Below are 69,109 nucleotides of genomic sequence, written 5' to 3'. Positions count from 1 at the left end.
TACTGCCACCAGGTGGCCAAGATGCAGAGCACTACAATGCCCAATTGAACTGTCGTGATGGAAAAACTGATCCATCTTTTACATTCTGCTTGAGTTCTGGAGGGGAACACTGAATATTTATGTTAGTTCATTAAAGTGACGTCGCCACCTACAGGCCTGGCATGCACATAACTTTAAAATCCACTTTTTTTTTTTTTAAACTCACACATAGACCTCAAACGACTTCACACCTGTTAAATGCCCCCCCCCAACCCCCCAGGCCCCCAACATTGGGCAGTCTTTGATGTGCGTCCGGGACGGCAGTTAAGGTGGGGGTTGCTGCACGAAGGAATGTTCCGGCAGAGTAAACAGTGCGATGCTTCCTGTAGACAACACTTCAAAGGCTAAAAGGGGAAATACAGATAGCGCCTGCACCCGCAACCTGGGGATCACTCGCACGCCCTAGGGATGCTCACACGACACCGGGGAGGGAAAACAATAAAAATTATACAGGCTAGAAATCATAAGGCAGTATGTAGCATAAAGCCCATTACATATTTATTTGATACCCTTAAATTCAAGATGAAGGTCCTTGCACTAGTACACATAGGTAACCACGCACAAGTAGAACAACGGTCTGTAGCATATATGCTAAAAACCGTAGATTGTAGTATAAAGCCCATTACATATTTATTTGATACCCTTAAATTCCAGATGAAGGTCCTTGCACTAGTACACGTAGGTAACTATGCACAAGTAGAACAACGGTCTGTAGCATATATGCTAACAACCTTAAGGTAGTATAAAGCCCATTATATATTTATTTGATATCCTTAAATTCCAGATGAAGGTCCTTGCACTAGTACACGTAGGTAACTATGCACAAGTAGAACAAAGGTCTTTAGCATATATGCTAACAACCTTAAGGTAGTATAAAGCCCATTATATATTTATTTGATATCGTTAAATTCCAGATGAAGGTCCTTGCACTAGTACACGTAGGTAACCACGCACAAGTAGAACAACGGTCTGTAGCATATATGCTAACAATCGTAAGGTAGTATATAGTATGAAGCCCCTTACAAACTATTTGATACCCTTAAATTCCAGTTGAAGGTCCTTGCACTAGTACACGTAGGTAACCACGCACAAGTAGAACAACAGTCTTTAGCATACATGCTAAAAATCGTAAGGTAGTATGTAGTATAAAGCCCATTACATATTTATTTGATATTTCATTTCCAGATGAAAGTCCTTGCACTAGTACACATAGGCAACCACGGACAAGTCGAACAACGGTCTTGAGCAGTGTTGTGTCTTTCCATGGCTAATAACGCTTTTCTGCCAACGAGTATGCATTTAAGCCTCACTGGCAAACTATTGTTGTGCATGAGTAACACTGCCAGGCATGTGTACGGTGCTAGTAACCTCCTGGGTGCTACTAGTGCATTGATGTCAAAGTCAAGGCCCGGGGGCCAGATCTGGCCCACCGCACGATTTTAGGCGGCCCGAAGCAAAATCTACAGCGTGAAGTTCCATGATTCTTGTAAAAACCTGTACCAAAATTTCAAATTGTCGTATATCATAAATGATAAAAGTTGAGATATTACAAGCAGTTTTGTGTGACCAAACACAAATAGTTGAAAAACACATTACCCTTGATTTCTGATCCCAAAAACTAGTTCAAAAATTGATGGAAATATGATGAGACGATTCAATAATTTTGTTTCACAGCCATAACGGCCCTCCGAGGGAAACCAGAACTACAACGTGGCCCGCGACAAAAATGAGTTTGACACCAAAATGCTAACGAGTAGTTTTGCATCCCTCTCAGTATGTTAGTGTCCTACTGGTGTACGGGAATATGACAGTAGTGGAAAAAAATGTTACTAGTAACATCCACAAACGCACGTGCACACACAGGGAAGACGACCTCGCCTGCGCGCACATCATGGACGCCCCAAAGAAACGAAATCTTGGACTCGAGATACAACAACCAAAGTCAAATCAGATGCGGGTTTCTTCCAGCCTTGAGAAAATGATTTGAAAGTTTTGAAGGTTTTGCTTGCCAAACTTGTTTAACACAGCTGCTGGCAGCACATGTGGCCTGACGGCGGTCCGCAGGGATCCGTCTGAGAGCCCCAAAACAAGTGAAACGCATCAAATGGCAGGAAGTCAGCTTTTTTTTTTTTCTTCCCTTTTTAACTACCCGCAATTGACCCAAAGGCACAAAAGCCGTCGGTGGCTTCAATTTGTTGAGGTCGGCCACCCCTGCTCCGGAACAATCGTGTTTAAACGAAAACAAAAACATCCTCAATCGCAATTCCCCGTTGGAATTCACCGCATTCCGCGCAAGTGATTACAGTCATTTGACAAAAATCTAAAATCAGCAGTTTGGCTCAATCAGAAAGGAAAAAAAAAAAGCCAAAATGATTTTTTTTTTTTTTTAAAGAAAGGAACGTGCACAAATTTGCACGCAGCAGGCAAACTTGAAGCAAACACCTTTTCCAGACAATTACAACATACATCCCACATTCTTATCATTGTCTCACGGTTCCACATGATTATTGATTTAAAACAATTATGCCTGAATGGATGAGAATTGATCGTCCCCCCCCACAAAATGACAACAGCTTTTCAACTTTTTCCCCCAATACATTTTGAATTTACAGGTACGCAGCAATGTCGGTGTCAATTGTCGATTTTACAGGTTCTGAATTGCTTTGGCTAAGAGAACACCAAGGCCGAATTGAGGGCACGAAATAAGCCTAATTGAAGATGCTCGTTTTAAAACAAATGCAAATATGTTCACGTTCACAAATCGGCAAACTATCTTTAAATTGGCACTTTTTCAAACGGAGATCGGCGCGGAAGAGGACGTAACATTGAAATTGTCGGACTAGGCCACCATGACAGAGTTAAAGCAGTCCGAATCGGGGGGGGGGGGGGGGATAAACGATGCTAACCAAGTGACAAAAAAAAAAGTGACAATCATGTTCGCACTTTGTTTTTAAACGCCACTTTTTTTTTTTTTTTTTTGCCAGCGAAGTTCGGCACGGAAAGGTAAGCAACAGGCTCGGACAGGTAAATCGATCGGCGCCATTTCAGATGAATTCAAAAACGTTGGATTAAATCCAATTTCAGTGACAGTAAAATGTGAGTGACAAAGTATGACAGAGTGGGGGGGGGGGAACTGCGGCGACACCTGAGCGTGACAAAAACTCCCAAATACGACTTCTTTCCTTTCTTTTCTTGCCTTTTTTGGGGGGGTTTACCTTGAAGCCACATCGTTCCTGGTTGTTCCTCCTGTTGCCCGCGAGCGTTGCTCCGCGACAATCATTCCACACGAGGAGCAAACCGGGGAGAAACAGCAAGAGGAGCCGAGACGCCGCCATTCCTCTCCCGAGTCCCGACGACTTCCACTTAGTTGCAGTTCGCGCGCGCGCGCGCTCCCGCCAGGGCGCGGGCGCGCGCAACCCAGTGCACGCGCGCGCGTGTGCGACAGAATGAAGGAGAGCGGCGCCTTGATTTGAAGTTCAAAGGACGTGCATCCTGATTTCATCGGGCTGGTGTGCACGTCTTGGCCACTAGGGGGCAATGTCGCATAAATATGTCACCACAATCACATCAGTAAACTGCAGGAATAGTCATTTTTTTGGTGTTTTTGTTGCGGACGCTTCACGTAACCGCCTGATCACAGTCAGCTGTAACTAATTGGAGCACGTAACGTGTCATGAATTCCATTTTTTGCGTCTGTTTTTCGACTCTTGTCAATCAAAACAATGCTTGACCAAATAAGAGCTCCAGATACTGTGGATCACAGGTGTCAAACTCAAGGCCCGGGGAGCTAGATCCGGCCCGCCACGTGATTTTAAGTGGCCCGCAAAGCCAAATCTAGAGTCAATTTCCTTCATTCTTGGAAAAGTCAGGACTAAAATTCATAGAGTTGAGATATCACGAGAATTTTTGCAAAACACATTACCCTTGCTTTCCGATTCCAAAACTAATTTATAAATTCCATCCATCCATTTTCTCCACCGCGTATCCTCACGAGGGTCGTGGGGAGTGCTGGAGCCTATCCCAGCTATCAACGGTGCACCCTGAACTGGTCGCCATCTAATCGTAGGGCACATGGAGACAAACAGCCACACTCACATTCACACCTTGGGGCAATTTAGTGTCCAATTAATGTTGCGCATTTTTGGAATGTGAGAGGAAACCGGAGTGCCCGGAGAAAACCCACACAAGGATGGGGGGAAAACATGCAAACTCCACACAGCCGTGGTCGGGATCGAACCCAGTTTCTCAGAAGTGTGAGGCCAACGCTTTTCCAGCTGCACCACCGTGCCGCCAATCAAAACATACTTGACCAAGTAAGAGCGCCAGACAGTGTCATATAGCATAAATGAGAAAGTTGAGATATTACAAGCATTTTTGCAAAACACATTACCCTTGATTTCCGATTCCAAAAACTAATTCATGAATTTATGATGTGAATATGGGGAGACGAGTAAATATTTTTATTGTCTCACAGTCATAACGGCGCTCATAGGGAAAACGGAATTAAAATGTGGCCCACGAGAAAAATGAGTTTGACACCCCTGGTGTGTATCATACTTTTTGAATACCATATATATAAGTTGTGTTCCAATAAAAGTTGCTTAGAGGTCTGCTATCAGTAGTTAGAGGGTAATTACTGTGACATCAATGCTAGCTTTTATTATTTTTAATCTTGCGTTAGCGTCAAGCTTCTCTGATGAATTGTTTGTTGTGCGGCCACCATCTTGCGCTCATATCGCAAACGTTTGTCAAAGCGAAATAAAAAAATTGGTAGTGTATCTTGAAAAACTCAGAAGTCGAGGTACCGCTGGATGTAATTGTAATATGATCTATCCATCGACTAATATATGTATAATATTTATATATATATATATTCCATTATCTTCTTGAATATTTCTTTTGATACATTTCTAAACAATGTCTAATTAAATGTATTTAATGACATAGTTATCTATTTGGTTTTCTATTTATTTTGTTGCTTACCAAATGCAATAAAATTTCATTTAATTATAATTAATAATTAATTTTATTTAATAGCATATGAAGTATTTTCAGCCTTTATTGAAATTACATAATTGGATTTATGAAAGTTCATAAAGCCCCTGGTCATGTAAGATTCTTTCAATGAAGGGTGATTTTTTTTGCACACACGCACAAGCCAGGTGGGTGGAGTTAGTGCTTTATTCATATTTAAAAAGCATTTTTTTGTATTTTGTTAAATGACACAAATTGGAGACATTGATCACGAGGCATATATGTACAATTCAACAACGTGGCGTCAGTAAAGTGCCCAACGGTCAACACCAACAAAACAGACAAACCTCCCGATGTAGTGACGTAAATAATCATGAGTAAACATTCTCTTCTTTTTGATGCTATATTTATCATCATCATGCCTTGCTCCCAAATCATAGTTGTTGTAATTTTTTGCCACGTGACGTCCACGACTTGTTTGGTAGTCATAGAAACACAGGCTACAGTTCTGGCAGTGGTGCGTTCAGGTTCGATCACTTTTTCTTTTTTTTCCTCAGATTCCTTATGTACCATGTAAAGGAGTATGTAATTCATCCATCCATCTTCTTAGCTGCTTATCCTCACATGGGTCGCAGGGAGTGCTGGAGCCTAACCCAGCTGTCAATGGGCAGGAGGAGGGGCACACCCTGAACTGGTTGCCAGCCAATCACAGGGCTCATAGAGACAAACACCCGCACTCACAATCACACCGAGGGGCAATTTAGTGTCCAATTAATGTGTGAGGAAATCGGAGTGCCCGGGCAGGAGAAAACCTACGCAGCCACGGGAAGAACATGCAAACTCCACACAGGCGGGGCCGGGATCAAACCCGGGTCCTCAGAAATGTGAGGCCAACGCTCTCCAGCTGCGTGCCGCCAGTATGTCATTCCCAACCACTAATTAACAAATTTAACCCTAAATGGGTTGATTTAGGGTTGGACGGCACGTTGGAGCAGCTGGTAAAGCGTTGGCCTCACAGTTCTGAGGTCCCGGGTTCGATCCCGGACCTGCCTGTGTGGGGTTTGCATGTTCTTCACCGTGCCCGCGTGGGTTTCCTCCCACATCCCAAAAACATGCAACATTAATTGGACACTCTAAATTGCCCATAGGTGTGATTGTGAGTGCGCCTGTTTGTCTCCATGTGCCGACCAGTTCAGGGTGTACCCCGCCTCCTGGTCGTTGACACCTGGGATAGGCTCCGGCACGTCCCACGACACTTGTGAGGATAAGCGGCAAAGAAAATGGATGGTCAATAAGAGATTTTTCACGACAAATAAGATAAGCTACCTTGGTCTGTCTTTGCCAGCGACCAATCACAACAAGCAGAACAATTCAACGCTCTTCCGCGAGATGGCAGAATGTACATAATTTTCCTGTGTTGGCATTTATGAGACAAAATATTAATATTCAATTTGAGTAAATTGAGATGACACGATTTCACTCTGGTGCTTCCCGGTAATGTCGCAATTCATATTGCAGGTTTTTAAGTATGTAGGCGAGTCTGAATCTGTTTGTTTGTATGTATGTATAGCTGCTCTTATGAGTCTCACAGACTTTTATCAAAATGAAATTATACGGTTTGAACATTCCGGTCAAATAACGGTGAATTCTTTTTGATTTTTCATGCCCGCTCAAGAGCTGGGAAAAGACAAAAAGAGCTTGAAGCGAGGGCGCATTGCCTCTTATTTGGAGTCTTCTTTTTGTTTCAAACAAAAGTGATCTTTTATGGCTCTCCGTTTCTTGACAACGCGTGAGTGAGAACAGGTTAAAAAGTGTCTTAAGTTTAAATCTCATAACTGTGTGGGAGGGTTAGAAAAACCTTTATTCAAAAAAAAAAAAAAAAAAATCCCCCCCCTATCATTGTTTGACACCTGGTGGGTTTGCCTAGATGGCGTCTACCCTGCCATTAAAAGTGTTCCACTATATACAGAACCGACCCCCCCTCCCAAATAGCAAAAGATGTCATATAACTGCCACCGCCCCCACCCCTGCAAAAAGGTTTATACTCGAGTGTAATTGCCTGTAGATGCCGCAAAATGGCTCCAAAGGAACACTTTTACTGCTTTAACCTGAGCACGAGAACAACAAATATAAAAAAATAAAAAAAGAAGCTGTAATTATCGTAATTTCCGGCCTATAAACCGCAACTTTTTTTTCACGTGCTTTCAACCCTGCGGTTTATGCGGTGATTGCGGCTAATTGTGCAGGGTTTTTTTCTTCTAATGGCCGCAAGGAGGAAAAGGTAAGTGAGACAGGTGGACTGTACGTGCTGAGGAAGTGACTTTTACCGGTCCGGCCCTGTTGGCGCCGCGCTAGCGTGTTGCTGCTGTGTCTCAGTAATTTTTACCGCTATGTTTTGGTTTTTTTAAACCGGCCCTGTTAGCGCTGCGCTAGCATGTTACCGCCGTGTCTCAGTGTTTTGTTTACCAGTATGTTTTTTATTTTAACCGGATGTGTTAGCCCGGCGGCGCTAGAGTTAATCTCTCAGTGTACCATCTCTCTTTGTAAATATAGTTTCAATGGATGCGCCGAGGAAGTCACTTTTACCGGTATTTTTTTTTTTGTTTAACTGGCCCTGTTAGCACTGCGCTAGCGCTGTGCTAGCGTGTTGCTGCTGTGTCTCAGTAATTTTTACCGCTATGTTTTGGTTTTTTTAAACCGCCCTGTTAGCGCTGCGCTAGCATGTTACCGCCGTGTCTCAGTGTTTTGTTACCAGTATGTTTTTTTTTTAACCGGATGTGTTAGCCCGGCGGCGCTAGAGTTAATCTCTCAGTGTACCATCTCTCTTTGTAAATATAGTTTCAATGGATGCGCCGAGGAAGTCACTTTTACCGGTATTTTTTTTTTTGTTTAACTGGCCCTGTTAGCACTGCGCTAGCGCTGTGCTAGCGTGTTGCTGCTGTGTCTCAGTAATTTTTACCGCTATGTTTTGTTTTTTTTAAACCGGCCCTGTTAGCGCTGCGCTAGCATGTTACCGCCGTGTCTCAGTGTTTTGTTTACCAGTATGTTTTTTATTTTAACCGGATGTGTTAGCCCGGCGGCGCTAGAGTTAATCTCTCAGTGTACCATCTCTCTTTGTAAATATAGTTTCAATGGATGCGCCGAGGAAGTCACTTTTACCGGTATTTTTTTTTTCTTTAACTGGCCCTGTTAGCACTGCGCTAGTGCTGTGCTAGCGTGTTGCTGCTGTGTTACTGCCATGTCTCAGTGATTTTTACTGCTGTTTTTTTTTTTTTAAACCGGCCCTGTTAGCACCGCGCTAGCATGTTGCTGCCGCATCTGAGTGATTTAAGTATGTTTTTTTTTTTTTAACCGGCTCTGTTAAGTGCTGTGCTGCCATGTTGCTGCTGTGTAGCCGCCGCAGCTGTTTTTTTTTTAAACAGATATATATATATATATATATTTTTTTTTACCAGCCCCGTTCATGCTCCAGTGTTGTTGCTATGTTACGCTCAGATAAGGTATTAAAACTTTGAAAACTCTTTCTGTGTACCATCTTTCTTTGTAAATATTTCATGTTTGCATGTCGGTTTCAATGTGGGCGCTTGCAGTTTTTACACGTCTGCGACCTATGCATGTACCAAATGGTATTTCCTTGACAAATGTACTGGGCGAGGCTTATAATCCGGTGTGCTCTGTAGGCCGGGAATTAGGGGAAATCAATGTCCAACTCTTAACTGTTCTCTGTCCTTGGAGTGAGGTTTTTTTTTTTTTTTTTTTGTGCGGTGGCACGTTGCAAGACTTTTCCCGTGTCAAATACGTGCCCTTGCCTCGATAAATGTTGGGAAACACCGACGTGCAGATTCTGCCTCAGAAAAGCGATGCGATAACCGTCCGGCCGCTGGCAAAACAGTGCAGGACGCAGGACATTTGAGCATAAAACTCACCTGTGGACGAGAAATAGGAAACTAGAAGGTTGTATATCAATAACTGCGGCAGTATAAAAAGCTTTAAAAAAAAAAAAAAGACTAAACAAGTCTTTGATGAACTCGTTTATCATCCACAGGCAGCCCGGACGGGCGGGTGTTGATTCCTGAAGTCGGGGTGGGACTGGCAGAGGCTTCCTACCCAATTTTTGGGCGCGCGCGTTGCTAGGCGTCGGACTCGCCCCTCTTCTTGCCTTCTTCCCCGCCGGCGTCGCTGTCCTCCGATTGGCTGTTGCTCAGTACCACAAAATGTCCGTCGGCCCCGGCGGGGTGGGCGGGACGGCTGGAGGCGCCGATGAGGCGGCTCAGCTCCTCCAGGTCCTGAACGCATCACCCAACGTGGTGACTTCCACCGACCGAGCGTTTCGTTCCACGATCGCGTTTCCCGACGGAAGCTCACCTTCTCGATCTGTTTCTGCTGGCTGAGCTTGTCCTGCTGCTGCTTCTCTTTGGCTTTGTGCTGCTCCTTGCGCTTCTCCGCCGCCCCGCGGTCCTGCCGCACCGAAATCAGAAATTCGTGTTCTTTCCATAAAAAAAAAAAAAAAAAAAAAAACAAAAGGTCGACGTGAAACTTACCAGCGCCGAGTGGAGGGCGATCTGCTTGGCGAGGCCGATGCTGTCGCAGATCTGAAAGAAAAACACCAGGAGCAATGAAGTGATTGCATTCTTTTACATTTAATATAAGCGCATAATTATTTTTCTTAAAACTTAACCACTTTGTCTTTATACGCGATTATGTGTCCAATTGTGAGGAAAAACTAGTTCATAAATTTTGTAAAATGGCTGTAAATTGCAAAATGTGGGTGAAAAAAGCAAAATGGGCGATTGATGGCACACAAGCAATATCCATCCATCCATCCATTTTCTTTGCCGCTTATCCTCACAAGGGTCATGGAGCGTGCCAGAGCCTATCCAAGTTGCCAACGGGCAGGAGGCAGGGTACACCCTGAAGTGGTCGCCAGCCAATCGCAGGGCACATAAAGGCAAATAGCCGCACTCGCATTCACACCTAGGGGCAATTTAGAGTGTCCAATTAATATTAATGTCGCATATTTTTGGGTGTGGGAGGAAACCGGAGTGCCCGGAGAAAACCCACGTAGGCACGGGGAGAACATGCAAATTCCTCACAGGCGGGTCCGGGATCAAACACGGGACCTCAGAACTGTGAGGCCAAAGTTTTACCAGCTGATCCACCGTACTGCCCACATGCAATATTGCAGTTCTTTTTCAATTTTTAATACAACTGCAAACATTTCCAAAAATGTGATTCCTATGTGGGTAAAATCTAAAAAAAAAAAAAAAAAGATTTACCCTATTTTGGAATGCTGCCAAAAAACAAGATGTGAAAATGTTTTTTTTTTTATTTTTATATTTAATAAAGCTAAAAAATATTTTTCTTCACTTTTTCATTATGAGGAAATAATGCAAAGAATTTTAAAGGGATAATTATTCAATATATTTTGAAATATGGCTGTAAAATAACAAAAGATGGGAAAAGGAAAGCAAGTGACTCCATATGTAGAAATAACTGAGTCATTTTTCTTTCCTTTTTTTATATATGCGCAGAAATGTATTCAATTTCGGTGGACTATTGCAACATGATGCACGGAATTTGAATCGGAGCAACTTTGGAATATGGATGTACAACGCCAAACTACGTCAACTGCGCGCTCTCAACCTTCTCGCCGTCGTCGTTCGACTCCAAGATGTAGCAGACAGCTCGGCCGTCGGGATTCTCGCCGGCCGAGCGCAGCACGAACCCGAACAGCCTCTTGTTGTCCTGGTGGGACGACGACTGCAGCACGCTGGGCAGAGGGAACTGGTGGAGAACACAAAACACGCGGCGGTTGGAAGACGAACTGCGGCGGGACGCGTGCGCGACGTCGGCCGGCGTGGACCCACCCTGAGTCGAGTCACTTGCGTCTGCGGGTCGATGAGCCTGCGGGGGGGAAAAAAACGAAAGAAAGCACTTGTGCTGTTGGTTGTTACAGCAGACCAGACAGATATTCAAAGAGATCATTCTATGGAACGCCAGCCGAAAAGACCAGAAAAGAGCGATGGATTTTGGCAATTAAAGGTGATGGATGGTGCCCAACCAAATATGCACGACTGTGTAGCGATCACTTCACTTCAGGTAGGAATTATTCTTCTCAATCGCAAATGACCAAAACGTATTTATAACGCCAAGTTGACTCATTTGAGAACAATGCGTATTTTTTAAAAAACGTCTGTCGCAGAGAGGTTTAGGAGTGTGTGCGGCCGCAATAAGCTTCCGTGTACGGAGGAGCCGACTCCCCGTCCTCTTTTTTTTCCCCAATCATAGTTAATGAATGTGAGTTTGTGTAAAACCACGGGTCATTTATTTAAATATTGGTATTTGTATTGAATACGAGCTGAAAAGATCGATGGATTTCGGCAAATGTTAACGTGTAGCCGAGTACGCTTCCGCGTTCACGAGCTGTCTCCCCGTTGAGAACAGATCCAGTATTTGGATGCGTCCAGACTTTTATACGCTTTCAAACTCTTCCGTGTAAATCTCGACGACTTACTCAGCAGATCCATGTGTAGATCCAGTTGTCCGAGACAAGCGGAAGCGGGTAAACAGTCCAATCTCTTATCGACTTCGGCATTAAATATGGGCCTTCTATTCCATGTACCTTCGTTTATTATCACCTTCTAAATGTTTAACGGTATCGGACAAATCTCTGTGCGTCGTGCTACAAGACATATTTTCATTTTATCTCAACGGACTTAGCAGTGAACAATGCTTTGTTTGACAGGCAATATGGCTGATTCCAGTGACGTCGGTGCGCGAGCTCCATACATCCCGCCAAAACGGCGACAAAGCCCTTAAAAGGCAGAAGATCATCACGCTTCAACGCCGTGAGTCTAGCATGTACACAATCCTCAACCCATGCGACATAAACGGCTACTCAATAGTTTCTAATAAATCTTTGGGAATCCAACAAATGCTATTTATAGTTACACTGGGGCGGAAGCAAAAATACACTTTCAGGGACCGCCGGCAAAACAGAACATCAACAAATTAAACTTAACACCATCACCAAGGTTCGAGAGGATGCTGCGAAAACAAACAAAAAAAAAAAGACTTCAATTGCGCGATGTCACATCTGCATGTCAATTTGGCGAATGGTAGTTGTTACGACTTTTGCCTGTGCTACCAAATACTACAAAGACTCAGGTGACGTTGAGCACAAAAACAAGAGCAGCAAATGAAGGCGGATGGGTTCCCAGCAAAAAATATGAAACTCGTGAATGCTAACCCATGTGATTGGCAACAATTCCACTTTTTAACATCATTATGGGCTTTTTTGTATCATTTTGAACAGGAAAAAAATTATCTGCTCATCCGTACTGCCTTCCCTCACAAATAAATCTGAAACATAAGAAAATGTGGAAAACAGTGGAACGGTGGAGCAGATGAAAAGCGTTGGCCTCACAGTTCTGAGGAGCCGGGTTCGATCCCGGCCCCGCCTGTGTGGGTTTTCTCCGGGCACTCCAGTTACCCCCCACATCCCAAAAACATGCAACATTAATTGGGCACTCTAAATCAGGGGTGTCAAACTAATTTTTCTCACGAGCCACACTGTAGTTCTGGTTTCCCTCAGAGGCCCGTTATGACTGTGAAACAAAAATATTGAATCGTCTCATCATATTTACATTAATTTATGAACTACTTTTGGAATCGGAAATCAGGGGTAATGTTCTTTGCAACCATTCATGTTTGTTAACACAAAAATGTTTGTAATATCTCAACATTATCATTTATGATACATGGGAATTTGAAATTTTGGTAGATTTTTACAAGAATCATGGAAATTGACACTGTACATTTGGCTTCGCGGGCCACATTTAATCATGAAGCGGGCCAGATCTGGACCCCGGGCCTTGAGTTTGACACCTAAGCTCTAAATTGTCCCGAGGTGTGATTGTGAGTGTGGCTGTTTCTCTCTATGTGCCCTGTGATTGGCTGCCAACCAGTTCAGGGTGTACCCCACCTCCTGCCAGTTGAAAGCTGGGATAGGTTCTAGCACTCCCACGACCCTTGTGGGGATAAGCAGCTCAGAAAATGCATGGATGTCAAAAACATGCAAGATTAATTAGACACTCTAAATTGTCCCGAGGTGTGATTGTGAGTGTGGCTGTTTCTCTCTATGTGCCCTGTGATTGGCTGCCAACCAGTTCAGGGTGTACCCCACCTCCTGCCAGTTGAAAGCTGGGATAGGTTCTAGCACTCCCACGACCCTTGTGGGGATAAGCAGCTCAGAAAATGCATGGATGTCAAAAACATGCAAGATTAATTAGACACTCTAAATTGTCCCGAGGTGTGATTGTGAGTGTGGCTGTTTCTCTCTATGTGCCCTGTGATTGGCTGCCAACCAGTTCAGGGTGTACCCCGCCTCCTGCCCGTTGACAGCTGAGATAGGCTCCAGCACTCCCCGCGACCCTCGTGAGGATAAGCGGCAAAGATAATGGATGGATGTACACTTTAATACACAGATGAGGACGGCTCGTTACTTGAGGCAGTCGCAGGTGACCAGCAGGTGCGACTCGGTCATCCTGAAGATGTTGTGGATGGCGCGCGCCGCCAGGATCTGCCTCATGGTCTCGGGGATGACGTCGGGCGACTCGGCGCTCTTCACCTCCATGGAGCCCAGGAAGCGGACGATGAAGAGCTGGTGCAGGATCGAGTCTGGAACGGTTCCCATGAAAAAAATGCGTCAACCCCAGGCCACAAGGGGCAGTCACGAGCCATTGGAGAGCGCAGCGTACCTTCGCTGTCCTCCGGTGTTCCGTCACCCGACTCGCCGAACGGATTACTTCTCCTGTGGGTACACATGTGGACACGCAAAACTACAGCACACAACCTTGTATTTTAACGTCGGCTTTGCCCGAGAAGCCATTTTGTAAACGTAGCAATGGCTGGCTGTCCAAAATGGATTCCGCAGCAGCTAATCATAACAGGATACTACTCAAGTGACAATAATCAAGTAAACATAGTAACTGACTAGCATAATTCAAAAAAAAAATATATATATATATTTTGTTGTATTTATAGACAGACTAATAATGAATATATTTTAAAATGAAATTTAACCAGACTATATACACAAATATCTCAATAAAAACTATACCTATGCATTGAATGACGATGTCGTTTTTAAAAATTGTATTAAACTGAGAAACAATTCAATAAATTACTCCAAAATACAAAAAGTATTTCATTCTCTTTACTGAACACCCACACATCGAGAAAAAAAATGTACAATATACAGTAGCTATTTAGAATTTACTTCAACAAAAAGACAAATCAATAAATACTCATTTAAATAAATCATCTATCCATCAATTCATTCATTATCTGTACCATTTATCCCTCACTGGGGTCGATCAATACAATTAAAATTCAGTCAATTAAATGAATGAAATCAATTAAAATCTTATATAGATGTAATTTATTATTAAATAAAATATGTAATTTATTACTAAATACATTACTTTAATCAAATAAATTACTTATTATTAAATAAATTACAGGATTAGAGCACTTAAATTCCCAAATTAGGAAAAAATGTAACGGTTATTTAATTTGTTAAAAAAAGATTACAAATTCTAATGACTTTAAATAGTGCCATTAATTTATCACAAGGAGAAGATTTTGTATTGTGTATTGAAATTATTCCTGTTTAGTGACAAGTTATACTACCAACCACACAATTACTCGTCCTTCCTCTACAACTCATCATGATAACAATAATAAATAACGACGCCTTTGTTAGCTAACCGCTACCTTCCAGGCTGCGCCGGCGTCTTGCCGTGCCCGGCGTTCTCCTCGCTGACAGGCGAGATGATGTCGAACTGGATGGGCGTTTCCGGGGCAACCAGGGCATCTATCGAGAGGGCAGAGAGGGCAGGCGACGGCTCGGAGCCCACGGAGCTGACGCTGCCGGTTCGCCCCGCGCCGCCCCTGCCGCAGCGAGCTAAGTGAGGGGTGTGTTTTATAGCTTTCTCGTTTCAAGTTTGTAACGCGCACACGCTGCAAACCTGCCAGGCCGCATGCTGTCGTGTCTCTGCTGGAAGGACGGCGATGGCGTCACTGCCTCAATAGCCGACTGGTTGATTCTGGCCGCTACTTCCTGTCGGCGGAAGGCTAACGTCAGTCGAGAACGCGCTGGGGCGCGCGCCCTCAAACGACAACGCGGGCGCACCTCTGCGTTCTCACTCAAGTAGATGCGTCTCGAGATGTTGTTGATGGTGGCGATCCACTGGCGGGTCAAGAGCAAAAGGAGGCGCTCAGAGAGGAGCCAGACAACAAGTCGAGTGACTTCTTCATTACCTCCTCGCAGTCCTTGCGGCTCTCCGCCTGCAGCGTCACCACTCTGACGCAACACACACACACACACACACACACACAAAAAAAAAGTTGACAAGTTGGCACGAGTATCAATTTCCAGTCAAGGTGCACAAAACAACGGAGCGGCCGTCGAGGTCATTGATTGGACCAAGGCACATGTCTCACATTTGAAAAATCTCACGGAACACCAACAAAACAAAAATGTCACAAAAAGTCAATTATGCACTTTCTGATATCAAATAGAAGAGCTTTTATTTGCTCTGTCTGTCTTTATTTGACACTGCCACAGATAGGTGAACAAAGATACATTATTTGTTGTAAATAATATTTTGGACAATTAACTGAAATTTGATAACTTCCTGCGCTCTCACGGCACACTAGTTGGGAATCACTGGCCAAGTTGACAAATCATTTCTATTGTAATTTTTGTCTTATATTTTTGCTTTTTTCCCCTCTGTTTATTTTTCAATGAATAGATTTGTAATTTATGCCAAATATTTTTGTGATACAACAAAAACCTGCAGAATCGTGGTTCAGTACAAACAGTCACTTATATGTGGATTTTTAAAGAAATTAAAAAAAAAACAAAAAAATTGTTTTATTACTTTTAATTACTCGCAATCAAGCCCACTCCATGTCCCACTATTTTGGGTTGTGTATTTTATTATTTGTGTGTATTTGTGTACTTTAATATTTTTGGTCTACATTTGTAAGCTTGTTTGTTTCTTTTTGTATTTTAATATTTTATTTTGGTAAAAATCTGATAGTTTAATACTAGTGTATTTTTTCCTCATATATGTGCATTACTATTATCATATAATTGTATTATTATTTATATATATATATATATATTATTAGATATTTATGGTGTATTTTTCTCTAAGATTTCTGTGTAATTTTTTTGTCGAGTTTACTGTATATTGTAAAATGTGGCATTCTATCTAAGAGTTTTGTATTTTAATGGCATTTTATAATGGTTTGATAATATTTGGCCTTTAAAAAAAGTTTTTTGGTGTAGAATTTTAACATAAAAGGATAATTTAATGAACTGGAATATCACAGTAATATAACAAAATGTGAAAATACCGAAAAAATTATATGAATTTCAACGAAAAAGGTCCACTGAATCAATTTTGCAAACAAGTATGTGCCCGAAAGACGAGAACTAATCATGCAATAAGCCCGCCACCGTCGGTCCGGTCTTTCTTACTTCTTGCCGTCGAAGGACGTGACCTGGAAGCAGAAGCGGCGGTCGTCAGAATCCACCGCCATGACGGAGGCGTTGTCCAGGTCAGTGACCAGACCGCCCGCCACCTCTGCGCGGCCCTGCCGCATCAAGTTGCCCCCCTGCGTGAAGAAGTACTGGCGCTCCCACGACGTCGACACCAGGCCCGTCCTACTGTGGGGATCGCGGGTGCAAAAAGGGACCACTTTCACTTCATGTCACTGATGATGTAGTGGTACACACGCCTGCCTTTAGTGCGGGCAGCGTGGGATCAATTCCCGCTGGGTGATGGTGTCGAAATCTGTCCTGCGACTGACTGGTGACCAGTTCAGGGTGTAGTCCACCTTTCGCCCAAAGCTAGCAGGGATGGGCTCCAGCTTTCCCGCAACACTTGTGAGGATAAGCGGCTTGGCTAATGACATGACTTCGACTTCATCCCCCTTTGATTATACTGGGGCGGGGCCGGATGATAAATACACTGAAAAGCAAATTTCAAATTTTTCCCACATTTCTGATGGAAAATTTCTTGTGTGTCGTTTACGTCCTCGGCCAATAAAGCTGATTCTGATTCTGCTATGCTACTAATTGGATAGATTTTTGATTTTTGACTTTTTTTCTCACTAAGCAACAATATCAAAACACCAAAACAAAGAGCATGTGAGGGGTAGGTATTATTTTTCTCCACCATCCTGATGTTTTACACTAGTATTGGTGACTAGGTATTGTAATTCTTACTTTTTTCACACGCTTTCAACCCTGCAGTTTATGCGGTGATGCGGCGCTAGCGTTAGCATGGCACTAGCGTTAGCTCGGAGCTAGCGTTAGCTCGGCGCTGGCGTTAGCGTGGCACTAGCGTTGGCATGGCACTTGGTTATAAGCCTCAATACACAGAAAGAGTTTAACGCTAGCGCCGTGCTAAGGCTAACGCCCGCGCTAAACTCTTTCTGTGCACCGAGGCTTACAGCCAGGTGTGAATTACGGTGTGTGTGTGTGTGTGTGTGTGTGTGTGTGTGTGTGTGTGTGTTGTGTGTGTGTGTGTGTGTGTGTGTGTGTGTGTGTGTGTGTGTGACATGGTGAATGGCTCACGTAACAGTACAGGTTAGCAGCTGGCTGTTAACTGGCTAACCCATAGCAGAGGTTAAAGATGCTGGCTGGTTTTTTTTTTTAAATATATAACCACAAGTGAAAAGAATAAAAACCATAACTCATTTGGCTCATTTCTCTCGCACAGTTCTTTTCGCAGCCATGTTGTTAGTAATTAACTGAAACCAAATGATGGGCCAGCACCGTGTAGCGGACGTCGTTTCAGCGTACGTACTTGCGAATGTAGAGGTAGCCTTGCTTCTGAGTGAGGTTGCGGCACACGGGCGAGTGGACCGGGTCGGGGTCGCAAGGCGCGTACAGCGGGTCACATGATTTCTCCATCTGCTCGATGGTCTGCTGCATCTGGCCCGCCTCTTCTTCCATCTCCCGGCGCACGCTAACGCGGACACACGCATACATTTGAAAGATGGCCGCCGCCATGTTTGGCGTTTCCGATGGCTCGGGCAAAGAACACATCAAATATGCTACGGCACAAGTGAACACTTTTTACCTGTGTTTGCATGTTGGTGTCGCAGGTTTTTCTTTATTGTTTTGCATTTATAGAGATTTTAATAGCAGGATTTTTACCTAATATTTTTTCTTTTCTTTTTTTTTTTAATCTGATCAATTGAATGAGTCGCAATATTTTTATATTTGTGGCCAACATTTTTTCCTCAATATTTTATATTTGTTACAAATATGTGCATTGTTGTCAGATATATGTATTTTCTTTTAATATTTGTTTTTAATCTGTTTTGAATTTTCCCCAACATTTTTGTATTATTGTTTTCAGTTTTATCGTAATCATATGGTTCAAATTATTTTCTTTTTCAGTATTTGTGTCCATTATTTTTGCACACATTTCTGTTGTCAATTTTTACTTCAACATTCTATTCTTTTATGGAATTACTTAAAATATATAATGTACATTAAACCCCAGCTACGTGGTGGTTGATTTTTTTTTTTAAATCATTGGACAATATTATTTTTTTATCCAGTTAAGGCAATTGATAGTCGATGTAGTCTCACAAGGATGCAAAAATCCAATTTTTTTGTCCAGTTTTTTTGTTAATTTTGATATTTTTGCCATTCTATTAATCTTGCACACACACTCTCTCTTTCTTTCTCTCTCAATATTATCTTTGTTTTTTTTATCTGTTTAAATGTGTGTATTGTTTTCAAAATGTTTGAAGACCTTAAAACTATTTCAAGCAACAACAAAAAAATCTTTTTCACATTTCTGCAGCTAGATCGTTAATTCTTACTTATCATAGGGGGTAAGAAGGTAATGTGATGAAGGAGGGGAGGGGGAGGTTTACTGTATTTTATAAATATTGTTATATTTTTCTAAAACTTGTGTATTTTTGTTGTAAACATTTCTTAACTTTCTTCCATTTTTTGTATTTTTCATATAAAAAAATTGGCCAGTATTATTGTGCTTTGAGTCAAATATTTTTTATTTTTCTGGTAACCCCCCCCCCTCCAAAAAATTTGCGCATTTCTATCACAGAATCTAATGCTTGTGTATTTTTTGTGATCGTTATCCAATTTAATTCTTATACTTGGCTATGATCTTATCATATATTAGTTGTAATTTAAAAAAAAAAAACTACTCAACAATTTTGTTTCATCTTTTTCCAACAATTATTTTTTTGTCTATTTTGATATTTTTGATAACGTTGAGTTAAAAGCGTGCACATGTGTACCTAATGTTTTGCATTCCCGTGAGCAAACTACCGAGAGGTGGTCTCGAGAAGCTTCTTACTTCTGGACGCTGGTTCCGATGGTGGCCAGGAAGTCCTCCCACTGCTGGCTGAGGTTTTCAGAGCCCAGTTTAAAGAAACTGATCTGCAGAATGGGAAGAAAATAAACTACGGCAAGTAAATCCTGGATCGGATTCGGTTTTGGAATTTGCACTCCAGCAGGTCGCTCCTCCGTACTTGCGCCTGCATGTATCCCAGCAGCGGCTCCAGGAGCGCCGTCTTCTTCTTGTACTGCAGCGTGTTGAGGGAGCAGAAGTAGTGCATCATGGTCTGGTGCTGCTTCTTGCGTGACGTGTACACGTCCTCCACCGCCTCGGCGCGCATCTGCCAGGCACAACAACAACGAGGACCACGTCGTCGACTTCCTCCGGCACACCTTCGCGCTGACGTGTTTGAGAGGAGCTACCTTGTCGTTGTCCTTCCTCTTGGACAGGCGGCTGTATCTGTTGATGGCGGTGTCGTGATCTGTGCCAACAACAAAGCAACCTGATTGGGATCAGAATTCATTTGCCCCAAAGCGCCCCCTGCAGTTTGGAAGCGTTACCAACTGTGCTCAATGCAAATGGGCAGAAGTGTAGCGATCTTGGAGTGACCCAACCAGGATTTCTGGCCCCCCCTTTTTTTTTTGTAAATTTTGATTTGCAAGCCCACATTTGAGATGCAATCTCACTCTATGGTGGTCGTGCAACAAATATCAGATTTTAGATTATTAATATATTTTGCAATTTATCTCTCAAATTGTTGTACTTTAGTCTAATCTACATTTTTTCCGTTTATTTTTGTTCTATTCATTATTTATATGCTTTGTACTTTTTCTTTATACTTGTTGAAACTTTTCACATTTTCTTTCTAGTATTTGCATGCTTGCACATTGCATTTATTTCTATTTTTTATTTATTTTTTATTCAAAATCGTAGCTGTCAATTATTTTTTATTTTATACTTTTGAATAGTGTTATATTATCTAAACATCTATATTTTCTAAAAATATTTGCTGTAGTTTTAAAAAACTGTCTTCTAATTTATCCTTTGTTCTATATTTTACTCTATATTATATTAAAAAATATTGTGTATATTACTGTATAATTCTAATTATACACTGTATAATATTATGTACTGGTATATTTTGTCTTGTTTTTTTTCCGCTAAATTTTTTTTAAAGACGTTCACATTTATCTCATTCAAATTAACTGTTTTTAATGTATTAAAATGTATCAATTTTAAATGATTTTTTTTGTTTCTCTATTGTTGGTATATTTCTTTCTAATATATCAGTTTTGTTGTCTGGTATAATATTTGTATGCGTTAAAATATTAGCAGTGTCAGTCAAGGAAGGTAACTTACCATCACTGGAAATTTGGAAGACTTCCTTCAGAGTTAGGATCTCTGGAGTGAACAAAAAAAAAAATTAAACAATGGTGACATGTTAAGTCTAAAAACGACATGATAATTATTCCCAAAAATACCCTTGAGGTCTCTTTCTTTGAACTGCGTTATGGGGAACATCATGGCATCGGCCAGCTGGGTAGATAAGACGGCATGACAGGAACTCAGCTGGTCACACACACACACAAAAAAAAAAAAAATACACCACAGAAAAAGAAGTTTTGAACAAATGGTGAAGAAGACGACCACAACGACATGTTTTCCACTCACCTCGTCGATGACTTTTGCAAACTGCTGCAGGGTGGAGCTCATCACCTCGTCGTCGCTCCCTAAGGGAAAACGCTAAAAGACAAACAAACTGGATTATTGCTTTTGGATTGGGCCACATGCAGGACATGCCCTAGACCAGGGGTGTCAAACTCATTTATGAACTAATTTTGGAACCGGAAATCAGGGGTGATGGGTTTTTTTTTTTTTTCAACTACAGTGATGCCTCGGTTCTCTACCACAATCTGTTCCAGAAAACGGTTTGAGAAGTGATTTTTTTGAAAACTGAATCAATGTTTCCCATTACTATGAATGGAAAAAGAAATAATGCGTTCCAAGGTGAAAAAAATTAACCTTTTTAAATCCTTTTTTTAGCTTTTCCTGATAATAAACTGCATAGTAGAAATACATGTATAGTTTAAATACTCTATATAAGAAAATAATTTAAGAAGTATATTTAGTTTTTGCTTAAAATGTATGCTTTAGTTGTAGAGTACGCTAGGCTGGAAGTGCATTGCCGTATCTGTAGCGACTCGGCCCCCAGCCTTGTGAACTTATTTTTATTAACAAAAGTGCAGAATAACTTTAAACAAGCAATTTGCCTTCTTTGGAGCCATGATTGGGGGTTAATACGGTCGTCCTCGATAAGAAGAAAAACAACAGTCACTACCGGGACACGTCTGTGTACAGAGGCTGCGTAATACAGAAGAACAAAAGTGCGCTGGTTGAGTCGACTGGTTGCGCCGCGCGCAGTGTTATTTCCGGGTTTTTTGGGGGCGTTCAAATAGACAATGACAAATGCGTCGTGGGTGGGTCAACTAGTTGCGCAGCGGGCATTATCTTATTTCTGTTTTTTTCGCCAGCGTAGGAATTCGCAACAAAGCCGTCGTGGGTCAGATGGCGTGCAATTCGGGGGTGTTCGAGTACCGATTTTCGTTCGAAAACAGAAGCAAGACAATCTCAAAATTTTCGTTCGAAAAGATATTTGTTTGAAATCAGGGATGTTTGAGAACCGAGGCTTTACTGTATTCATATTTGGTAACACAAAAATGCTTGTAATATCTCAACTGTAAGATTTCTGACACATGACCATTTGAAATTTTGGTCCCAATTTTTTACAAGAATCATGGAAATTGATCCTGTAGATTTGGCTTCGCGGGCCACCTAAAATCATGCGGTGTGCCAGATCTGGGCCCTGGGCCTCGAGTTTGACACCTGTGCCCTAGACATTACGAGCAAATCACATCCATTTTGAAAATGTCAACAAAAAATGTGGCTGGGCAGCAGTATGATCACCATTATATCAAAAGAAACGTATCACGTATTTGCAATGGGAATGGAAGAAATCATAGCATTAGCTATCCTCATATAGTTTAGAAAAGAAAGATCTATGTCATAAAACATGGAAAAGGCAAGCACATTTTTGCTTCTTAGTCGAAAAATTATTGGCTACCTGTCAAATTACAAACAGCACTTTGAGGGATGTTAGTCTTGAAAATACCAGGACTGAAACGGCATGGTATCATATAATTATTGACAGAGAAGTATTGTGAGACTTTTTTAATACCGACCCCAATTCACACAAATAAATTTTGAAATGTGAACGGGACAAAATAATGAAATAGAAAGAAAAAAAAAACGTGCCCGCTGTTGTTACATACACACTTACAACACAGGTAAAACATCAATCTATTCTTCTGGTGCTAAAGCCTAACATGACGCTATAAAACCCTTTTGACAACAAAAAAAATGTCTACAATATATAAATAAAACATTACTATGAAAGCTCCAAACCTGTTTGTCGTACTCTTTTAGTAGTCTGGAAGTGAGATGCGTTGCAGCACTCAGCTCATTCTGAGAAAACAAATAAACTAGCACATTAGCTTATACCAGTCCAACTAATGCTGTGATGTTGCGTGCTATAATAGGAACAGGACGTGGAAGCGCACTCTTATTTTGAAAAGCAGCACATGCTCTGGCATTTATTCTTTTTTTTCTTCGTTCTTTTCAACGCTATTGCTGGTATAAGGAATTGGGTCTTTAAAAATGTACATGGTAAGGAGGAAAATGCAGCTGAAGTGTTGGTGGAAGATCTGAGAAAAACAGGATGTAGACTGCGTGTTTTATTTTGAAGTGCCGAGACGAGATCAGTTCCTCTTGTGTTTCTGGCTTCTAAGTGTAAGAGCTTTGAGGGTCTTTGTGAAGAGAGCGCTGTGAACATTTATGCATGTGTCTCCTTTATAATACTGAGAGAGGATTAAACCAGTCTGAGACTGGCCAACGTGTGTGTCTTCTCATTCATCATACAAAAAAAAAAATACACAACGCATAGTTAGACCCACTAAAGTTGCATGTCTTTGTGTGCATGTGTGCACGTATGTGTATACCTGGGCGTCATACATCCTGTGCATGGCCTGATAAAGCATGTTGCAGTAGTTGGACATGGCTGCTGCATCCTCCTCGAACACGCCCAGCAGAGACCGAGTCTATGAAATGAGGGGGAGAAAAAAATATTGGGTTTCCACTACAGTCACGATTTGCAAACTCACCCACATGTACATTTTTCTCGAGAACATAGCTAAAATTATTCATCGGAGTGTAAAAAAAAAAAAAAACACCTATTTTGTCTAGTTTAGTGCTCTTTCCCGAAAATGGCACCCAAACAGCTGGTGCTCTTTCAAGTGTGTCATGTTAGCAGAGAAACAGCTAGCTAGCATTCATAATTTGATAAAGAGTCAGCAAGGGCAAAAATACTAGTGGGAACAGAATACATTAATTGCAATTGTGGCTGACATTTTGGAACTATAATATGAGATAATAGCAAAAAAATAGATATATCAAAGAACAGCAAGCATTTTGTTATTTGAGGTTTATTTAATTGATTGATTGAGGGTTAAGCAAACTCCTTCATGCTTGAAGAGTAAGCAAACATATTTTTATGTCGTGTGTCATAAAATTGGCACATTGAAAAACCTTCTGTCATTGGCCCATCAAGCGCGAGTCACACCAAAACACCAAATAGCAGTTTTGCCTCACTAGTAACATGCATGTGTCCCACGAGTAGGTTAAGTGTCCAACTAGTGTGTAAAAATGTAATTCTGTAGTTGGGAGGGGGACGTTACTAGTTAGTAGTAAGAAAGTTGTTGTAGATGAGCGCTAAATTCTCTAACTAGTGGGGACAAAGAAAGTATCTCAAGGATATTAGAAAAAAAAAACAATGCTCACACGGATTTCCCCAAAACTAGCACTGATTTATGAAATCTTTTTGTTCTAATTTGTGATCAATTAAAAGCAGGAAGTGATCGTCCCCTGACGTCACATCAGGTGTTTCCGAACAACAGCAGCAGGCAGCTCCATTTAGTTGACATGATTTCGCCCCATGACTTTCTGTCTGATTAAAAGGACAACAACAAAAGTGTGACAATCACTTCACAGCATTAAGGTGACAGGAAGGAGCTCGCCGGGCGGCTACGGAAGGCAGGCAGGAGACTCCTCCCTTGACGTCGCGAAGAAAACTAGCCATCAGCTGATGTGTCAACCGGGTCGGTTTTGGTTGGGCTTTGCTCAGACGACCGCGCGCGCACATAAAGTGACTGTTGTACGCTTTCGCTACGATGACAAAGGCCGGCAGCTAGCGGTTAGCAAGAGGCTAGCTGTTGACAAACTCTACTGTTAGCATAGCAACGAGCTAGCGTTAGCGTGTAGGTGGAAAGCTTCACAAGTCAAGGCTGCTTTTTTTTTGTCCTCCTTAACCTGCGGGCTGTCCTCCAGCGTCTCTTCGATAGGCAGCTTCTCGATCCCGGGCATGGCTGCTGGTTGATGGTAGATGACGACAGAAAGGACAACAAATTAGCCCGTCAACTGCTACTTTGAAGGTTTGGGGAGGGGGGGCACCGCTGAATCCACCACAACAGCCCAAATAAAACTCCGCCTTGTGTCAACTGGATTGTGATTGGACAGATTAAAGCGTCCAGGATTTTCATTCGACGGATGAGAGCGTCCAAGTGTTTGATTGGCCCTTTGGCTAAGAGAGAAACTGTACCATTGTGGCTCTGAGCAGGAGCGCCCTGATTGCGTCGAACCACATGACATTGAGCCAAAATGGCGGCCGTTTTGAACGAACGATAGGTGTTGATTTTTGTCCCTTTAGGGGCTCCATAGAGAGATGTGGTCAGTGCTACATAACAAAACTAATAAAAAGATTTTTCTTACACTAGTCATTTACACAGTCATAGTTTCCCTCACTATTGAAGTCCTGTATACATCTTACATCTTTCCGCTTCAAGTTGATTCTGTATGAGATCATCTTTCCATTTGCCGAGGCGCTTATCCTCAAAAGGGTCTGGATGTGCTGGAGCCCATCATCCCAGCAAAAGGTGGACTACACCCTGAAGTGGTCACCAGTCAGTCGAAGGGCAGACATCGACACGGTCACTGAGTGGGAATTGAACCGTGCTGCCTGCACCAAATTCAGCCGAGTGGACCACTGCCTCATCAGTGACTGTCGTCGATTAAATGCAGATTTGAAACGTGTATTTCTTCTTTTAGGATTTTTGCACATTCTATAGATCAATATCAAATCAATAAATGGGTTCCCAATTACTGCTAGTGACACACAAGATGGCGGACAAGGCAAGCCTGGGACTGTGGTGACGTCACCGGAAATCTATGTATTCATACTTTGACGTCAACAATTCATTGGAAATATAAAAATTCATACAATCACTTATCTTCCCAAACTAAACATGAGTAATTTACATGTAATTGATTACAACTAATAAAATCATACTGCTTCAAAAATAAAACACAAAGCATTCCACCCGTAGCTATTTTATTGTGAACAAATATGTACAATATAATAATCTCCACCAAACATTTGTTATGAATGTAATAAAACAGATTTGATTCACTCTTGAACCAGAACCCTTCCGCTGAGGTGAGGACCCGGCAGGAAGAAGTCGGCTAAAACTGCTTCTGGATCTGCCTGGAGAGCCAATCCAGACCCTCGACCAGACCCGACCCGTTCACTGCGCAGGACGCCTGGACATAATACTACACACAGACACACACATTTGTTAATGTAATGCGAAATGAATGAAAATGAATAAAAATCGGAAACTGTCTTTTTGTGAAAAAACCATTAAAGGGATTTCACTGGTGTGCCAAATTTCCTTGGCGTCACCCACCGGTTGCGCGACCCCCGACAGGCGCAGCCCCTCGGCGACCTCGCTGGCCGTCATGGCTTGAGGGAGGTCCTGCTTATTGGCCAACACCAGCAACGGCACCGTCCTCAGGTACTCGTCTTCCAGCTGCCCATCGATAAAAAAAAAATTGAAAAACCGTCCAGTCCACTGTATGAATTATCAATTGACTAATAACTTACGATCCCGTGCAGTTCTTCCGCGGCCTCTTTGAGCCTGTGAGGGTCGTTGCTGTCCACCACGAAGATGACGCCCTGGACACAGGATTATTGACATTTTTTGGGGAAAAAAAAAAAGGATTTATGAAAAGGAATTTGATGAAATCCAAATACACACACGTGTGGATCTTTACACTATTTACATTCATGCTTGTGGAGTAGCTCCACATTGGGATGATGACAATTTGAGTGCAGTTGTACCTCGGTTTTCGAACGTCTCTGCTGTTGTCAAAATCGGTTTTTGAATGAAAATTTCGAGATTTTTTTTTGCTTTGGTTTTCGAGCAAAAATCGCGAGTCGAACACCCCGACCAGCTGACCCACGATGTTTTGTTATTGTGCTTTCGAACGCACCCCCGAAAAAACGGAAACGACGTAACGCTACAGCAAAGCACTCCAGGCCTAGCATACTCTACTCCTAAAGCATGCATTTTAAGCAAAAAATAAACATATTTCTTAAATGATTTAATTATATAAAGGGTTTAAACTATACATCTATTTCTACTATGCAGTTTGTTATCAGAAAAAGCTAAAAAAAAAAACAACAACAATCGCTTCATAAAACATTTTTTTAGGCTTGGAATGCATTATTTCATTTTGCATTCATTGTAATGGGAAAACATGCTTCGGTTTTCAAACGTTTCACTTTTCAACCGGCCTTCTGGAACAGATTATGGTCGAGAACCATGGCGCCACTGTACTAGTGTGTAGTAGTACGTACTGGTTATACTTTCTTGTTTGTGTAGAGTATTAGCGCGTACTGACATACGTGTAGCGTACTTACATTAGTGTTTAAGTAGTAGTGTCTCCACAGCGGTCTGATGACAGTTTGCCCGCCGACGTCCCAAACAGTGAAGGAGATATTTTTATATTCAACCGTTTCCACGTTAAATCCTGCACCCAAAGCAAACGTCTTGTGATTTCTCCAAACGTGACATTATGTTTTAATTCTGTCCAATTTGGGGACTAACCCACGGTGGGGATGGTGGTGACCACCTCGGCAAGCTTCATCCGGTACAGCAACGTCGTTTTACCGGCGGCGTCCAGACCCACTGGGACATGCAAAACAAAAAAAACAAAAAAAAAACACACCAACACTATCACTTGCATTCATAGTAGAAATATGTTAAAAAGAAATGTCTCCACATCATTTGTCAGCGTTATCTAAAGTCATGAACTGCCAGTCTTCCCCGTTAATGTCAATATTTGAAATCAATAACTGTCGATGGGCATGATAAATGATCACGTTCGAGGTTTTACTGCATTCTAAACTGTAAAAATGATAATTTATAAATATAAGGGCTGCATTATCTTCATCGTATTTCCATTGTATGGAAGTAAATTAGTGCCACCAGGATTTGAATTTGAAATGTAAAGTGATCACATTTTCAATAGTTGGATTTCAGTGTGACTTTTCAATGTTAACAATTCAACTGGTCAGAAGCGAAGAGCCAGCCAATCGCAGCTACGCTCTTAGTCACGTGACGTCACATACTAAGAAAGCCTAACTGGATTGGCTGGCTGTTTGGTTCTGACCTGAAGTAACCATACCTGGTGGCAAAGACGGTAAATTTTAGACAGCGAATTGTAGCTGGTTGAATTTGACAGCTGGGATAGGCTCCAGCATTCCCTGCGACCCTCGTGAGGATAAGCGGTAAAGAATATGGATGGATGGAATTTCAGACAGCGAATTGTAGCAAACCAATCCAGTTAGGCTTTCTTAGTGTGTGACATCACGTGCGTAAGAAAGCGTAACTGCGATTGGCTGGATGTTCGCTTCTGACCAGTTGAATTATTAACATTGAAAAGTAACACTGAAATACGACTATTGAAATTGTGATCAATTTACATTTGAAATTCAAATCCTGTTTTTTGTGGCATTACAAATCCAAATCCTGGTGGCACGTATTTACTTGCATACATTGTGCTTGGTCTATATCAATTCAAACACGAAGATGGCATTTTTCTTGGGGCTGTGTGTGCAAGAGACTAAATTAAATACATTATTTTGAATACATCAAAATATTTTGTTTCAAAACCAGTAGACTCTATTAGCTCGTCCATTGATTCATCTAACCTGCAATGAATTCCCGGTACCCTACAACTCCAAAAAGCATTTATACAATAATTCAATAGTAACAAGAAATGAAGAAATGAAGGTTGCTCTCACGCATTAGAATCCTGGCCGGAGTTTTGGCAGTGAACATGGCAAAAAGTCGCGAAATGAAGACGCCCATGGTTGGTCTCCCTCAGCGTGCGTTGGGTTTTCGGGTTGCCCTCCGCTTTTTATGCGGGTGTGACACCAACGATGGGCCGTGGCCGCGAGTGTACATGTCAAATGAGTACACGGTGGCAAAAAACAAAATAACAAAACAACTACCGGCTTCCAACATCGCGACTTCCGCTCCGAAACGCAACTTGGCCCGGAAGTTGGATTGTGGACACCTGTTTTAAAGTGCCGACATATTCTCCACGTGATCTGGCTTCAAAGAGGAGTCAGACGTCACGTCCGTGTAGCTCCGCGTGACGTCACAACTGCTAAGCCTCTTTCTTCGACGTGGAAGCAAAAAAAAAAAAAAAAAACACCACTGCTACGTTGTTGGACTTTGCTTACTAAGCGTTTTTTTTTTTATTTCAGGCTCTTACTATACTCTTTATGGCTTTAAATCAGTCGCCACCTCGCCCCCCCCCAAAAAAATAACACGTTTTCTGATTGTCATCGAGTTCATTTCCAGAAAAAAGCAAAATACTGCTCCTCTTTTGGGTTTTCTTCATACGAAACAAGTTTTAAAAATTTTACTTTTTTTAACATCAACAGAAAAAGTAAAACGTTCAAAAGTACACTATTCTTTACAGTTACCGTGAGAAAGTTTATTGACATATTTTTGCATTCTTTGTTATTTATGTATTTTCTTGTACGATTTGTACATTTCATGTCTAATATTTATTATTTTCCAAATATAGTTGTCTCATATTTGTGTGTTTTCTTTCTAATAGGGGGGTATTTTATGTGTGATACTTGTGTATCATTATCAAATGATAATGATTTTTTTCATATTGTTCTTTTTTCTCATACTTAAAAAAATCTATTTTTCTTCGAATACGTTTAAATGTGATACTTGGATACTTTTCTATTACTATCAAAGATAGTATGTGTATTTTTTATTTAACATCTCTATTCTTCCAAACTATGTATTTTTCTGCAATATTAGTGTATTTATAAATTTTCCTTACAAATGAGTATTATTTGTCATGCCTAAATTTTTTTTGCAATTTGTGATAATTTTGTATTATTATCGACTATATGTGTATTTTTCAGTTTCATTCTAATATTTGTGTATTTATTTCAAGATGTGTATTTTTACATTTAAAAAAATTCACGTCATCATTTTGTGATATTGTAAAATGTGTTTTTAAACCTCCTATTCTTTTATTTAATGTGAGATTTTTTTAATTACGTAAAAGTTTTTTCGAATCGCACCCCCCCCCGCCCATGAATGTCGTCACTTCCGACACATTTCCTCCACGTGGAGCAAAACAACAACCAATCTACGTCATTGACAACGACACGATCTAGTCGTAGCCTTCACTTTTCACACTTTACCATACACGAATACAAGTAGTTATTGTTCCCCAAGAATTTACGCTTGCGCTACACTTTAAATAATTGTAAACATGTTTATTATAATACGAATATTTTTTAACATGTAAAAGAATTTACAAATATTATTTAGTGGATATACATTTTTTGGGACACACACACGTATATATATATATATATATATATATATATATATATATATATATACACGTGTGTGTGTTAAAATACTCCGTAGACAACTGATACCAAGAAATATCTTGGATGTTTTTTTTCTTTATTATTAGTATGTCAAGCATGAAGTGTAAGTTAGATAAAAGGTTGATCCCCAAATTATTGATTTTAATTGCATGAAATGTTTCCTTTTTTTCTATTTTGGAATACATTTGAATGTTTATGTGGGGAAAAAAAAGTCATTATTCTATCAATGTTGACTTCCTTGAATGGCCTTTAAGCACCATAAGTCATCACAGATGTGGAGGGAAATTCTTTTTGGAGTAAAAAAAATAAAATAAAAATACTTCAAATATGTATAGAGCCATGCTGCTGCCATCTGTTGGCCTTTTGTGGTGACTGCTAGAGGAGAATAAAGGTGAAATTCCCTCCACAGCCTCACGTAAGCGGGACCCAAAATCTGGACATGGATGCCATTTTGACCGCCTCTCTTCCTTATTGTCTTGTCATGAACGCAAAATGGAAGGACGCCTTGCGGTTGTTGTCCTCGAGTTCCTTTGTGACCTCATGTATAAAACTAAGTTGCCAACAAAGCCTCGTGATTGGTTCTCCTCGACATGACCCTCATACGCTTGCAACATCATATTTCAAAATGGGCAAAGGACAAGACTTTTTGCTCTCTCCCTGAAGAAACACAATTGATTTAGGGATATTTTTTCCGCCCGTTTGAGGAGCTTGCATACTTTGACTACCGTGACTTTTTTCACACGCTTTACACCCTGCGGTTTATGCGGTGATGCCGGAAGGGGGTACTCGAGCGGAAAAGGTAAGCGTGAGGACGGTGGAATATATGTGTCGAGGAAGAGACTTTTACCAGTATGATTTTTAACCGGCCGTGTTAGCGCTGCGCTATCATAAGGGCTGTGCTAGCCTGTTGCTGCTGTGTTTCAGTGATATTTACCGGTATGTTTTTGTTGTTTAACCGGCCCTGTTAGCGTCACGCTGGCGTTAGCCCCGTACTAGCGTCTTGCTACTGTGTAGCTGCCGTGGCTTTTTTTTTTATTTTTTACCTGCTGTGTTAAGCTAAGCTAAGGTATTAAAACTTTAAAAAATATTTCTGTGTACCGTCTTATATATATATATATATATATATATATATATATATATATATATATATATAAATATCTTGTGTCTCAATGTGGGCACTTGCGGCTTTTACACAGGTGTGGCTTATGTATGTACCAAATGGTATTTCCTTTACAAATGTACTGGGTGAGGTTTCTAAACTTGTGCGCTCTGTAGGCCAGAAATTACGGTACTGTATTTGCAAGGCATTAAACACTGTATACCGCAGTGAAGAGAGTTATAATTTAGAGGAGAAAATATGACACAAAGGCGACATGACCAAGAAGTGCGCATCTCTTTTTCATTTTGAACAGAACCGCATTCCACACGGGCTTCGCAGACTTAAGTAAACAGTACACTTCAGTTGTTTAGTTTTACTTCTCCGATCGAAAAACTTTTCCTGTTTTTTCGACTTCCTTTTTTTTTTTTTTTCCAACTGAGCTGCACGTCCCTTATTTTACAGCTGGAAAAATGCTTCGAAATAATGGTCTTATTTATTGTAGATCGCAAAAAAAGCTGTCAAGGGAATGGAGGTGTGTAGACTTTTTATTTCAGCTGCATGTATCTCTTGCTCTTTCCATGCGTCCACCCAGTTCAGCCTCAAGGAGCCCCCCCCCCCCTTCTCCCTGCCCCACCCCCGTAGGAAACTGCAACAGCGTGATGCTTGTGTGGTTTGCACATCTGCCTCAGGGATCAAAATTTTGGGCTGAAATACCAGCTCGCAGAAAGAAACGAAACGGAAACTCATCCATCGAGCTTTTCGGTTGACCCCTTCTTTAGCAGCTCGATGAAATCCGCGTGAAACAGTGTCCCGCTGCTTTTGTCCATTCGGTATTTGGGCTTGGCGAGTTTCCAGGTTTGTGTGTGTGTGTGTGTGTACACAAAAGAGGATGCGAGAAACTCGCAGAAACGAAACTTAAGCGAGCAGGAAGTGAAAGTGCGGCCGTGCTCCGTACGGACGCTGGTTGCGAGGACTCAGAGGACCTCGGAGAAGGCAGACGTGCCACAGAGACGGCGTCTGACGCTCCAGATGGAGATGAAAAAGAGTTCTTTCTTCACCCTGATGGGGGTGATGATGTTCGTCATGGAGACCCCCGGAGAAGAACTCGGGTCGATGTGGACCACGGGTACTGTTTGTGACCATATATGGCTTTGCGCTTAGAACGTCCCCTCTTTGTTATTTATAATCTCTGGTTTTAGTGCTACCATAAGAAAGTAGATCTTGTTCCTTGTTGCTTGGACGAGGATTTTTTTTAAATTGTCTAGAATCTAAAACACTTTTGCCAAATTGTAAGATTTTATCCAGGAATAACATTTCAGCAAAAATGTTGGTAAGATTTCTCATTCTTTGCAGAGGATAAAGAATACATCTATCCATCCAGCCATTATCTGAGCCGCTTGCCCTCACATGGGTCACAGGGATTAAAAAAAAAAATACAGTATATGTGCATGTGTATTGTGATATTTGTCATGATGTGTTTTTGAGATGTGTTTTTCTGTCGTTTGCGTTAAAAAAATCCATGATTAAAACAAGGGATGTCAAAATCATGTATGTCAGGGGCCACATCGTCGTTATGCTAATTTATTTAATCATCTCATATAATTGCATACAGTATGTACAACAAATGGGGCTAGAAAGAGTACCACAGATACATTATTTGCCTTGAGGATGCTCGTGGAAAAGTACAGAGAAGGTCAGAAGGAGCTACATTGTGTCTTTGTGGATCTAGAGAAAGCCTACGACAGAGTACCAAGAGAGGAACTGTGGTACTGCATGCGTAAGTCTGGTGTGGCAGAGAAGTATGTTAAAATAGTACAGGACATGTATGATGGCAGCGGAACAATGGTGAGGTGTGCCTTAGGTGTGACAGAGGAATTTAAGGTGGAGGTGGGACTGCATCAGGGATCAGCTCTGAGCCCCTTCCTGTTTGCAGTGGTAATGGATAGGCTGACAGATGAGGTTAGACTGGAATCCCCTTGGACCATGATGTTCGCAGATGATATTGTCATATGCAGTGAAAGCAGGGAGCACGCAGAGGAACAATTGGAAAGATGGAGACATGCACTGGAAAGGAGAGGAATGAAGATTAGCTGAAGTAAAACAGAATATATGTACGTGAATGTGAGGGGCGCAGGAGGAAGAGTGAAGCTTCAGGGGGAAGAGATAGCGAGGGTGGACGACTTCAAATACTTGGGGTCAACAATCCAGAGCAAAGGTGAGTGTGGTAAGGGAGTGAAGAAACGGGTCCAAGCGGGGTGGAACAGTTGGCGGGAGGTGTCTGGTGTTCTATGTGACTGAAGAGTCTCCTCTCGGATGATGGGCAAAGTTCAGAAAACAGTGGTGAGCAGTTTGGATAGGATTAGAAATGAGCTCATTAAAGGGACAGCCAAAGTTGGATGTTTTGGAGACAAGGTTCGAGAGAGCAGACTTAGATGGTTTGGACAAGTTCAGAGGTGAGAGAGTGAGTATATTGAAGATGGAGCTGCCAGGCAAAAGAGCGAGAGGAAGACCAAAGAAAAGGTCGATGGATGTTGTGAGGGAGGACATGAGGACTGTGGGTGTTCGAGAGGAGGATGCACGAGATAGGCTTAGATGGAAAAAGATGACATGCTGTGGCGACCCCTAACGGGACGAGCCAAAAGAGAAAGAAGAAGAAGAAATATGTACAACAAATTCGTCAAGAGGTAGTTTTAAAATCAGAAGCCTAGAAAAACAGTTGTTTTTCAGAGGGCACTGTTACCAAAATAATTCTTTGCAATATCTCATTGTAATTATACTACAACCCAATTCGAAATTTGGATTTGCTTTCACGGGGCACATAGGATGAGAGTGCAGGATGGATCTGGGCCCCCGTGCCACAAGTTTGCCACTGAAGGGTTCTAAATCAATGGTATTACCTGGTACTAAATTACTATCTATGGAGATTTGTTGTTAGCATTATACTAACAGCACTCATCAGCCAAAGCTGAAAAATTGTGGTTATTTTAAATCCCCATCATGTAGTTCTCCTCTTTGTTGTATGTTCAGTTTCTGAAAAATAGTCCCCCCCCCCCTCCTTTGGTCAAATTGTTGACCATCTGCCGAACTTGCCGCTTGTTGTGAAGTGATTTGAGTTCACTGCCACCATGTAGCTTTTGTACACTTTTGTACACGGTGTGGCATCTCTGGATGGTCAGAACCACTGCACACAATGATTAACCTTGAAAGAATTTGACTTGAGTCTCGTAAGATGATCACATTTCAATGCATCCCTCTGTCCACTGCATCCCAAATCTTTCCTAACGACAAGTGAAGGCGTAAAATGTGGTTTAAAATAATATATCTATTATTGGAGATAGGCTAAGATGGAAAAAGATGACACGCTGTGGCGACCCCTAGCGGGACAAGCCGAAAGGAAAAGAAGAAGATTTTTTGATGCTGACGTATTGACCTGTTTTTGTCTTTTGCTCTGCAGATTCACCGCCCAATTTAAACGGGAAGATGATCACCTTAGCTTCTAACGGTAGAGGAGGCGAAGGAGGCGTGTCCTTTTACCCGCCTTACTTCTCTTTCGACCGTAACAAAGCTTGGGCCGACTCAACCGAGGCTTACCCGACCAGAGCCTACCCAACCAGGGCTTACTGGAAGTGGAACTACCCAACCGGAGCCTACTGGACCAAGTATTACCAAACCAAAGCCTCGCCGACCAGAGCCTACCCAACCAGGGCTTACTGGAAGTGGAACTACCCAACCGGAGCCTACTGGACCAAGTATTACCAAACCAAAGCCTCGCCGACCAGAGCCTACCCAACCAGGGCTTACTGGAAGTGGAACTACGCAACCGGAGCCTACAGGACCAAGTATTACCAAACCAAAGCCTCGCCGACCAGGGCCTACCCAATCAGGCGCTACTGGCGCAGGAACTACGCAACTAGGGACTACTGGGCCAGATACTACCCAACCAGGGCCTTCCCAACCAGGCCCTATCCAACTGAAGCCTATCCGACCACGGCCTCCCCAACTGCAGCCTACCCGACTAGAGACACAACATGGTCCTACTCATCCAGTTATGCGACCTTGTCCTACCCTGGATGGACTACAGGGGCCACGACTGTAGGTGAGAGGAATCCATCTTTCAGTATAATTCATCTATCTGTTTATCCATCTCTACCCTTTCATCCATCTGTCTGTAAGCTATCATTCACCATGGATCCATCTGTCCATCGAAACAGCCATCGACCCATCCACCTGAATTCTCATCCATCAATCTATTGCAAGATCTATCCATCTCTCTAGCCGTCTATGATAATCATTTGATCTAGCCGTTCATCTAACATCCATCCCTACATGAATCAATCATCTATTTATCATCATTCCATCATTATTTAGCCATTTATCCATCTGTCTTTCCACCATCAATCTCCATCTCTATCCAACTCAGATACATTTATCTGTTTTTCCCGTTTTTGTTCACCTTTTGTATCTGAACCCTCTTTCCATCCTTCTAAATCTATCAGTCTATCTTTTTTCTTTAATCTGTCTTTCCATGCATCCATCTAGCCGTTGATTTAGCAACCTAGTGGCGCTATGATACGTACAATATTATGGGAGTCCGCTATCGCCACTGACCCTTCCCCGAACCCGAAGGTGTGACCGTGTGTCTGCGCTACCTGTTGGACCGTGAGACGTCGTCGTCCAGCATCTTCACCCTCAGCCCGTCCAACCCGACCGCCATTACGCTGTCCTTGGACTACGACGGCAGCTACCGGGTGAGCTGGCGCTCCTCCTACTTGAGCGTGAGGCTGAAGGCCGACGTGAGGATGTGGCCTGGCATCAAGGACGACCTGTGGACAAGACTCTGCCTCACCGTGGACACCGTCCGTGGGGTGGTTCAGGTCTTCAGCGGACCCTACATGAGCGTCAGGAAGATGGTGCCCGGCAAGGTGTGTGACTTTCCTTCCACCGATCTGATCCGTCCTTCTATCATCTCTCCAACTGTGCATCCATCTGTGTTTATCGGGCTATCATGACTCCGTCTATTCCTCTGTACAAAGATCTACCCAACCATCGTCTGTCTTGTCTATCCATCGATCCGTCTGTCTTTGCATCACTCCCGTCGATCCGCCTGCCTCTTTCCGTCCGTTTCCACGTGGAATAGTAGTTTGAATCTTGATCGAATGAATGTATGAGCTTGAAGTTGAAATTCAACTCGTAAGTCAAGGCATAACTCCATTACGATGAAGACCTTTCGTGTGCGTTCAGTACGTGTGGTCAGGCGAGCCCGTGATCAGCATGTCGGGTGTGGACGGTCAGGTGACGGACCTGCAGATGTGGGATTACCCGCTGACATACAACACCATACTCAACTACATGACCCGGCCCGGCTACGGGTGAGTATTTCAATAGTTCATTTAAGACCAAGCCTATTTTAACTCACAATAATTGAGCAGGGTAAGAATTAAGGTCCTCGTTTCAGGACTTGGCGACACGGTGAATCAGCTGGTGAAGCGTTAACCCCACAGTTCTGAGGACCCGGGTTCGATCCCGGCCCCGTCTGTGTGGAGAACATTGATTGGACACTCTAAATTGGCCCAAGGTGTGATTGTGAGTGCGGCTGTTTGTCTCTGTGCGCCCTGCGATTGGCTGGCGACCAGTTCAGGGTGTGCCCCGCCTCTTGCCCGTTGACAGCTGGGATAGGCTCCAGCACTCCCCACGACCCTTGTGAGGATAAGCGGCAAAGAAAATGGATGGATTTCTGGACTTGGGACTTGCATAAACCTTACGAGTGACTCGAAAAATTTTAAACATGGAAAAGTTTGATGCCATTTAACAGAAATTTTTTGAGTTTTTGCACCCAATTTCCGATTATTAATTATTCATTTTCCCCATCTAATCCAAATCTTTTTATGTTGGAAACGTTTTGTTGCAACTGGCAGGAACCGTCCACCAAATTTCCCTACAAATTCACTGGAAGGTTTTAATGAAATTCTCCGTTTTTAAAAATGTTCTTTCTTCTTGCAAGCTGGCCCACAGGCTCGGTTCTGACGTGGTCCAACATCAGGTACTCGCTGACGGGGCGGACCCTGGTGGAGGACACCTATGAGCGAAGGGAGGCGACTAAAAGCCACAAAACCAAGAACGGCAAGAAGAACAAAAAGAAGGCAAAAGAAGGAAAAGGAAATCATTTGAATTCTTTTTTTTGAGCCCTCAATGGCATGTATTTTTACAATGGTGTATCAATCATCTTTTATACATTTTTGCTATTTTTTTTAAATCACCAAATAGTTAAGAATAAACGCATGGCATAAGAAATGGCGGCAAATGTTTTTTTTTTTGTTCTCCATCTAAAAATCACTTAGTTCTTTTGTACGATTACCGAAATGTTAAAACTGTTCAAAAAATGTTAAAATGATAAAATTTGAAGAAAATAAAGAATATACATTACATAATTATTGTGCGTTTCTTTCGGCTTGTCCCTTCCGGGCTTGCCACAGCGTATCATTTCAGATGAACGCATATGTATGTTTGGCACAATTTTTACGCCGGATTCCCTTCCTGACGCAACCCTTCTCAGGGAGTGGAGGCCCCAGTGGGATATGAACCCACAACCCCTGGTTTACCAAACCAGTGTGCTCTAACCACTGAGCTACGGGGCCTCTCATAATTAGAATAAGTCTGAAAATCAAAAAAATGAAAAACGTTATTACTTAAAAATAAAAAAAATAGCACGGCATGTAAAGAGGTGACTATTAAACATTTTGTAATCAAAGAAATACAAAATATTTTATTTTAGTGCATAATAAAAATGGTTAAAAATATTTTTAAAAGTCAATCAAACAAATGTTCCAAAAATAATATAAAAAGTTTAAAATAAGATTATTTCTAAGTGATAATAGTATTATATACTGTAAATAATGGAATTCAGTATTTCCAGTATAATTTAACAAATAAGTTATAGAATAAAACTGAAAAACACATTTCTTAATGATTGATATTTTAAAATAAAAAGCCTACCAAATTTTAAAAATTACATAAAATGGTAAACGTTTCAATCAATGTTTTAAAGGCACGTATTTTGCAAACGCTTTTTTAAATATTCAAAAACCCACAAAAAAATTGCATCTAGTGGGGAGTTCCAGTTCGGCTGAGATTACATGAAAATGTTTATTTCACATGAAAAAAAGTGTAGAAGAAAATGGTGAATCAAATGAAAAAGCTAATTAAAAAAATATACATTTACCAATTAAAATGGCTTCCAAAAATGACAGTCAACTAAAAAAAAATACTAAGGCGGACAGGCAGTGCATGGACGCCCCCTCCCATGCAGTCAAGAGTCCTTCAGGCCCTGCCTGGCAGTCAGTTTGGAAAGAATCCTTTTTTTTTTTTTTTCCAATTCCTATTCCGTTTTTTTCTTTTGGTGGTGGCAGGAGTTCACCCACTAATTCGTTACGTGGACAGACAGGTCAGTTTTACAAAGTGCCTTTTTCCATTTTTCATCGTCTTTAGTCCCTTTCTAACTTCCCCCTTTACTAATCATTGCCACTTCCTGGTCCATCACACTTGCCCTTTCTGCTCTTCCTTCATCCAAGTATTCTTTCCATCTATTTAAGCACACTACTAGCAGCACTCAACACATTTCCATCTCTATCCTTAATCAGCCTTACCTGCTGCACATCCTTCCCATCTCTATCCCTCTGTCTGGCCAACCCTGTAGAGATCCTTTTCTCCTCCTTTCGTGTCCAAACTGGTGTACATGTCATCATATGCCTCTTGTTGAGCCTTCAACGTATTCCTTTCGCCTCTCCTCAGTGTCTCACTTCTTCTTTGCTAACCTCTTTCTTTGTATGACTTCCTGTATTTTGGGGTTCCACCACCTAGTCGACGTCTCCCCTTTCCTACTCGAAAACACACCAAGTACTCTCTTGCCTGTCTCTCCGATCACCCTCCCCGAAGCTCCTCCAGTCCATCGAGAGCCTGTCTCACCTCTTTCTGAAAGGCCGCCTGACGTTCTTCCTTTCTCAGCTTCCACCGCGTGGTTTTCTACTCCACCTTTGTCTTGTTAATCTTTCCACCCCGCCACCAGGGTAATCCTTTCATGACTATCGTTTTCCTGTCTTTGAACGTTTTCGGCACTTACCTTCAAACATATTTAATGTACTTAGAAACAAAACATGAAAATTACTTTAATGCGACTTTAAAGTGCCGCTATCATGAAATGCATGATTTTTTTTTTTTTTTTTTTTTTTAGGATGTGTCAAGTTGTCTTTAACTCCCTCAGTTCGTTGCCCCAACTTGATCTTCAAACGCATGAAAAACTCAAATCTTGTGATGTTTAAGGTGATTAGAGGTTGAAAACCTTGAACAAAGAAGCACATTGAACACATTGCATAAGCTTTAGTTTAAATAAATGGGTAATCAAAGCATTACTTTAACCCGAGTAATCACATTTTAAGTAAATCAATGGCATACATTTAAGGATTCAAAAGTAACAAAGTAAATAAGCACCATAACTGATTGAATAAATCAAACAAAAGCATCCACTTTGTCTCCATGAATACTCTAGATTAATTCAGAAGTTAGACAAACACAGAGAACATAGTTTGTAGCTGAAATGAAACAAATTAACCAATTAGCATCCAAGTCCTTTCCCGACCAGTTGCGTCTGACCGAAAACAGAGGGGTGCCTTTCTGAGTTTTTGAGTTGTTTGTTAGTGATTTATTCCTTTTGCTGGTAGGCTTTCTTTGTTCCACACAAGCTCACATGCTGTCTGTGAGCAATATGGCCTCTGACAGGAAGTTTGAAGAGTTGTGTGATTGAGGTTTCTCTGCCCCCTGCAGGTCTGGAGGGGGGACAGGTGCTCTTCCTGTTAGTTGACTTGACAGTATGTTATTAATGGAAAAACAGGCAGCCGGTACGGACCCATCCGGCTTTTCACCACACAACATGATTTTGGCCTATATGGCTTTTTTAAAATCCCGCCATGAAAATCCTCTCAAGGGATTTGTTTTGGAGAAGAAGCAGGAAGTGACGTTAGTAGCAGATGCCCACTCAAGCGGTCTCGTATGTTTCTACGGGTTTTAAATGCTGGAAGGTAGCTCTTTGTTCCTTCGTGTTAGCCAAAATACCGGCTCGTTGTATTTCTGGATATTGTTCGAACACTCGGGAGAATGGATTCAGTCATTCATTCATACTTTTCGTCGTGAACACTGGATTGCACGGGTGCAAAGGACGAGCGCTTCGTGGGTTCAAAATGACAGGTAGGTGTGTATACAGTTACTAAAAAAAATAATTGTTTGGGAGGGGGGGGTAATCCTCTCAGAATGTAACAAAAGATCCGCGCACATAAGTCAGGGGTGCCAAATGTGTCAATGTTTCGTCACCGGCCGGGCTGGCTCATACATACTGTCTGGGAGTCTGTTGTTAGTTAAAAGTGATCCGCATATCATCTAAATATGGCTCGAAACGATAGGGTAATATTGCCCCGGTTACGTCACTCGATTGTCAGATGTTCTCTTCTTTGAAAAGAGCTTCTGTGTCCATCGTAGGTGGCACAGCGTATTCTCAGTGGCGTATGTCGCGGTGTGACGTAATGAACAGACGACGCAGGCAATATGGCTACCACTTCAATGTCGAATGAGACTTCCGCAAATTTGCACATGGACGACGCGGTCTCCGCTCATATTTTTTTCGTATGGACATTCAAGTGAATAATGTTTTGCATGTATTTTTCATTACAATATCTATTTTAGAATGTTTACAGGCATGACACTTGGGCTTTAAAGTTCCACCGACATGCCTATATACATTTTAAAATCGATATTGTTATGAAAACTACATATAACATTATTTACTTCAATGTCTACATGAAAAAAAATCGTCTTCCCCCTTCTATTATTTTTTTTTAGTGGCTGTATACACACCTACCTGTCATTTGGAACCCACAGAGCTCTCGTCCTTTGCACCCGTGCAATCCATTTTTCACGACGAACCGGGTCTTTTGGAAACGTGTGAAAAGCGAATTCATCCTCCCGAGTGTTCGAGGAATATCCAGCAAAACAACGAGACGTCATTTTGGCTAACACGCAGGAAAAAACAGCCACTTTCCCGCCGGTAAAACTGGTATAAACACACATACCCGTCAGTGTGAGCTTCTGGAAAAAAACATCACTTCCTGCTTCTTCTCTAAAACGAATTTTCATGGCGTGAGATACAAAAATCCATATACGACGTGTGGTGAAAAAAACAGATGGGTCCATTCTGGTTGGCTTTGTTTTCATTAAAAAAAAATACTAAAAACAATGCTTTACGTGTCAGTGGCACTTTAGGTAAAATTGTTTTGTCACATCGCACTTGACGATCCCTCACGGCACAGCGGTTGCTAAAGGTTAAAGCTAACGAGCTCTCGTGAATTTGGAAGTTTTTTCCAGATGAATAATTAGAGATGAAAAAAAAAAAAACACATGTAGCATCTCATCTAAAAACATCCACACTGTTATTATCCATGTTTGTCCCTGCAAACAGGAAGAGAAACCTTCGGAAAACGCCCCGCCGTTGGGAAATTCCACTTTCCTAGCTGAGCTACGGGCTGCGGTGCCGCAAGCCTCGACACGCAGCAGACAGATGGCTGCATCTGTCCTCATCTGGATAAAAAAATCAAGTCAAATGCTGCCCAAGTTGTTTTCCTCAGCGCGTCACTGCAAAAAGTCATGTTTGAGGGTTTTCCTTGCCACCGACGCTCAGTATGTAAACACACCACATGGAACATCCATCCATTTTATTCGCCGCTTATTCTCACAAGGGTCGCTGGGAGTGGCGGAGCCTATCCCAGCTCTCCACGGGCAGGAGGCGGGGTACGCCCTGGACTGGTCGCCAGCCGATCGCAGGGCACACGGAGACGAACAGCCGCACTCACAAGCACACCTAGGGGCAATTTAGAGTGTCCAATTAATGTCGCAAGTTTTGGGAATGTGGGAGGAAACCGGAGTGCCCACCTGGAGAAAACCCACGCAGGCACGGGGAGAACATGAAAACTGCGGGGGCGGGATTGAACCCGGGACCTCAGAACTGTGAGGCCGACGGTTTACCAGCTGATCCACCATTTTTTTTTTTTTTTTGCTGAAAAACTCACCCCCTGGCTTTTCTGTGCTCTGGTCAAGACCATGTCTAACATAAAACTATAGCTGTGGCGCCATCTTGTGACATCTCGCAACTATCAAGGCAGGGGAGGAGCCTCATTTCATCAGGCCAATTATAAACCTTTTGGATTAGCCGGATTTTCAGCACCGACTGCCGGGGAAAAACTCCTTGTGTGTTTTTACACATTTGGCCAAAAATGCTGATTCTGATTCTAAACTGAATACGGTTGAGCACGGGTGCATTTTCTACACAATTAGAACTGGATGAATAAAAACCAAAAAGGACTGAAAGTATTTTGCATTAATAAAGGACAAAGTTTGTGCGCACGTATGTCTGCATGATTTTGCGATGATTAAACTTGCCAGACTTTGTGACTAAATGTTTTTTTTTTTAATTTGGATGTATTTTTTTAAGCATGTATCGACAGATTCCAGCACTCATCTATGTTATCGTCATCATTTCATCTGCATGCTAGGACATCCCTCATTTTACCCAGCATGCACCTCAGCCCCTTCTCTGCGGGCTTGTGTGCAAGAAATGTGATGAAAACGCAGATAAGAGGCTCTTATGTCCATGGTGCGATTGTCAAAATGTTGCTGTTTTTTTAACAGTACAAAATGTTCTGAGGTAATTGTTTTTCCAAATAATCCCAAATGTAAAACAATATTTGTTTCACGGAGCGGCACGGTGTCTCAGCTGGTAAAGCGTTGGCCTCACAGTTCTGAGGACCCATGTTCGATCCCGACCCCCCCTGTGTGGAGTTTGCATGTTCTCCCCGTACCTGCGTGGGTGTTCGCCAGGTGGGCACTCCGGTTTCCTCCCACATCCCAAAAACATGCAACATTAATTGGACACTCTAAATTGTCCCTAGGTGTGATTGTGAGTGTGGCTGTTTGTCTTCATGTGCCCTGCGATTGGCTGGCGACCAGTTCAGGGTGTACCCGATGACATCTGGGATAGGCTCCAGCACTCCCCCTGACCCTCGTGAGGATATGCGGCAAAGAAAATGGGTGGATGGATTTGTTTCATAAGAGGCCGCACTCGGCCGTACTGGTTATCACATCTGCCTCGCAGTCAGCAGATCTGAGTTTGAATCTCGGTTGGAACACCTGGGTGCTATGTGTCAATCCATCATAACGTGTTCCCATACCGGGATTTAAAAAAATAAAAACAATTCCAACAGTTCTCTTCAATAAGGTCATGAGTGGTGAATTTAATTTAAATGAATAAAATGATCTTTAAAAAAAAAAAAAAAACGAACACTCTTTTTGGCCCCGTCTTTTACTTCTAATAAGATTATTAAACCACCACGCCTGAGGAAGAACAACCAATCGGAAGGAGAGAACGCGTGACCAATGAGATGTCAATGAGGAATGAGCAACAAACATTGTGGGAAAGGTAACAGCTGAGCCATTACTTTGTGTTTGATGGAATATTTAATATTTATACCCCCTCTCTGAAAAGAGTCTGTGATGTTGAAAAAAAAGGTTTGGCGGTGCTGGCTTATGTCATATCAAAGTAATAATAAGTAATAAGTAATAATTCCAGACTGGATGGCTAAAAAAAAAAAAAAATATGATTTACATTTAAATTCTGACTGATGAAATATTTGCACTGTGTTATGTCTCCATACTAGTCACGTGACGACATATTACTTAATTGTGTGGTATTCTTTTTCTCAACATGACATAATTAGCCATTATTTGTATCCAAAACACTACTATGCAGTACATGTAAAGCATTCAGAAACTATTTAGCCCGGAGGACAACGCACGCCCGTCCCTCCTGACGCGGTCTTCTGGCGCATAATACTTGTTTATTATTAATAGCGGGGCGTCACCTGTTCATGATTTGTTCATTAGACGTGTAATGATTCGCTCGTGTGCCCGCGGGCCTCAAGCGCCTGTTGCATGTCGGAGCAGCGAGACTTTTTTTTGAAACTTTAAATGATGATGTGACTTCCTGGAGGAGGAGGAGGAGGAGGGCGAGAAGGGGGAGGAGGATGAGGATGAGGAGGAAGGTTACGCCGATCACAATCGACACTTCCACACACCCGCGAGGAGAAGCGTTATGCCGCGGGTGACCATTTTGTGAGGATGACGTTCGTTTGGCCCGCTTGCGTTTTTCTGTGGGCGACGTTGCAGCGCGGCAACTTCCAGGCTGCTGGGTTGCCAGACTCAGGTGAGGGAGACGGCGGTCGCGTTCGCAACGGCGCTCGAGCTCACCTTTGACCTCCTTCGGGGCGACGCTTGCGATTTTCGGCCGTTTTATTACAGCAAGCGCAAAGTCCTTCCACTCGACCCCACCAGGTAGACCTGAACAACGACACAGCTGCAGATCGTTTAATATTCCAAAATAATGAAATTTTCTTTCAACACGCATTGTCATTTGCGTTGGCTGCCGGACTTAAAAAGCCATCCATCCATTTTCTTTGCCGCTTATCCTCACGAGGGTGAGTGCTGGAGCCTATCCCAGCTGTCAGGGCACACACAGACAAACAGACGCACTCGCAATCACACCTAGGGGCAATTTAGAGCTTCCAATTAATGTTGTGTGTTTTCGGGATGTGGGAGTACCCGCAGAAAACCCACGCAGGCACGGGGAGAACATGCAAACTCCACACAGGCGGGGCTGGGATTGAACCTGGGACCTCAGAACTGTGAGGCCAATGCTTTACCAGCTTATCCACTGTGACTTAAAAATATTTTTTAAAAATAGACAAATTGGTGGATCAGCTGCATGTTCTCTCCGTGCCTGCGTGGGTTTTCTGCGGGCACTCCGGTTTCCTCCCACATCCCAAAAACACGCAACATTAATTGGACAGTCTTAAATTGCCCGTAGGTGTTATTGTGAATGCGACTTGTCTGTCTCTATGTGCCCTGCGATTGGCCGGCAACCAGTTCAGGGTGTACTCCGCTTCCTGCCTTTTGACGGCCGGGATAGGCTCCAGCACTCCCCGTGACCCAAGTGAGGATAAGCGGCTAAGAAAATGGATGAATGAGTTGTACAGTCATGTATAATATTGTCCCCTTTATAAGGGATGCAGGAATAACATGAGAATTGAATATAAGGAATAAAACAGAAACTGCATTTTTTGTTTCGATATAATTGGATATTGTGCTGCTCCTTTCGGTGTGGACACCTTGGCCACCAGGGGGCGGTATAATACCGACGTTTGGATAGGTAGTCAAACAACAGTAAGTTCTAATAATATCAGTCGTACTTTGCACAAGATAATATAACCGTGCGATTATTGCTATACGAGTTATATTCGCATATTCGCAGTCCATCTAATCAGTGATATGTTCTACTATAATCTACTTTGATTTGATTTGTGGGTTATGATGGCGAGGCGTCCCAACATTTTTGTCCACCCGTTGGAATTTCCCTGCATCTCCGGCATTCGCTAGATGACACGCTCAGATTCCAGCTCTGTTTCGGACGAGTGCAAAAAATGCGACACTTCATCCAAGCGCACCCAAGAAAAGTCGCTCTCGCCCTCATCAGCTCGTGTGTTTTGTCTCCGTCTCGTTTTGATTTCCGTTCCGCTTCTCCTCCCTTTTGTTTTATGAGGATTTGCCCGACGCGGTTTCTCTTTCGCTCTTGTCCGCCGGCCTTTTAAAAATGCAATCACTGTGGGCGAGTACCGCATGAAAATGTTTCTCCGGTTCCGCTGAGCTTCCACAAACGGGAGATGGCGAACTTGCGGACACGCGCACGCCGCTCTGAAAGGATCGGGCGGGCGAGGCCCGTTGCGGTTCTGAAATCTGAGCTACGAATACGAAAAAGCGATCGGTATCTCGGCTTTTATTTCCTGGTATTCAGATCTCCGCCTGATACTCGGTCGAAGATACTGTAACACCTTTTGTTTGAAGCGGGACGTTTTCCGTGCGAGCGCAAGTATTGGCCTGTGTTTTGTTTCCCGGGTGTGTCCTGTTACGTTGATTATTCAAACAAGTAAATAGCGTGTCTGAACTCACTTTCACATCTGGGTTTTGCCCTTGAAGAAAAACCAGAAAACTGACGATCCGTCCATCCATTATGTACCGCCTTTCTGGGTCAGTTCGCGGGGGAAGTAGCTTCAGCAGGGATACCCAGATTTCACTTTCCCCAGCCACTTTTTCCAGCTCTTCCGGAGGGATCCCGAGGCGTTCCCAGACCAGCTAAGAGACATACAGTAGTCTCTCCAACGTGTCCTGGGGTCTCTTTCCGGTGGGACAGGCCCAGAATACCTCACCTGGAGGCATCCGAACCAGAAGCCCCAGCCACCTCATCTGGCTCCTCTCAATACGGAGGGGCGGCGGCTCGACACTGAGCCCCTCCCTGATGACCGAGCTTCTCACCCTATCTCTAAGGGAGAGCCCGGACACCCTGCGGAGGATTCTCATTTCTTGTATCCGGAATCTTGTTCTTCCGGTCACGATCCACAACTCATGCCCATAGGTGTGGGTAGGTACCTAGATCGACTGGTAAATTGAGAGCGTCACCTTTCGACTTACTTCCCGCTTTACCACGACGGACCGTCGCAAATTCCGCATCACTGCAGATTCTCCACCGATCCGTCGGTGGATCTCCCGCTCCATTCCTCCCTCACTCGAGAACAAAGTTGAGTAAAGGTGAAAAAAATAAACGATTACTGCGACCCAACTATTTGGAATGACCTGAAGAAGAAATAAACTACTTGTGTACCAAATAGTAGATCTTGAATGGGTAGACCAGAAACGTAAAAACAACTGTTAATGATATCAGCAAGAACCCCAACAGGCCAGGAGGGAAAGTATTCCAAAAGTACAGAAGCTAAACCTGAAAAACTTCTCCAATAAATACGAAGAACTGACTGGAATTTGCCAAAAAGTGCAAAGATAGGCCTCAACATTTTCGGGAGAACCATTTACGGACAGAAAAACTCATCCGTGAAAGTCACCGGAGGTCAAGTCCTATCTTGGGTATGCATGGGATCTTCTCAGACTGTTATCACTCGTTGACATGAAGGCAGCAGCAAAGTAGAATCCGAAATCTACTGAAACATTTTGTGTGGCAAGATGCAACTGACTGATTGCGAGAACTTTGTCTACGTAGCGAGATAGCAAAGGAGGTCATCCGGAACAAGAAATGGAATGTTATAGACTTGTCTAGTCAATCTCCGGACTTAAACTCTATGGAACATGCATTTTTCGTGTGGACAGACTTCAGCTCACTCACTTGAATCATATTTTGATTTCATATCCATTGGATTAGTTCAACTTAAGTGAAACCCAATGACTCCATCTGTGACCCCTCCAAACGTAAGCAGTTTTTTGCGGTATTCTGTCCGTCTGTTCAGCCTCCAACTGCTGTGAGGGCGACATTCTGGTCTTGCTGGACTCTTCAGGAAGCGTGGCCAACTACGAGTTCTCACGCATGCTGGGCTTCGCCGCCGAGCTACTCCGGCCCTTCTCGCTCGGCAGCGGCCACGTGAGGGTCGGGCTCCTGCAGGTGGGGACCGCCCCGAACCTGGAGTTCGGCCTGGACGTGCACAGCGATCAGAGGAGCCTGCAGAAAGCGTTGCTCGGCGTCGCGCAGCTGCAGGGGAGCACCAACACGGAAGCGGCGCTGCGGGTGGCCCAGCGGCTCCTGACGGACACGCCCGTGCCGAAGGTTCTGCTCTGGCTGACCGATGGCGTGGACCTGGGGGAGGTGGACCTGCCCATAGCGCAGCTGAAGGCGCAAGGGGTGTCTGTGTTGATTGTGTCCACAGTGCACGGCGACTACCAGGTCTTGCAGCGTGCCGTCTCGCCCCCCCTAGAGTCCCACCTGTACTCTGTGGACATGGACAACATTGACATCATCACGGAGGACATGAGGGCGGCCATTATCAGTACGTGTGAATTATATTTGGCGGCCAGACCCACTGGGGGCTGGTTTTGTTTTCTCCATTCATCTCGACAAAGCAATGAAGAACACATTTGGTTTCATCTTACTTGTAGGGATCATTCGAGCAGAGCGACTCCGCGCCACTGATGTCACGTCGCACAGTGCTGTACTGCAGTGGCGCCCTGTTTTAAGCACACTGAGCGGTTACTACGAGCTCCGGTACAACACCGTTGGGAATAGACGCTCAGAGGAAAGACGCACGCTCCTGGGAGAAGCCAGCTCGGTGGCTCTGACCGGACTGCGGCCCCAGACCACTTATTCCGCCTCCTTGCGGCCCGAGTCCAACCAGAGGCTTTTCAACACCCTCACTGTGAGCTTCACCACGCTTCCAGGTGAGAACCTTATCATCGCGCGAATGTTAAGGCCAATGAATGCGAACGCCTGAAAATCGTAGCGCTACACGCGCCAAAACCAAGCAAAATCGCTTCTGTGTCGCTAGCTGACTTCTTAGTTTCCCTCATTTAAGATGCAGGAATGTTTTTTTGTTTACGTTTTTGCAGGGAGGATAAAAATCATGCCCATGGATACAGTTATGTTTTATGTCTTAATGTCTTGCTCCTCCGTTTGTGTTCAAATATGTGTTGCACAATTACTAGGAAATGGAAGAGTGTCAACACGCGCCACTTTATTTCTATAAATCTCCAGCAGTGTTTACATTTTCTACAACATTCCTTCCTTCCTCCCTTCCTTCCTTCCGTCCATCCTGTCGTCTTTTGCCACAGCAACTTCAGATGTTTTAGGCCCGGCAGTGGTCTCGGTGTCCGAATCCGGCGCCCGTCAGACACGAGTGAGCTGGGGTCCCCTGCAGCCGGCTTTGGTTAAGAGATACACCGTGGAGTACGGGGTCATTCCGAGCGGCGCGGTCCACACCGTGATCGTACAGAACCACCAGAACTCCACAGTGCTCGCCAACCTGGAGCCAGGATCTCAGTACCTCGTCACAGTCAGTGCCTTGTACAAGAACGGCAAAGAGAGAGCCATGTCTGTGAAAGCCTGCACTCAGGAAGGTGTGTGAAGGTGTCATCTAGCTCATCTCTTTTTTTAAAGATAAAATTTATGTTACTAATCAGTTTTCCTCAACGAGCGTTGCACTTGAACAGCGGAACTTGGCAAGAACGTAAACCGAGACAAAGTTAGCCAGTCTACGTGTTGAATACTTTAGCGTCAGTCTTGGCCATAGCAGCTCGCTTATGTACTTTTAAGTGTTGTTCAGTTAGGGACGGCACGGTGGAGCAACTGGAAAGCATTGGCCTTATAGTTCTAAGGACCCGGGTTCAATCCCGGCCCTCCCTGTGTGGAGTTTGCATGTTCTCCCTGTCCCTGCGTGGGTTTTCTCCGGGCACACCGGTTTCCTCCCATCCATCCATCCATCCATCAATTTTCTTCACTGCTTATCCTCACAAGGGTCATGGGGAGTGCTGGAGCCTGTCGCAGCTGTCAACGGGCGGGAGGCGGGGTACACCCTGAACTGGTTGCCAGCCAATCGCAGGGGACATGGAGACAAACAGCCGCACTCACAATCACACCTATGGGCAATTTAGAGTGTCCAATTAATGTTGCATGTTTTTTGGAATGTGGGAGGAAACCGGAGTGCCCGGAAGAAACCCACACAGGCACGGGGAGAACATGCAAACTCCACACAGGTGGGTCCAGGATTGAACCCCGGGACCTCAGAACTGTGAGGCCAACGCTCTACCAGCTGATACACCGTGCCACCCCGGTTTCCTCCGGGCACTCCGGTTTCCTCCCACATTCCAAAAAACATGCAACATTAATTGGTCACTCTAAATTGCCCCTAGGTGTGATTGTGAGTGCGAATGTTTGTCTCGGTGTGCCTTGCGATTGGCTGGCAACCAGTTCTTGGTGTAACCCACTTCCTGCCCGTTGACAGCCAGGATAGGCTCCAGCACTTCCGCGACCCTTGTGAGGATAAGCGGCAAAGAAAATGGATGGATGTTCAATCAGGCAATCGAAAGGGGATTGGTGGCTATGTATGTTCATGATCACTTGTGGGATCGTTATAATACGTTCTACTTAGCAGCGGTAGATAGTAGTTACCAGTCCCTTGTTTTTGCGATCATAGATTTACTAGGTTGGTATGTTAGCTAGGTTTGCTTTCCAAACTTCAGAGATTTTCTTTTGCGTACTTTGCTTCTGCCTCACTGACGTCGTGCTAACTTCAATACGTGCGTTGGTCTACGATAACATCGGTGGGAGTTTGAGTACGGACGGTTTGTCTATATTTGTGTTGAGATTGACTAGTGGTGTACCCATCCTCTCACCCAAAGTCACTTGGGCAAGCTCGTCGGTAGCTCACCTACAGAATGCCTCAAGAAAAATGTTGTCAAATGCAAATATCCTCTTTTTGACCAGAACCAGCAGCAAGTCTGCCTGCCCTGGCAGACCTCCAGCTCAGCCCAGCAGAGCACGAGGAGGTCCAGGTCGAATGGACGGCGCAACAGCAGGGCCTGAGAGGGTTCTGGCTCAGATGGGAGAACGGGCAGACCCAAAGCTCTTCTTCCGTGTACCTGCCGCCGTCCTCACGCTCGACACGACTCACGCGCCTTGGGCCGAGCAGTCGAGTCTGCGTGTCCCCCGTCTACAGCTCGGGCCGAGGAGAGGGCATATGCTGCGCGGCAGAGAAGTAAAGAAGTTGTCCCGGGACCAAGGTCTCATCGCTTCTTTTCTCCGGTCGGGTCACGTGCGGAAATGCAATATCCGTTTTCCTGGATTAACGAGAGGATGCTGCAATCAAGCAGATGGGGAACAATCTGCATTTGGAGTGCTGGAGGCACAAAATAACATGTGCGGGGCTGAAGATTATTATTCTTTTTTTTTTTTTAAATACATTTCAACCATAACAGTGACATTAACACTATATATACCGGAATTCCCGGCCTACAGAGCGCACCTCACCCGGTACATTTGGAAAGTGCCGCCGCACTATCGCTAACGCCTCGCTAACAGGACCGATTATGAAAAAATAAAAACATATTGGTAAAAATCACTGCGACACGGCAGTAACACAGTGTAGCGCTAACAGGGCCAGACCGGTAAAAGTCACTTCCTCGGCACATATATTCCACCATTCTCACTCTCACCTTTTCCGCCCGAGTGCCTCCTTGCGGCCGCTAGCAAAAATGCACAAATTAGCCGCATCACTGCATAAACCGCAGGGTTGAAAGCATGTGGAAAAAAAGTCGCGCCTTACAGGATGGCAATTGCGGTACATAATTTCAGCGCCAATCCCGTTTCATATTTACTTTGAATGATAAAAAATATCAAGGCAAATGCGTTTCAAGGTATGAGTTGATTTGGTTTTGCCACGTTATACATTTGTGAAGAACTAGCTAGCTAGCTAGCTAGCCGTCCATTTTATCCACGCTAGCACACGGAGAATTTAACACCACACAGGTAAATTGGAGCCCAGATTTTTAAAATTGAGCATTTTTCAACTGAGGTGGATGTGACCTACGTGAGAAAGTAAACTATAAAGATGGTCATTGTATTTTTTACCCCCAGCTCTATTTTTTTTTTTTTCTAAACAGGTTGCTCAGTGTTTTAATGGGTCCACTCGAACAGGACCATGCTTTACACTGTTGCCTCCTTCAGCCACCCTCTGTCGAGCACATGTCATGGAAAAATAATCATGATGATTATTGTTATTCATTTTATTTAAACGTGCCTTTCAAGCTACTGAAGGTCACCACGCAATCAGTGGTGCAGAATATAAAACTAAAATGGCAAAAATGAAATGGAAAATGCTCAAGTGAGTAGGCAATGCAGAAAACGTTAAGGAGTCTGCGTTTTTATCAGACATTTTCACATTTGTAAGCCAAAAATAAATATCTTATTAATTTTTTTAATCCTTCCATGCAGCTTTATTTACAGTTATTGTTCCTGTAAATGGTTTCTTTGATTAAATTAAAAGGACACGAGAGAAAATATTCTGTGTTGGATCTATTCTTTTTTTATATAATTTAATTATTATTTTCTTCTTTTTTTGGGGTTATCCATTCCCCAAAATGCTTAATTGATAATTCAATTGCAGTTCTAGAGGGCATCAACCCTACGCGGATTTTCACCGTTCACGGTCCGGTCCCTAACCCCTGCACATAGCGGGGGGGTCCACTTTACTCCCATGTTCCACTATACCACAGGTGTCAAACCCAAGGCCAGGGGGCCAGATCCGGCCTGCCGAAAGATTCTATGTGGCCCGCAAAGGCAAATCATGTAATTCAACTTCCATGATTTTTGTGCTAATCTGTAACAAAATTTCAGAATGTCATATTGTAAATGATAAAGTTGAGATATTCCAAGGATTTTTGTTTTACCAAACATGAACGAAGGTTGAAAAACCCATTACGCTTGATTTCTGATTACAAAACTATCCATCCATCCATTTTCTTTACCCCATATCCTCACAAGGGTCGCCCTGAACTGGTTGCCGGCCAATCGCAGGGCACATGGAGACAAACAGTCGCACTCACAATCACACCTAGGGGCAATTTGGAGTTTCCAATTAATGTTGCATGTTTTTGATGTGGGAGGAAACCGGACTGCCTGGAGAAAACCCTCGCAGGCGCGGGGAGAACATGCAAACTCCACACAGGCACAGGTCTGAGAGCTCCCGGTGCTGAAAAGTCTTCTTGTGATTAATGCGGATGCGCATATACAGTATTTTGTAAACTTCCTGCCAATCTGAAACATCCCCTTCCATGCTTCAACGTGTGCCATTTGACGAGTTGTCGCCGAGTGTTCATGTTCTCTATGGACGTCTCAGAAAGACGAACACAGCGAACGTACAGATATGTGTATACTTTTGTTTTAAGGTTAGGTTAGGGTTACGGTTAGGATATAACGTATGTTAGCGTGCTCTATGTTGAAGAAGGGGAACTATGAGAGCGGGGGATTTCCCAGTAACCGTCTAGTATGTACCCAGAGTTCCCCTGATAGTAACGCATGCGCGTTAAACACAAGGGGACTTTTCAGCACGGGGGAGCCCTCAGACCGTCCCACCGGGATCGAACCGAGGTCTTCAGAACTGCGAGGCCAACGATTTACCAGCTGAACCATGTGAAAAAAGTCGCGGGTTCTAGGCCGGGAATTATGGTAACCTCTAAATACCACATAGAAAAGGTTTGTCTATTTTTCAGGGAGACAAATTCAATTTTTTGACAAAAAAAACTATTAAAAAGAACATTTATTTAAAAAATTTTTATTACATTTTTTTGGGGGGGGTGATTTAATCCATTAATTTTTACAATAACGAAGGGCATATTTTGTCTGTTTTTTTTTTTTTTAAAGGAGAGCGGAGGATTTGCCAGTAACCGTCTAGTATGTACCCAGAGTTCCCCTGATAGTAACGCATGTGCGTTAAACACAAGGGGACTTTTCAGCACGGGGGAGCCCTCAGACCGTCCCACCGGGATCGAACCGAGGTCTTCAGAACTGCGAGGCCAACGATTTACCAGCTGAACCATGTGAAAAAAGTCGCGGGTTCTAGGCCGGGAATTATGGTAACCTCTAAATACCACATAGAAAAGGTTTGTCTATTTTTCAGGAGACAAATTCAATTTTTTGACAAAAAAAACTATTAAAAAGAACATTTATTTAAAAAAATTTTATTACATTTTTTTGGGGGGGTGATTTAATCCATTAATTTTTACAATAACGAAGGGCATATTTTGTCTGTTTTTTTTTTTTTAAAGGAGAGCGGAGGATTTGCCAGTAACCGTCTAGTATGTACCCAGAGTTCCCCTGATAGTAACGCATGTGCGTTAAACACAAGGGGACTTTTCAGCACGGGGGAGCGCTCAGACCATCACACCGGGATCGGACCTAGGTCTTCAGAACTGCGAGGCCAACGCTTTACCAGCTGATCCAGCGTGCCGTCGATTACAAAACTAGTTCATAAATTTCATGCGTAAATATGATGAGGCGAAAGATTTTCATGACTTCAAAGTCACAACGGCCCCTCTGAGGGAAACCGTATCACTACAATGTGACCCGTGACAAAAATGAGTTTGACACCCCGGCACTATACTGTATATTCCCCCCCCCCCCCCTTCTTGTTTTCTGGAAGATTCCTGGCTACCGTCAAGTTTTACGAAAACAGAAAAATAACACCAGCTCACATAAACTGCCAAGCGACTGAAACACCCTCAAACGCAAGACATCGGTTCATTTGGATCCCTCGTATCAGAGTTGAGGAGCTCGCACGCTATTTACTTACTGGACACGCACTTCCTGCTATTCCCCAAATAATCCTGCGTTTGGAGTTGTTAAAATGTCACATGAGCCTACTGGCTTCCTCCTCCCCTCGGGATTGAAGCAGTGCAAGGGACGCAGTTTTCATTCAGACCAATCAGCTGATTAATCACTTGTGGTTCATTAGCGGGCATCTTCAGCTCCCCCGAGGAACGTCGCCCTCTTCTTGCTTTTCGATGACGCAAATAGCCGCGCCTTCCTCCGCTGACCCTGACAGAAGATCTGGAAATCGGTCCAGCCGCCGACCGGCCTGATCGGGTTTCTCACGATCGGCAGCAGGAATGAAGTTGCAGCACCCTGCGGCACGCGAGAACTTTACAGTCCAGGAGAAAAAGGCCGCGGCGGACGTCGCCATGGAGGGGGACACGGAGCTGGTGGGAATGGGACTCCGGATCTCGGTGTCCCCGCTCCAAATAGCTCTGTACATCTTCCTGGTGGTGCTGGGCATCCTGGGTAACGCCACCGTGGTCGCGGTGATCGGGAAGAGCGTGTACGCGGAGCGCGGACGGGGCCACAACTCGGACATCATCATCATCAACATGGCCTTGTCCAATTTGTTGGTGTCGGTGATGAGGAACACGCTGCTGGTCATCTCGGACGTGGGACTGGAGGTGGGCGGATGTCGACCGACTTCAATCTTCATGACTGCACTTTTCACCTGTGCGACGTCTACTATTTCCCACAGCTGTATTCATCTAAGGACTGGTGCCAGTTTCTCATGGGCGTGTGGGTGTGGCTGCGCTCGGTCAACGTGTGGTCAACGCTCTTCCTCAGCGCCTTCCACCTGCAGACCCTGAGGCGGGTGGCCCCCAACGTTGCCCCCCTTCGCACCACCCGCGGGGCCCATAACACCCTTCTGCTCAATCTGGCTTTCATCTGGTTCCTCAACTTTTTGTACTCCATTCCCGCGTATATCTTCTCTACGAACGGCAACGTGAACTCCACGGAGGTGAGCGGCGGGTTTACGGTGAAGAAAATAAGTATTTGAACGCCCTGCTATATTGCATGTTCTCCCGTTTAGAAATCGTGGATGGGTCTGAAATTTTCATCGGAGGTGCATGTCCGCTGTGAGAGAGATAGTCTGGAAAGAAAAATCCAGAAATCACAATGTATGACCTTTTTTAACGGTTTATTTGAGTGATACAGCTGCAAATAAGTATTTGAACACCTGTCTATCAGCTAGAATTCTGATCCTCGAAGACCTGGTAGTCCACCCTTAAAAGTCCACCTCCACTCCGTGGTTTATCCTGAATCAGGTGGACCTGTGTGAGGTCGTCAACTGCATCAGGACACCTGTCCACCCCGTAAAAATCAGTAAGACTCAAACTTGTAACATGGCCAATACCAAAGAGCTGTCCAAAGACACCAGAGACAAAATTGTACAACTCCGCACGGCTGGAAAGGGCTACAAAGAAATTGCCAAGCGGCTTGGTGAGAAAAGATCCACTGTTGGAGCAATCATTGGAAAATGGAAGAAGCTAAACATGACGGGGTGGAGCCCCATGCAAGAGATCACCTCGAGGGGTCTCGATGATCCTTAGAAAGGTGAGGAATCAGCCCAGGACTACACGACAGGACTTGGTCAATGACCTGAAAAGAGCTGGGACCACCGTTTCCAAGGTGACTATTGGGAATACACTAAGATGTCATGGTTTGAAATCATGCATGGCACGGAACGTTCCCCGGCTTAAGCCAGCACATGTCAAGGCCCATCCTATGTTTGCCAAGGACCATTTGGATGATACAGATGAGTCATGGGAGAAAGTTTTGTGGTCAGATGGGACCAAAATTGAACTTTTTGGTCATAATTCCACTAACCTTGTTTTGAGGAAGACGAGTGATGAATTCCATCCCAAGAACACCATCCCTACTGTGAAGCATGGGAGTGGTAGCTTTATGCTTTGGGGGTGTTTTTCTGCACATGGGACAGGACGACTGCACTGTATTGTTTCTCAGCGACAGCCCAGAAACCAGTCTGATCTAGAGAAGATCTGTGTGGAGGAGCGGGCCAGAATCCCTTCCGTGGTGTGTGCAAACCTGGTGAACACCTACAGGAAATATTTGACCTCTGTGATTGCAAACAACTACTACTGTACCTAATATTAACATTGGTTTTCTCGGGTGTTCAAATACTTATTTGCAGCTGTATCACAGAAATAAATCGTTAAAAAAAAATCAAACATTGTGATTTCTGGATTTTTCTCTCACAGTGGACATGCACCTACGATGAAAATTTCAGACCCCTCCGTGATTTCTAAGTGGGAGAACTTACAATGTAGCGGGGTGTTCAAATAGTTATTTTCTTCACTTTATGTTTTTTTTTTTCTTTTTTACTTTTAAAGATTACAATAACAGTGCTTTGCATGCAATTACGAGGGAAGATTGGATGTAATCAAAACTTTTTCCACCGTGAATGTGACCTTTATCCTGTACAGCTCAACTCATTTCATTTTATTTCAGGTTCTGGTATTTGAAGAGGGGTGTGTAGACTTTTATTTTTTTACATGCACCATTCAGTAACGCTCCTGTTTCTGTTCACCAGACGCTAATGTTGGTGAGCAGCACCACACGCCCGTTGCTGGGCTGCGTGTGGAACTTCCCCTTTTCTTTCAGCGGCTTATCGTACGCCACCACCTCCATGGTGATCCACGAGACCCTCCCCATCATCCTGATGGTCTTGACCAACGTGGGCTCGCTGTACACGCTCTACACGCACGGCAGAACTTCGGCGAAAGACGCCCACGTCATCAAGAGAGTGCCGGCCGAGAGACGAGCGGCCAAGGTGAGAAGCATTTCGCTACAATAGCCGCAAGTTTGTTGTTTTATTAACATTGTTATGAGTTTCAATGCGACTGGACTTAAACCTTTCGAGTGCAGGGACCACCTACAAGAACCCCCTCTACCTTCTTTATCCAAATGCCAATTAGATAAAACTACCATATACCGTAATTCCCAGCCTACAGAACGCACCTGGTTACAAGCCTCAGCGAGTACATTTGTAAAGGAAATACCATTTGGTACATAGATATGTCCGCAGCTGTGTAAAAGCCACAAGCGCCCAGATTGAAACACGAGATATTTACGAGGACGGTACACAGAAAAGAGTTTAAATCTAGCGCGGCGCTTATGCTAGTGCTAACGCTAGTGCTAACGCTAACAGGGCCAATTAAAATAAAACTTACCGGTAAATATCACTGTGACACGCCAGTAACACAGTAGCAACATGCTAGCGCCGCGCTAACGCTCGCGCCGCGGCAGCAGGGCCGGTTAAAGTCACTTCCTCAGCACATATACCACTGGTCTCATTCTTACCTTTTCCAATCGAGTGCCCCCTTGCGGCCGTTAGGAAAAAAATGGACAAATTAAACCGCATAAACTGGAGGGTTGAAAGCGTGTAAAAAAAATTTACGGTATACCTCTAACTACCACGTATAAAAAGTTCGTCTATTTTCCAGAGAGAAAAATGAAACTTTTCGACCCCAAAAAATTATTAATTATTATTAGTCTAATTATATTTGTACAGCTTTCCGAGATAGATAGATAGATAGATAGATAGATAGATAGATAGATAGATAGATAGATAGATAGATAGATAGATAGATAGATAGATAGATAGATAGATAGATAGATAGATAGATAGATAGATAGATAGATAGATAGATAGATAGATAGATAGATAGATAGATAGATAGATAGATAGATAGATAGATAGATAGATAGATAGATAGATAGATAGATAGATAGATAGATAAGCAGCCCCTTAGCTTTAGGTCAGAATTCCGTATCACAAAAACTTGCGTCATAATAACTTAAAAGTACGAAAGGAAAATAAAGAGAATAAAGAATAAAAATACACGCACACACATCACAACTTGAACTCATCATTTAGCTTATTGTTTGTCTTATTAATACGCTTGTCCCAAACATATAAGTATACACTTTTTTAATGGACTTATGGACTGTTATTTGACGTACCCCCATGCGCAGGCTCACGCAGCGCTTTTTTTTTTGGGGTGGGGGGGGGACCACCTCACATCATCATCACCGCGCCGACGATTCCTCCCCCAGGTGATCCTGGCGCTCATCATGCTGTTCATCGTGTCGTGGGGCACCAGCATCATCTCCGTCAACTACTTCAACTACAACCGCGGCTCCTCGGCCGAGTTCCTGCTGGTGGTCGCCCGTTTCGCCAACATCATCTTCATCGCCATGTCGCCCATGGTTCTGGCGGTGGGCCACCGCCGGCTGCGCTCTTTCGTCAAGTCGGCGCTCTCCCACTGAGATCGGACGAGGGAGCCGACGCGAGGGACGTATCAGAGAAAAAAGAAAGAAAAAAAAGGCAATCCCAGTTTTGTGCGAGACTTGCTGTGAAGGCCGAGGTTAGTGCCGGGATCGCGGCAGGGTGTTGGTTAGAACATCTGATTCACCGTTCTGGGATTCTGGGTTTGAATCTCTTGTGCGGCGTTTGTTTGCGCTCGTCATCTTTGCGTAAATTTTCTCTGCCTTCTTCTCAAATTACTAAAATCTACTGTTTAAGCTCATTTACGACCAAATCGCCCGCAGGCGAGAATACGAGCGCGAACGGTTGTTTGTCTATACCACAGGTGTCAAACTCAAGGCCCGGGGGCCAGATCCGGCCCGCCACATAATTTTACCTGGACCGCGAAGGCAAATCATGTATGTCAACTTCTGTGATTCTTGTTCAAATCTGTCCCAAAATGACAAAATGTCATATCATAAATGATGACGTTGAGGTATTGCAAGTGTTTTTATGTCACAAAATATGAAAAATAGTTGAAAAACCCATTACCCTTGGTTTGTGATTCCGAAAGTCATTCATAAATTTCACGTCAATACGATGAGGGGCGCAGTGGGTCAGCTGGAAAGCGTTGGCCTCACAGTTCTGAGGTCCCAGGTTTGATCATGAACCCACCTTTTGGAGTTTGCATGTTCTCCCGTGCCTGCATGGGTTTCTTCCCACATCCCAAAAACATGCAAATATTAATTGGACACTCTAAATTGCCCCTAGGTGTGATTATGAGTGCGACTGTCGTCTGCCTATGTGTGCCCTGCAATTGGTTGGCAACCAGTTCAGAGTGTACACCGCCTCCTGCCTGTTGACAGCTGGGATAGGCTCCAGCACTCCCTGCGACCCTTGTGAGGATAAGCGGCGAAGAAGATTGATGGATGGATGGATGGATATGATGAGGCGATAAACGATTTTTATGGTTTCACATTCAGAACGGCCCTCTGAAGGAAACCAGAACAACAATGTGACCCGTGACAAAAATGCCTGGTCTATACAGTGTATATAAAATATCTACACACCCCTATCCAAGTGCTAGTTTGTTGTGATGTAAAAAAAAAAAAAAAAAAATCAGGACCAAGATTAATCATTCCAAATTTTTACACCACAAGTATGAACTATAACCTGCACGTAATATATATTTTAGAGAGCGGAAATAAAAATAAACAACTGAGGGAAACCAGAACTGCAATGTGGCCCGCGACAAAAATGAATTTGACACCCCTGGTCCATACGGTGGATATAAAAAGTCTACACACCCCTGTCCAAGTGCTATGTTGTTGTGATAAAAAAAGAAAATTAAGACCAAGATAAATCATTCCAACTTTTTGCACCACAAATATGAACTATAACAAGCACGAAGAAAATATATTTTATAGAGCGGAAGTAAAAACAAATGAGGCCTCTTACAAACTCCTCGTACTAAGGAGTTTGTACACACTTGCTAGGGTAACGTTATTTTAAGTTCCTTTGATTAACCCTAGAATAAAGTTCAGTGTTTCTATTTTACATTATTTTATATATCTATATTTTGTACCAGGTGAATAATAATAGCCCCAAAAGCGCCAAATCTACCTTGACGATTTATGGCCCATGCGAGCTCTCGGGAGGTGGGAGGAAGTCAGAGTACCCGGAGAAAACCCACAAAAGCGGAGGGAGAACATATAATGAGTATCACGCAAGAGGGTCTGAGTCCGGGTTCAAACCTGGGATGTCTCGACGATGAGGCAGACGTGACAACCACTACGCCAACGCGGTGCTGTTTGTATTTCCTTTTGCGCGTTGGGGTTGAACCCCGCGTTCGGTGTCAGCACGGTGCCGTTTAAGAGCTTTCGACCAGCCCAGGATCATTCCCACAATTCTCCTCCTCAACTTGCCGTGGCCCAGGGCCACCACCATGGGACAGAAGCCCACAAAGAGCGAGGCCGCGAAATGGGCCACAGTCAGCAGCCCTTCGGCGTGGTGGCCTCGGTCGTGGTTGTAGTACGTCACCGCGGCGACCTGCAGCACCCAGCACACCACGAAGAGCGACACCATCAACATGATGACGTGAGCCGCCTTGCGCTCGCCGGACACGCGTCTGTCCAGCTCCCCGTGTTCCCCTCCCGCGGTCACGGCCCTGATGTGCTTGGCCAGAGAGTGCAGGGTTGCCAGGTTGGTGCACACCATCAGCAGGAGTGGCAACACCTCGTTGAATGCCAGGGAAGCGGAGGCGAATGCTGCCCCCTGTTGGCTGGAGGGGAACTCCCATATGCAGCCCAGGAGGGGCCGGGTGGTGCAGCTGATCACCATCAGTTCCACGGTGGCGTTGCTGTGGACGTGGGTGCTGTACACCAGAGCGGGGGTGGAGAAAGCTAGGTTAGCCCCCCACACCACCCCCAAGATGACCCACACCCGCCGCCTCTCCCGCTTTACGGCCAGGGGTCCGAAGGTCACGCCCCGCCGCCTTAGGGTGGTGCAGTGGAAGACGCTGAGCGCCAGAGTCACCCAGCAGCCAACGGCCCGCCACCACACCCACAGCAGCATGAAGACTCGGCACCACCCCGGGGACAGACTCACGTCCAGGCCCAAGTCCGAAACAAAGATGGGCACGGTGCGGAAAAGCGAGGTGAGGAGGTTGGCCAGTGACAGATGCACCAAAATAGTATCCGAGGGTGGGAGCCTCCGAGACGGGGTCTCGGTGGCGGCCTGGACTACCTGCGAGGAAGATAAGAGGATGTTTACCCACCAAGGCGTCAAACGTACTCACATTCTGTACTTACTGTAAGCAGAAGTACAGATAATAATTAAACAAAAAAAAAAAAAACTGACTGGGAAAACCAGAAGAACTGATTGAACCTTTGGCCATTTTCGAGGGGAAGTTTGCCCCAGTTCAGGCTCCCCAAGTAAAATTGGTCAAGAACCGCCACTGGATTCAACTTCTCTACTTCTATATTGGGCAAACCACTAAGAAGCGTGTTTTTAACAAGTTTGTCAAATTTTAAAGATAAAAAAATTGCATATGCTTCAAAATGATGAAAAATTAAGCCACTGCCTTCACTCTCAACCACTGAAAGCGCCGGACACGGGCTAGCTCACGAGCTAGCAACCTTCCGGCGCTCCTCGGGGCCCGGCGGACGGGCGGCAGGCTCCTCCGTGGCGTCACCTCCTTGCTCGCGGATTCAAATCACAAAACTGAACTGTTGTGTAAATTGGAGCGTCCAGCGAAGAAGCGTTTTCGTCGCGTACGCACGGCTAGCTAGCTCACCGCACGCCGTAGTGAGAGAAACGGGAGAACAATTCAAACTGAACTGCATCTATTTAGCTATCCATTTACAATTATACTAATATTCATAAAGGGAGTCCTCGGTTTAAGACGATTCAGCTTTACAACACCCTTCCCCCGTCCGCCATTTTGTCTGGCTAATCCTTGTCCCAGTTTTCGCACTTTTCGCCCTCCTTTTTAGACATTACCGCCCCAAAGAAGAAAGCTGTGTCTTTTAGCAATGCTTCTGCAGCCGAAAGAAAATCCATTACAATGTAAACGAAGCTCAAGATCATAAAAAGATCGGAGGAAGGAGAGACACCAACACCACCGCGGCTTCAGTCGGTCGACTGTGGTGACAATTATTAAAGACAAAGTCCGTATTTTAGCACATGTGAAGTGTTCCGTTCCTATGTTGGATCACAAACAAGGTTCTTTGATACTTGTCGCGATGGAGAGGATTCAGGACTATGTTCCTTTGCAATAGCGAAGCACAGCCTCCCCTTCTTCTTCTCCATCCACCTCTCAGCAGCCATACTAAGTACATCATCTTGTTTATTTCAATGTATTTGTTTTTTATAGAAAGTATTTTGATGTCAATTCTGCGTTTTAATGGTGGAATCCGACTCAAGTGGAAATTCGAGTTAAATCGCTACTGTAGGAACGGATCTCAGTCGTAGACCAAAGACTAGAAAGAAAATAATCAAGACACGCGATCAAAATAAAGATCACGGACCTTTGCTAATGTGAACTGACTCAGCAAAAATGCTAAATTAGTCCGAGGAATACAGTAAATTGCCTCTCCCAAACCGTTGCAGAATCGCCATCAATGCGCTTTGGTTCCTTCACATCGCTGCTCTACCTTCTTTTTGCGCCTACCAAATCCTTTAAAAGCAGGTTGAACTTTGGTTTTCTCACCACGAAGATGACCAGGAAGTTGCCCAGGATGCCGCAAAAGACCAGCACCCCAAACAGAACAGCTTCCACGGTCAGCGCGGCCGACATGGCCTCACGTGCACGGCGGCATTGTCCGCGCTCGCAGACGGGAACGCTTCGTCTCGTCCGGGGAAGCGGCCGATCCGCCTCCTTTATCTTTTACACGCACGCACGCAATGTTACGCCCTCGCTGACGAGCCTCAAGGTTCATTTAGTTTGATGCGCAGACGTTTTCCATCATCTTCGTTCTGCATCGGCGAGCAGCCACCTGAACATTAGCTTTTATCATCCCATAACTTTGTACTAGTTGACCTATTCCCAAACAAGTGAGAACGTTGCAATGTTTGACTGCAGAACTCCTTTGCGGTCATTCGCTGTCGCTGAATAATCCCCGTGAGATGTTTTATGTTTCAAATCCAGTCTACCTGAATCTGAAGTCCCACCTGACTCCTTTGGGCCGTCAGCATTTTCCTTTGCTCACTCGGCAATTCGTCCTCATCCCTCGGTGCTAATTGTTTTCTGGTCCCTCTTCGGGGATCAGACGGCGGTTGCACGCAGTCAGCTCGCACGGTCGTGACTTGATGAAATGTGTGCATCATCGCACAGCATTTTGAGATTGTCATTTTCTCCCAATAAACACAACAAGTCACACGCTGACCAATCAAATGGTCTTCGACTAGACACCAGAAGGTGCAATTAACCACGTCGCTGAATGATGTCATTCAGCATTTGGTTTGGTGTTGTGCCGGGGGATTTTTCTCATGTGAATACGCCCCTTTCCTCAATAAAAGTTAGGACAGAGGCCTGCCACAAATATACCTGAAAAAAAAAAAATACTGCAGTAATTGACACCACCCACGTTCCCTCCCAAAAAGAGATCTATAATTGTCTATAGATGCCACAAGATGGCAGCAAAGCTATACTTATACAGGGCTTTGGGCTAAGCATAAAGACGGAAAAATCTGTGATTATGAAGGGGAACACTTTAATGGTGTACAGTATAGAGCTCGTGCACGTGACGTCACCATTTTTACGACGCCATTTTGCAGGTCAAAAAGAGCTGCTCGACAGTGTGGGGGACATTGAACCAGAGGAGAATATTCACAATGCCCGAGACTTGTCGTGCTATTGGTTGTTACAACAGACAAGAGAGATATTCAAAGAGATCCTTTTTTAGCATACCAGGTGAAAAGATCGATGGATTTCGGCAATTAAAGTTGATGGATGGTGCCCAACCAAATACACACGACTGTGTAGCGATCACGTCACTTCAGGTAGGAATTATTCTTCTCAATCTCAAATTACAAAGAAGTATTTATAATGCCATGTTGGCTCGTTTGAGAACAATGCGTAAAAAAAAAGAAAGGGAGTTCTCTCCAACATACACGGAAGCGTGTTCCAGCCACACGTTAAACTTCGGTAAACCTCTCCCCAACAGACTGTTTTTTTTTTTTATATATGCATTCTTCTGAAATTAGTCCAATACGTATTTAAAAAAAGAAAATAAACCGTCGGTCACAGTGATGTTTACGTAGGTTAACGTGTGGCTGCAACACGCTTCCGTGTACGGGGGCTGAAGCCTATCCCAGTGGTTTATTTCCTTTTTTTTAATAACAGCATTGGACTTATTTTAGAACAATGCATTTTTAAAAAAAAAAAAAAAACATCTGTCACAGAGAGGTTCACCGTAAATCTCGACAACTTACTCCCCAGATCCATGTGTAGATCCAGTTGTCCAAGACAAGCGGAAGCGAATTAACAGTCCAGTTTCGGCGAAAACATCGACTTCAGCATTAAATATGGGTCCTCTATGCCAAGTATCTCTCGTTTTTCCACATCCCTTCGTTTATTATCACCTTCTAAACAAAATTCCGGGCGTCGTGTTACTAGACATATTTTCCGACTTAAAAATTGAAGAATGCTTTGCTCGACCGTCAATATGGCCAGTCACGTGACTTTGGTGACGTAGGTGCACGAGCTCTATAGAATTACCTCAAACTTAGGAATCCCTCTGGAGGAAAAAAAAATACGATCAAACTACAAAGTGTATATTCATAGGGTTTAACTCATTTATTGGTGCATAAACTGTGTGCAAACTTTTTTGTCCTTTATTCTCAGTAGTGAGGACATCGCATGTTGTTGTGTGCGTGGGTGAGTAGTTGGGGGGGGTTCTGCTTGCTAAACACCATTTCTACGCCCATGTGCGCTGGGGACTTTTTTTTTTTTTTTGCAACACTTGCGTGGGATTGTGACTCACGCCGATTTGTTGATGGCCACAAACGTTCCTGCACACGCACGCGGGCAGTGCGCCCCCCACCCTTCTCCCCTCCCGCGTGCACACGCCCACGGTAGACATCAGAGCGCACACGACAAGAGGAAGACGCGGCCGGCGGCAGACAGACCCACTGTCGCCGTAAGCCAGGAAGTAAGTGCCGGTCTTAAATGGCGAAGCGATCGATGACGCACCTCGGGCTGATTTGAAAGGAAGCTGCTCGCTTTCTCTGTCGCAGATGCTGTCTTCGGCCGTGGACGCGCTTCCCTCCTCCACGCGCACGTCGAAGCAGATCTGATACGATTTTATGGCCGCCGTCAGCACGTCCGAGCAGATGAGATGAGCAGCCAACAGCGGCCGTCGGTGCTCGCTTTAGCGGCGTTGCTCTTCTGCACGGCTCCGCACGGGACTCACGGCAGCGGCTCGGCATCGGCGTCGTCGTTCGAGTCCCCATTCGAGGAGGATTCCGGGATGCAGCGCGGGCGGCTCAACCACGACGCCAGGCCGTGGCGGAACTCGTCGAGCCCCGGCAACGCTTCGGCTGCGGCGTCGCTCGAGTGGAGCCCGGCGAGCGGGGCCTCGTCGGCGCTGTGTGCCTACCAAGTCACGGAAGGGGGCATCGGGGGGCCGCTCTGCTTTCGGCACATGCTGCTTGGGTACAAGTGTCACATAGGAGAGTGCAGGTCAGCCGTGTCTTCGGGGAGCCTGGTTGCGAATATTCTCGTCAATGGCAGCGTGTTACTCCAGTGGGGCAGAGGGGGAAAGTTCACAGCGGTCCAGGGGTCACCTGGTCGGACCGCAGATCCTGGGACAAACTCTTCAAGAGAGGAAAAAGCAAACAGTGTTTTTAGCGGCCGGCGCCACAGGCGCGGGGGATACGAGTTGAGCTGCTGGTGGAACGGCAGCTACACTCAGTTCGAGTGCGCCGGGGTCCGCCTCGGTTCTGGGTGCAAGGACTTCCTGTTGAGCGAGCTGCACGAGAACATCCCTTACCGCATCTGCCTGCGCCCTGCGGACCAGAGAGCGGCGGACCGCAAGGACTGCGTGGAGTTCACCCTGCCGCCGTCCGGGATGCAGGATATCGTGATCGCCATGACGACAGTCGGCGGGGCCATTTGCGTGATGTTGGTCATCATCTGCTTGCTGGTGGCGTATATCACGGAGAACATCATGAGCCCCGCCACGCAGCACACATACTCTTACCGCACTCGCTCACGCCGTTGAGCTTCCGCGCCCGTCGTGACCTTCTCTCACAGTTGTCCACGTAGCAACACCGGTCGTGTTTGTGAACTGAAGCACAAGAGTGACTCCCGACACAAATAAACCTCTCAACCTCTCCAGACAAGCGCTAAACCAAATTTTACTGATGCTTGTACAATGCAACCTCCAAGGTGGATTCTTTCCGATTTGATTCCAATGTGTTGTCACTTTTAAAAACATTTGAAGCTTGATTTGGATTTTGGTGCTTTAGGGTCAGCGATCCCCAACCATTTTTGCACCACCGACGGGTTCCATGGAAGGACATTCAAGGGGAAATCCACTGGTTTGCATTAACAGTGTATCCAATAGGTCATGTGATATCTACTCTATTTTGACAATGTGATGTTAAATCCTCTCTCATTTAATAGTGTTTGGAGTAGATTTTTATCTACAATTACAGATTTTTAGGGGCGCTGCCATTTTCACGAGTCACATGACCTACGTGCGCGGATGTGACGCGTTACGTGCCGCAACAAAGGCTCGATTCCACGGGACACCATTTATGCCCAGCGTTTATTTCTCGGATTTATGTCACGCTGTGGCGACCCCAAATGGGAGAAGCCGAAAGAAACTTACTATCCTAATCTGATGAAGAAATAGCAGTATCGGTTGATCGGGGAGACGGAGGAATACTTCCATACACAGCCGTGAGTGCCACACCTCCGGGACTGGGGGGAACCGTGACCTCGCTCCCCGGCCCCGGCGGGCCTCACGGCTGTGTATGGAGGTGTTCCCCCGTCTTCCCGATCAACTGATACTTCCATTTCTTCATCAGATGAGGATAAAACCGAGAAATCAGCACTGGGCATAAATAGTATCAAGCCTTTGTTGCGGCACGTAACACATCACATCCACGCACGTAGGTCATGTGACTCGCAAAAATGGCGGCGCCCCTGAAAATTCGTAATTGTCGATAAAAATATTCTCAAAACACTATTAAATGAGAGAGGATTTAACATCGTATTGTCAAAATAGAGTACATACAGTATTACATGACCTATTGGATACATTGTTAATACAAACCAGTGGATTTCCCCTTTAAGGGCCTTCAGGATCAAGTAAACAATGCACCTTACGCCGTTACGCTGAATGTACTGCAGTTGTAACTACTTGGAGCTATAGTCCCATTTTGGGGTAATCTTTTGCCTTTTCAAAAACTCCCAAGGCTTATCTTTCTTGCTTGGGTTCCTTGCAGCTAATCACTTTTGATCGCTTCAGTAGCTCACTTGCGCACATGTCGTGACTGGCATATTTACTCATTTTTGTTCGCTTTTATGCTTTTTTTTTTTTTAATCCTCTATCACCTGACCCGTTCTCACAGCGGCACAGATGGTTCCACCTAATTTTTAAACAGACTCACCGCACAATACCAAACAAAAGCACAAAAGTCCCAAAATGTCTAAATACTGAAATAATGGTAGTGTCTATGAAAACATAAAATAGTCTTGTGGAATCCATCTTGAAGTCTGATGAATGACTTTAGGAGCTTTTTGACCCAGAATTCCATATTTTACAATCTGAGGGCATTCAACTTTGGAGGTTCCACTGCACTTTATTTACACTGACTACAAGGCGATTCACTCAACTGTTACATTCAAGGGTTTTGTCAATGATTATTATTTCATGTGTTTACTGGCAGCAATATACAGTCATGTAACTAAATGCTTCAAATGTGTCCCATTAGCTGATGTTTTGTTCAACTTGTGCCACACTTAAGTATCCCGATAAACTGTCTTTTCTGTATTTAAAAAAAAAAAAAGATGCTGGAGTGAATTACATATATTTGTTGAGCTAATTTTGTGGCACAGGTCTTCATATGTGCACATATGTATATCATTAGATAAAGGGCAATACAACCTCTAAATACTGTATCAAACTACATTAGCCACTTGTGTCCTGCTGTCGGCCAGTAAAGTATCATGAGATTGTTTATATGATTTTTATTGTGTTTCTTTCTGAAATATTGGCCATTGGGTAAACTTCACACTTGCAAGATGGCACCCAATACAATGACCACAGGAAGTTCTATGCAAATATATAGCCAAAAGAAATCTGCATAACAGTAAAAAAAAAAGACTTTCAAATATCATTCATTATATTATCAAATCAGGAGATGCTGAGACTATTTTCCAGTTTTCTATCTTATTAATTGATGGTGATCACAGTGGTGAGTGGTTATATGTCTCATATTTCTGAGATTCAGGGTTAGAATTTCAGCTTTGGCCTTCCTTCTGTGTGGGGGGGGGGGCACAATAAATGTAGCATAAAAGAATAGTATTCAATATTTTCAAACTTCTGTAGCAACCACACACTTTATTTCAACATGCACATTAGCAGACGCGCATTTACTTTTTACTATTTACTTTTCACCCTGAAACATATACATGTGGAATTAGAAA

At 43.9% G+C, this 69,109-nt stretch overlaps 8 protein-coding genes across 12 annotated transcripts in view; 4 read left to right on the top strand and 4 right to left on the bottom strand.

Moving 5' to 3' along the window:
• il17rd (interleukin 17 receptor D) overlaps positions 1–3,475 on the bottom strand; it is a 24,647-nt gene extending 21,172 nt beyond the window's left edge. The window contains exon 1 of the mRNA XM_061833604.1: positions 3,255–3,475. Coding sequence (XP_061689588.1) covers positions 3,255–3,374 — 120 coding nt within the window. The 5' untranslated portion in view covers positions 3,375–3,475. The remainder of the gene's footprint in view (positions 1–3,254) is intronic.
• A 4,303-nt stretch (positions 3,476–7,778) lies between these two features.
• appl1 (adaptor protein, phosphotyrosine interaction, PH domain and leucine zipper containing 1) lies at positions 7,779–25,034 on the bottom strand. 3 transcript variants are annotated; one of them, XM_061831724.1, is made up of 22 exons: positions 24,831–25,034; positions 23,465–23,563; positions 22,872–22,931; positions 21,081–21,152; positions 20,891–20,978; positions 20,769–20,810; positions 19,832–19,890; positions 19,603–19,749; positions 19,428–19,510; positions 17,898–18,059; positions 16,565–16,753; positions 15,337–15,379; positions 15,209–15,265; positions 15,045–15,136; positions 14,791–14,967; positions 13,773–13,825; positions 13,518–13,692; positions 10,881–10,917; positions 10,657–10,797; positions 9,555–9,605; positions 9,379–9,471; positions 7,779–9,299 (listed from the first exon to the last, which is right to left on the bottom strand). In XM_061831724.1, the coding sequence occupies exons 1-22, from the start codon at positions 24,882–24,884 to the stop codon at positions 9,144–9,146; spliced, it is 2,130 nt and encodes a 709-aa protein (XP_061687708.1). In that variant the 5' UTR covers positions 24,885–25,034; the 3' UTR covers positions 7,779–9,143. The 3 variants fall into 3 exon arrangements, with proteins under 3 accessions (XP_061687708.1, XP_061687710.1, XP_061687709.1); XM_061831726.1 differs by having other exon boundaries at positions 9,379–9,450; XM_061831725.1 differs by having other exon boundaries at positions 16,565–16,750.
• Positions 25,035–25,897: 863 nt separating this feature from the next.
• LOC133507095 (uncharacterized) lies at positions 25,898–28,925 on the bottom strand. The gene is made up of 6 exons (XM_061831727.1): positions 28,666–28,925; positions 27,467–27,547; positions 27,280–27,389; positions 26,461–26,532; positions 26,264–26,386; positions 25,898–26,129 (listed from the first exon to the last, which is right to left on the bottom strand). The coding sequence occupies exons 1-6, from the start codon at positions 28,730–28,732 to the stop codon at positions 26,040–26,042; spliced, it is 543 nt and encodes a 180-aa protein (XP_061687711.1). The 5' UTR covers positions 28,733–28,925; the 3' UTR covers positions 25,898–26,039.
• A 3,384-nt stretch (positions 28,926–32,309) lies between these two features.
• LOC133508064 (uncharacterized) lies at positions 32,310–37,786 on the top strand. Its single transcript, XM_061833769.1, has 5 exons — positions 32,310–32,519; positions 34,848–35,489; positions 36,020–36,315; positions 36,635–36,762; positions 37,395–37,786. Exons 1-5 carry the CDS (start codon positions 32,423–32,425, stop codon positions 37,573–37,575), a joined length of 1,344 nt encoding a protein of 447 aa, XP_061689753.1. The 5' UTR covers positions 32,310–32,422; the 3' UTR covers positions 37,576–37,786.
• Positions 37,787–43,006: 5,220 nt separating this feature from the next.
• LOC133507368 (von Willebrand factor A domain-containing protein 1-like) lies at positions 43,007–52,357 on the top strand. The gene is made up of 6 exons (XM_061832319.1): positions 43,007–43,085; positions 44,526–44,690; positions 47,833–48,366; positions 48,476–48,754; positions 49,145–49,429; positions 50,796–52,357. The coding sequence occupies exons 1-6, from the start codon at positions 43,007–43,009 to the stop codon at positions 51,068–51,070; spliced, it is 1,617 nt and encodes a 538-aa protein (XP_061688303.1). The 3' UTR covers positions 51,071–52,357.
• Positions 52,358–54,200: 1,843 nt separating this feature from the next.
• Positions 54,201–58,976, top strand: LOC133507726 (olfactory receptor class A-like protein 4). Its single transcript, XM_061833073.1, has 4 exons — positions 54,201–55,303; positions 55,378–55,641; positions 57,235–57,474; positions 58,761–58,976. The coding sequence occupies exons 1-4, from the start codon at positions 54,974–54,976 to the stop codon at positions 58,971–58,973; spliced, it is 1,047 nt and encodes a 348-aa protein (XP_061689057.1). The 5' UTR covers positions 54,201–54,973; the 3' UTR covers positions 58,974–58,976.
• LOC133507724 (olfactory receptor class A-like protein 4) lies at positions 58,959–63,900 on the bottom strand. 3 transcript variants are annotated; one of them, XM_061833069.1, is made up of 3 exons: positions 63,622–63,900; positions 60,705–61,695; positions 58,959–58,969 (listed from the first exon to the last, which is right to left on the bottom strand). In XM_061833069.1, the coding sequence occupies exons 1-2, from the start codon at positions 63,898–63,900 to the stop codon at positions 60,742–60,744; spliced, it is 1,233 nt and encodes a 410-aa protein (XP_061689053.1). In that variant the 3' UTR covers positions 58,959–58,969; positions 60,705–60,741. The 3 variants fall into 3 exon arrangements, with proteins under 3 accessions (XP_061689053.1, XP_061689052.1, XP_061689054.1); XM_061833068.1 differs by lacking the exon at positions 58,959–58,969 and having other exon boundaries at positions 59,010–61,695; XM_061833070.1 differs by lacking the exons at positions 58,959–58,969; positions 63,622–63,900 and adding an exon at positions 63,161–63,247 and having other exon boundaries at positions 59,010–61,695.
• fndc10 (fibronectin type III domain containing 10) lies at positions 61,659–67,011 on the top strand. Its single transcript, XM_061833071.1, has 2 exons — positions 61,659–65,603; positions 65,689–67,011. Exon 2 carries the CDS (start codon positions 65,790–65,792, stop codon positions 66,672–66,674), a length of 885 nt encoding a protein of 294 aa, XP_061689055.1. The 5' UTR covers positions 61,659–65,603; positions 65,689–65,789; the 3' UTR covers positions 66,675–67,011.
• The last annotated feature ends 2,098 nt before the right edge of the window (positions 67,012–69,109 follow it).

Source organism: Syngnathoides biaculeatus, chromosome 10, assembly GCF_019802595.1.
Source record: "Syngnathoides biaculeatus isolate LvHL_M chromosome 10, ASM1980259v1, whole genome shotgun sequence".
In the NCBI taxonomy this organism is placed as follows: domain Eukaryota; kingdom Metazoa; phylum Chordata; class Actinopteri; order Syngnathiformes; family Syngnathidae; genus Syngnathoides; species Syngnathoides biaculeatus.
Note: the sequence above shows the minus strand (reverse complement) of the source record. Positions and strands in the feature narration are given on the sequence as shown.

Excerpts from the sequence above, each read along its gene's own strand:
- appl1 (XM_061831724.1), bottom strand. The coding sequence starts at position 24,884 with ATGCCCGGGATCGAGAAGCTGCCTATCGAAGAGACGCTGGAGGACAGC. Across the intron at positions 10,918-13,517 it reads GTCACCTGCGACTGCCTCAA|GCTCATCGACCCGCAGACGC; the intron begins GTAACGAGCCGT and ends TCCCCCCCGCAG. Across the intron at positions 10,798-10,880 it reads CGCAAGTGACTCGACTCAGG|TTCCCTCTGCCCAGCGTGCT; the intron begins GTGGGTCCACGC and ends GTTCTCCACCAG.
- LOC133507095 (XM_061831727.1), bottom strand. The coding sequence starts at position 28,732 with ATGGGCGTCTTCATTTCGCGACTTTTTGCCATGTTCACTGCCAAAACT. Across the intron at positions 27,390-27,466 it reads CACCACCATCCCCACCGTGG|GATTTAACGTGGAAACGGTT; the intron begins GTTAGTCCCCAA and ends CTTTGGGTGCAG. Across the intron at positions 26,130-26,263 it reads TGTCGGGGGTCGCGCAACCG|TATTATGTCCAGGCGTCCTG; the intron begins GTGGGTGACGCC and ends GTCTGTGTGTAG.
- LOC133508064 (XM_061833769.1), top strand. The coding sequence starts at position 32,423 with ATGGAGATGAAAAAGAGTTCTTTCTTCACCCTGATGGGGGTGATGATG. Across the intron at positions 35,490-36,019 it reads TACAGGGGCCACGACTGTAG|GTGTGACCGTGTGTCTGCGC; the intron begins GTGAGAGGAATC and ends CCGAACCCGAAG. Across the intron at positions 36,316-36,634 it reads GGAAGATGGTGCCCGGCAAG|TACGTGTGGTCAGGCGAGCC; the intron begins GTGTGTGACTTT and ends GTGTGCGTTCAG.
- LOC133507368 (XM_061832319.1), top strand. The coding sequence starts at position 43,007 with ATGCACCTCAGCCCCTTCTCTGCGGGCTTGTGTGCAAGAAATGTGATG. Across the intron at positions 48,367-48,475 it reads CATGAGGGCGGCCATTATCA|GGATCATTCGAGCAGAGCGA; the intron begins GTACGTGTGAAT and ends TCTTACTTGTAG. Across the intron at positions 48,755-49,144 it reads GAGCTTCACCACGCTTCCAG|CAACTTCAGATGTTTTAGGC; the intron begins GTGAGAACCTTA and ends CTTTTGCCACAG.
- LOC133507726 (XM_061833073.1), top strand. The coding sequence starts at position 54,974 with ATGAAGTTGCAGCACCCTGCGGCACGCGAGAACTTTACAGTCCAGGAG. Across the intron at positions 55,304-55,377 it reads TCTCGGACGTGGGACTGGAG|CTGTATTCATCTAAGGACTG; the intron begins GTGGGCGGATGT and ends TATTTCCCACAG. Across the intron at positions 55,642-57,234 it reads GCAACGTGAACTCCACGGAG|ACGCTAATGTTGGTGAGCAG; the intron begins GTGAGCGGCGGG and ends TCTGTTCACCAG.
- LOC133507724 (XM_061833069.1), bottom strand. The coding sequence starts at position 63,900 with ATGACATCATTCAGCGACGTGGTTAATTGCACCTTCTGGTGTCTAGTC. Across the intron at positions 61,696-63,621 it reads TGACGGCCCAAAGGAGTCAG|GTAGTCCAGGCCGCCACCGA; the intron begins GTGGGACTTCAG and ends TCTTCCTCGCAG.
- fndc10 (XM_061833071.1), top strand. The coding sequence starts at position 65,790 with ATGAGCAGCCAACAGCGGCCGTCGGTGCTCGCTTTAGCGGCGTTGCTC.